Source organism: Bubalus kerabau, chromosome 14 (genome assembly GCF_029407905.1).
Source record: "Bubalus kerabau isolate K-KA32 ecotype Philippines breed swamp buffalo chromosome 14, PCC_UOA_SB_1v2, whole genome shotgun sequence".
NCBI lineage: Eukaryota > Metazoa > Chordata > Mammalia > Artiodactyla > Bovidae > Bubalus > Bubalus kerabau.
Genome location: NC_073637.1, coordinates 64085149 through 64156524, shown reverse-complemented (window position 1 = coordinate 64156524; position 71376 = coordinate 64085149). Strand labels below are relative to the sequence as shown.

The window sequence follows — 71376 nt, the reverse complement described above, 5'->3', positions numbered from 1 at the left end:
TGAAGTAGGAGGTCAAGATTAATGTGTATTCCACTCGGACATCCAATTGGCCCAGCATCATTTACTAGAGACAATGCTTCCTTTCCCCCTTGTTCTGCAGAACTGTCTCTAACACATATTGCATGTTTATGTATGAGTCTGATTATGGCCTATTTGTTCTAAAATTTTGACCCTGCCATTTACCCTGATCTTACAACTTTTCTCTCTTAAAAATTTTCATTCTCTGTTCCAAGAAGCAGATATTAGTAATCAGTCATGCTTCCAATTTTCAATGAATACTGAGATTTATAATAAATGTTACATGCTGGATTGTTCTACTGGGAATTGTGTTTCCTAGAATTCTTTTCTCTGTGTGATTCTGGGTGGAGTTAGCCAAAAGCGAAGTAGTGAGAGATTCAGGGAGCAGAAATGAAGCGGGCACCATGATGGGCTCAAGGTCAATAATGCGGAGAGATGGCAAGAGCCAGCCAAGATGTGCAAGCGGGCTCCAGTGTCCCCACTCTCCCCGACTCTGCATCCAGCTCTCCCTCCTGCCTGGGACTCTGCCAAGAGCAGCACCCCCAGGCCAGCCAGCAGATGCTGTGAACACACAGAGGTGTGTCATGAAGATCTCAGACTCCTCCCTAGACTTCAGCTCCAGCTCCCCAACCCCACCCCATCCCACTCCAGCAGCTGGACGTGCCTGAGCTCCAGACTTCCCTGTGACCAGGGCTGGTTAGTGATTTCCTCTGATTCTTCAGCTCCCCACTCCAGACCTTTATTTCCCCAGCTCTTCCCCAAATTGGGTAAGGTCCATTTCCTATAATAAATTCCTTATCCCATAGCTCACAGAGATTTTGCTTCTTCGGATGGAACCCTGACTGATCCACACATGTTGAAATAATCAACACAACATAACAGAGGCAAGCCTGAAATTTGCACTTGGTAAAATCTGCAACTGATAGAAAACTGACTAAAGAAATGCGTGACAGGATTCTGGGCTGACAACACTGGCAATGTGATCACAATGCTGATTTCGAATTTAAGACCTTGAAGCTGGCTGACTCACCTCTTTGCTTGTTATTCCTCCATCCCACCCCTAACAAGCTTGGATCATTCCCTTTCTATATGCCCACATCCATCTTTCCCTCCAGACTGTAAACTCATCTGCCAGACTCCCCTGTCCGTGGAATTTTCCAGGCAAGAATACTGGAGTGGGTTGCCATTTTCCTGCTCCAGGGGATCTTCCTGACCAGGGATCAAACCTGCATCTCCTGTGTCTCCTGCATGGCAGGCAGATTCTTGACCTACTGAGTCATCAGGGAAGTCCAAATTCATTCAGGGGCTTGTCATATTCCTCTTTGACTGAAGTGAAATGTAAACCCAACACCAGGAGGGAGTAAATTGGAAGGGAGAACTCAGAGTCAAGGCATTGGCACTTGACTTGGGCCTAAATGTATGAACGGAACCTCAGTGGGGAGGAAGAGAGGGAACAAGAACTGGTGACGTTTATCTGTGGATTAGGTGCCAAGCACTGTGCTAATGAGGACTTTATGACTTAACTTACTCATTTTCACATCACCTGGATGAAGCCAGTGTTATCATATCCTCATTTTATAGATGGGGAAACTGGGAATCAGGGTAACCCATTACCACATTCCCCTACTAATATCCAGACAGAAACTAGCCATGGGGTTGATTTGTCTTAGAATTTAAGAAGAGTCCTTCCTTAGGAGTGGTAACTGCAAAACTTCGGTGTGATCCTTGAATATATAAGGGAGGCCTGGAACAGGAGGAGGGAAAGAGAGAGAGGCACGAGGAGGTGGTGGTTTTGTGTTGTACTGCTTTGTTTTTCCTGAGAGAGATGAAAAAGAAGAAGGAGGTGGAGAGGAGGTTACATAACCTGGCACAAACCAGCAGAAATGCCTGATGAGTGTTTTTTAAGAACATGCCCAAGGAGGCCATGAAGGATGGCTAATGTTTATTTAAAATTTGTCCAATTATCTGATACAAATTCCTCCATCTTCCTGAATTTTTGATAAAAACAAAAGTCTGCCATATTCACAAAGATGTGTCAGTGTGAATCTACAGGAAATGGCTGAGTCTCGAGTCTGGGTTATATGAAACTGTGAGATGAGCCCAAAACCGAACTAACTAATGGAAGCAGAAGGTCAAAATAAGAGGTAACTCAGAACTTAGGTCCCCTGGGAACTTGTAGAAATGTTAGACAAGGCACGGGGCTTCCCAAAGTCTGTGGGATGGGGCATTTGAGACAATCTTAAGGGGCAAGAAGGCTGCATTTGACACTTACATCCTTTAAGGATCTGGGTGAATGTACTGAGCCTGGAGACAGGAGCACGAGCTGAATTTGGGGAAGGTCTGGTAGTAAGGTGTGCCTGGAGGGTGGGGTTAGGGTGGACTGCTATAGGAGGTCAAGATGGGAAAGATATAGTCCCCATCCTCATCAACTGATCAAATAGCATCAACATATATCTGGGGGTTCAAAATGTACAGATAAAAGCAGGGGAGAGGAATACGAGCTAGTATCTCATTCAGTGGGTGGTGGGTCCCTTTCAAAGTCTACTCACCATTTAGTTGTGTTGAATGACATTTGGTAGTGAAGCCTTTGAAAGCAGTCAAAAGGATGGGTAAGACCACTAGCTTTGATGTGTGTATACAGTGTGAACAAATGCACCAGCCATCTGCATCAGCCATTTCCCCCCATAATCCCTCCACATCCTACCCTTGGAACTGCCCCCTCTGCCTTCCTGAATATTGATTAAGTTAGTATAAGGAATAAGGAAATCCAGGACCTTCTGATCAGGGACTTCGTTAGTTTAAAATATTTTCATCTTTGGGTATTTTTTAGAATTAGATCAAACTGATCTCTCAGTGTTAATGATCTCCTGTGAAACACCAAGTTAACACATGTTTATTGACCATGGCAGGCACTAGGGCTCCAGGGAGAGCCAAGACCTAGACTCATTCTTGACAGTGACTCACAAGAACCCAGGCATGACTTCTAAATATAGTGACCTGGCGAAACAGAGTCTTGGAGAAATGTTCCACATTCAAGCTTTATACCACTCTTTCCTCCACTTAACCCTATAGATTATAGCACGCCAGTTTCCCTTGTCCTCCACTTTCTGGAGTTTGCTCAAATTCATGTCCATTGAGTTGGTGATGCTATCTAATGACCTCATCCTCTGCCAACCCCTTCTCCTTTTGCCTTCGATCTTTCCCAGCATTGGAGTCTTTTCCAATGTGTCAGCTCTTCGCTTTAGGTGGCCAGAGTAGTGGAGCTTCAGCTTCAGTATCAGTCCTTCCAATGAATATTCAGGGTTGATTTCCTTTAGGATGGACTGGTTTGATCTCCTAGCAGTCCACGGGGCTCTCAAGATTCTTTTCCAGCACTACAATTCAAAAGCATTAGTTCTTCAGGGCTCAACCTTCGTTATGGTCCAACTCTCATATCTGTATGTGACTACTGGAAAAACCATACCTTTGACTATACAGACACCTTTGTCAGTAAAGTGATGTCTCTGCTTTTTAATACATTGTCTAGGTTTGTCATAGTTTTCCTTCCAAGGACCAAGTGTCTTTTAATTCCATGGCTGCAGTCACCATCTGCAGTGATTTGGGAGCCCAAGAAAATAAAACCTGTCACTGCTTCCACGCCTGCCTTGTGCTGGGTACCAAAACCACAGCAAGAACTAAACTGTCTCCCTTTCCAGGCTCACAGAGACGTAATTGCCTTTTCTGAGATTTCTGAGAATTCCCAGGGGCCTCGTGTTTCCAGCCTGTGCTTCTGAAACAGGGTGGATTCACAGACAGGCTTACTACCATCCCACATGGTCCCTGTTTAGACTAGCAAACCAGATCTGAAACTCTGCCCCTCTCCACAGCCACCACTGAAAGCCTCTCTCACAGTATGTGTGTGTGGGTGTGCCTGCATGTGTGTGTGGAGCAGAGTCTGCTGGTGGCATGGTAAAATGGACAGGTCTGACTCTAACACTCGCCCTACACAACAGCAGACAACACCAGGGGGACCTGTTCCACAAGTTTCCAGGCGCCTGGGATGCCAGGCTCATTGCTTCCTCTCCTCTCTCACTTCCCTCTTTCTTTCTTTTGACCTAAAGTTCAAGTTGTCCCATTTGATTATGTGGAAAAATGCAGCTCTCCTCTGCCTCTAAACTTGGCGCCAGGCCTCCCTGTGCACTGCGAGCTGACACAGCCAAATCAAGCGCTTCCTCAGACACCATCTTCCTACCAGGGACTGACTGGTGCATTCGTTTCTAAAGGTGTCCACAGACCCTCTGAGACCTCTCCTCCCAGGAGCTGGCACCTAATTCCCCTCCCCGGCAGTGGGAACTGAATCCGGTAGCTCACTTCCCATGAATGAAATGGTGGCAGAAGGGACACGCGACTTCCCAGGTGAGCACATAAAAAGCTCTGTGGCTTCCTCCTCCCTCTCAGCTCACTCACCCTGGACCAGGCCGCCTGCCATGTCAAAAGGACATGCAAGAGAAACCTCACTCTTCTCTTTCTCCACTGCTAATTCCTCCCACCAGATGCAGCTCCGGTTCACTGTATAGAGCGTGGTAGGGGTCAGTGCAGGGGGAGGTGCTGGGTCACAGCCGAGGAGACACAGACAATCAATACCCAGGGGACCAAGTGCAGGGGAGAAGGGCACAGGCTCTGGAGTCACAGAAACCTGGGTTTGAGTCCTAGCTCTGCCTCTTATCATCAGCCCCCTTTAGCTTCTGAAGCATCAGTTCACTAACCTATAAAATGGGGCATTATCTCCTTCAGAGAGACACTATATGGAGTAAGTGGGCTGAAGCACAGTTAGGTTGGGTATCAGGCCTGGCCCAATGTAAGCACTCCTCGGTGGTAATAGCTATGGTGATGGTGAGGACTGGTTCAAGACCTACTGTGCGTGCAACAGGCTCAGTGGTAGCTGTATCACACACATTTTCATATCATTAATATGATATCTTAATCTTCACCCACCAACTCAATGAGATTGATAAGCTGCAGCAGTTGAATAGTATCCCCCCCGCCAAAAGATGTCCAAATGAGAATTTCAGATACCTGTGACTAGTGACCTTATTTGAAAACAGATGTAGTTGTGTTTTTTTTGCAGATGTAATTAAGTTAGGGATCCTGAGATGACATCATTTTAACTTTAAGCCCTAAATTTCATGGTGGGTGTCTTTATAAGAGAAAGGAGAAGGAGATTTGAGACCCAGAGAAGGGAAGATGGCCATGAGAAGATGGAAATAGAGACGGGACTTATGTTGCCACAAACCAAGGAAATTCAGAGCCGGAAGGATTCTCCCCCTGAGGCCTTTGGAGGCAGTACAGCTTTGCTGACACCTCAAGTCTGCACCTCTGGCCTCTAGAATTATGAAGAGAATGAATTCCTACTGTTTCGGGCTGAGTTTGTGGCCATTTGTTACAGCAGCCCTGGAAAACTAATACATATGTTATCACCTGACTTTTTAGATGAGGAAATGAAAGTGAGCTAACTTGCTTAGGGTATGTTTTTATGCAAAGTGCTAAATTACACTAGATAAACATGAAGCTGCTGCTGCTGCTAAGTCGCTTCAGTTGTGTCCGACGCTGTGCGACCCCATAGACAGCAGCCCACCAGGCTCCCCCATCCCCAGGATTCTCCAAGCAAGAGCACTGGAGTGGGTAAACATGAAGCTACTGAGTGCCTATAAGAGAAACGGTCAGGAGCCAACAGAGAAAAATTAGCACAAATGTGCGGTTCCGGGTCCATCGGCGGAACCACACCATTTCCCTTAAAGTGTTCCTTCTCACAAATAACAGAGCTTGTTTAATTAGGTCAAGAGAAACCCTCTCGGAAGGAAAAAGCTGGCAACACAGAACTCAGGATGACATGTAAAATAGCTCTGCACAGCTCTGTGGAAGAGACCAGGCCAGCCAGAACCAGCCCTGAAGACTGATGATTAGACCCTTGGGAGATTTTGAGCAGATTAAATTAATGCAACAATTAGGGGCCAGGAAGCCACTTAAGTCTCTTAAAATCTAGGAATCCAAGGGGAAAATTTCAAGACAATTAGGTTTGTAGGAAGGACTCAGGTCACAAACTTTAATTTCTCTTTGTTTGGTTTCTTTTTAGATGCTGAAATGGCAGGTCTGAAGAGCAAGAAATAATCACAGATTCCTTCTGAAGTGCAAACAGCAAGGAATCATTAACTTTAAAGATCTACCCATTTCCCAAGGAGCCATGCCTGCTCTTGAGGGTTTAATCCACTGACACACAAGGGGAAGATTTCACCTAAGCTACACCATTACCATCCCAAGAGGCTTCTCTTGACTTTCTTTTCAAAAAGAAATTTGCACTTTTCATAGTTGCAAAAACAACAAATGCTCAATGTACAAAAGTTGGAAAACTTGAAAAGGCACAAAAGAAAATAAAAGGAGAAAATAAGTGCCTTAATCCACCTCCAACATATTAAAATATTTTCTCCTGGTATTTTAGATATAGCTACAGACACATTGCTATCACTATATATATAGCTATATATAAAAGATATACTATAGCTATCAGATCAGATCAGATCAGTCACTCAGTCGTGTCTGACTCTCTGCAACCCCATGAATCGCAGCACGCCAGGCCTCCCTGTCCATCACCAGCTCCCGGAGTTCACTCAGACTCACGTCCATCGAGTCAGTGATGCCATCCAGCCATCTCATCCTCTGTCGTCCCCTTCTCCTCTTGCCCCCAATCCCTCCCAGCAGCAGAGTCTTTTCCAATGAGTCAACTCTTCCCATGAGGTGGCCAAAGTACTGGAGTTTCAGCTTTAGCATCATTCCTTCCAAAGAAATCCCAGGGCTGATCTCCTTCAGAATGGACTGGGTGGATCTCCTTGCAGTCCAAGGGACTCTCAAGAGTCTTCTCCAACACCACAGTTCAAAAGCATCAATTCTTCAGTGCTCAGCCTTCTTCACAGTCCAACTCTCACATCCATACATGACCACAGGAAAAACCATAGCCTTGACTAGACGAACCTTTGTTGGCAAAGTAATGTCTCTGCTTTTGAATATACTATCTAGGTTGGTCATAACTTTCCTTCCAAGGAGTAAGTGTCTTTTAATTTCATGGCTGCAGTCACCATCTGCAGTGATTTTGGAGCCCAGAAAAATAAAGTCTGACACTGTTTCCACTGTTTCCCCACCTATTTCCCATGAAGTGGTGGGACCGGATGCCATGATCTTCATTTTCTGAATGTTGCGCTTTAAGCCAACTTTTTCACTCTCCACTTTCTCTTTCATCAAGAGGCTTTTGAGTTCCTCTTCACTTTCTGCCATAAGGGTGGTGTCATCTGCATATCTGAGGTTATTGATATTTCTCCTGGCAATCTTGATTCCAGCTTGTGTTTCTTCAGTCCAGCGTTTCTCATGATGTACTCTGCATATAAGTTAAATAAACAGGGTGACAATATACAGCCTTGCCGAACTCCTTTTCCTATTTGGAACCAGTCTGTTGTTCCATGTCCAGTTCTAACTGTTGCTTCCTGACCTGCATACAGATTTCTCAGGAGGCAGGTCAGGTGGTCTGGTATTCCCATCTCTTTCAGAATTTTCCACAGTTTATTGTGATCCACACAGTCAAAGGCTTTGGCATAGTCAATAAAGCAGAAATAGATGTTTTTCTGGAACTCTCTTGCTTTTTCCATGATCCAGTGGATGTTGGCAATTTGATCTCTGGTTCCTCTCCCTTTTCTAAAACCAGCTTGAACATCAGGAAGTTCACAGTTCACATATTGCTGAAGCCTGGCTTGGAGAATTTTGAGCATTGCTTTACTAGCGTGTGAGATGAGTGCAATTGTGCGGTAGTTTGAGCATTCTTTGGCATTGCCTTTCTTTGGGATTGGAATGAAAACTGACCTTTTCCAGTCCTGTGGCCACTGCTGAGTTTTCCAAATTTGCTGGCATATTGAGTGCAGCACTTTCACAGCATCATCTTTCAGGATTTGGAACAGCTCAACCAGAATTCCATCACCTCCACTAGCTTTGTTCGTAGTGATGCTTTCTAAGGCCCACTTGACTTCACATTCCAGGATGTCTGGCTCTAGGTCAGTGATCACACCATCGTGATTATCTGGGTCGTGAAGATCTTTTTGTACAGTTCTTCTGTGTATTCTTGCCACCTCTTCTTAATATCTTCTGCTTCTGTTAGGTCCATACCATTTCTGTCCTTTATCGAGCTCATCTTTGCATGAAATGTTCCTTTGGTATCTCTGATTTTCTTGAAGAGATCCCTAGTCCCTCCCATTCTGTTGTTTTCCTCTATTTCTTTGCATTGATCGCTGAAAAAGGCTTTCTTATCTCTTCTTGCTATTCTTTGGAATTCTGCATTCAGATGTTTATATCTTTCCTTTTCTCCTTTGCTTTTCGCTTCTCTTCTTTTCACAGCTATTTGTAAGGCCTCCCCAGACAGCCATTTTGCTTTTTTGCATTTCTTTTCCATGGGAATGGTCTTGATCCCTGTCTCCTGTACAATGTCAGGAACCTCATTCCATAGTTCATCAGGCACTCTATCTATCAGATCTAGGCCCTTAAACCTACTTCTCACTTCCACTGTATAATCATAAGGGATTTGATTTAGGTCATACCTGAATGGTCTAGTGGTTTTCCCTACTTTCTTCAATTTAAGTCTGAATTTGCTATATATTTAAGTCTGAATTTGCTATAGCTATATATAAAAGATATATATAGCTATATATAAAGATATACTTTTATATATATAAATATTTATATTATATATATATATATATATATATATAAAAGCAAGAGAGTTCCAGAAAAACATCTGCTTCATTGACTATGCCAAAGCCTTTGACTGTGTGGATCACAACCAACTATGGAAAATTTTTAAAGAGATGGGAATACCAGACCACCTCACCTGCTTCCTGAGAAATCAGGTCGAGAAGGTCAAGAAGCAACAGTTAGAACTGGACATGGAACAACAGACTGGTTCCAAATTGGGAAAGGAGTACATCAAGGCTGTATATTGTCACCCTGCTTATTTAACTTATATGCAGAGTACATCATGTGAAATGATGGGCTGGATGAAGCACAAGCTGGAATCAAGATTGCTGGGAGAAATATCAATAACCTCAGATATGCAGATGACACCACCCTTATGGCAGAAAGTGAAGAGGAACTCAAAAGCCTCTTGATGAAAGTGAAAGTGGAGAGTGAAAAAGTTGGCTTAAAGCTCAACATTCAGAAAACGAAGATCCTGGCATCCGGTCCCATCACTTCATGGGAAATAGGTGGGGAAACAGTGGAAACAGTGTCAGACTTTATTTTGGGGGGCTCCAAAATCACTGTAGATGGTGACTGCAGCCATGAAATTAAAAGACGCTTACTCCTTGGAAGGAAAGTTATGACCACCAACCTAGATAGCATATTCAAAAGCAGAGACATTACTTTGCCAACAAAGGTCTGTCTAATCAAAGCTATGGTTTTTCTAGTCGTCATGTATGGATGTGAGAGCTGGACTATAAAGAAAGCTGAGCACCGAAGAACTGATGCTTTTGAACTGTGGTGTTGGAGAAGACTCTTGAGAGAGAGTCAGGAAATCAGTCCTGAATATTCATCAGAAGAACTGATGCTGAAGCAGAAACTTCAATACTTTGGCCACCTGATGCAAAGAACTGACTCTTGGAAAAGATCCTGATGCTGGGAAAGATTGAAGGCAGGTGAAGAAGGGGAGGACAGAGGATGAAATGGTTGGAAGGCATCACTGACTCGATGGACATGAGTTTGAGCAAGCTCCAGGAGTTGGTGATGGACAGGTAAGCCTGGCGTGCTGCAGTCCATGGGGTCACAAGAGTCGGACACGACTTAGTGACTAAACCACCACCACCAGCCACTCAACAACAACAGATATAAATATATAATTCAAAACCAAGTGGACCATAGCTGCTCCTGCATGTTCATGGGGTGGGGTGGGGTGAGGAGATGAAGGTGAGGGTGTATGCATATTTAACGGAGAAAAACAGCTAATATTTAACAGTATTTACTTTGTGCCAAATATTCTAAGCACTTTGTACATATTAAATCTAAGAAACTTCTGCCTATGACCAAGTCCAAACATATTATTCTGTATTTAATTCATTTAATTCTCAGCGACCCTCTTAAATGTTAGCACCGCCCCCATTTTATATATAAGGAAACTGAGGTACGTGGAGACCAGTGCCCCAAAGGTCAGAGCTAGGTGAGCAGCGGGGCGGGATTTTTCCTGCCTACCCAGAGAGCCAGCATCATTCACTGCTTCTTTCCTCTTAGAGACCTGCAGTCGGGAGGGACTCACGGTTCAGAGTCACGATTCAGAGTCACGATTCGTTGGTATCTTCCGTCCCAGACTGACGTCTGCCAGAGTCACCAAGGAGTCTCAGTTGGTAATATTGGGATGGGGAGCACACGGTAAGGAGAGGGTGGGGAAATTGAAGCCAAAAGCTCCTAGAGGAGAGGCGGGCCCTGATCCTGTGCTTCCCTGTGATCGGCAGCCCACGGCCGCGGCCACGCCCACAGCCACGCCCACGGCCAAGAGCGGCCCTCCGCGGTCAGAGCTAGGGCTAGAGGTGCCCGAGATGCTTGCAGTAGGACAGTTAGCCATGCAGCACTCTGGATCTTAAGAAAAGTCTGCCACACACTCATTTGCCTAGTGCAGCTGGTTTTGGAGAAATTCAGGGACATGAGTGAATCCCACGTCTGCGCCGGGGCACGCTGAGAGAGAGGCCGCAGGCAGCTGTGAGCTCCTGGGCATCGGGATCAGTCTTTACAGGACACTGTACATTGTAGTTTTCGCAAACACGGACTAGAGGATACAACCTATTCTGTCTCAAGCTCAGAGGGCTGAATGATCTCAGCCAACATCTGAAAAAGAGATATTTCATCCATGCATATACAGACATGCTCTCTGTAACATGTGTATGTTATATACTACATATATGACACAAAGCATGTATGAGTAGATATGTAAATAATTTACAAAAAGTGACATCACAAGGAATGTAGTAAATCTATATAATATACATTTGTGAGATAATTGCATTATATAACAACACATATTATATAAAAGCTACACAAAAAATACATTTTATATATTAGATATACAAGCACATATTGATATAATTTTTACTAAAATTTAATATTACATATGCTTTTAATCTTCTTTACCATTAAAATTTTCTTTTTACAGAAATGGGACATTATTAAATATACAATTTTGTGGGAATATATGGTGACCATTTTCTCATCTTATTAATATTCTTTTATAATATGATTCTTATACACTTTTACATGCTATGTGGAGGCATTATAATTTGCTTAGCCAGTCTCCAGTTTGGTTCTTTGGGCTATTCTGAGTTTCTGTTATAATAAATAATGCTGCTAATAAACTTTCTCCTAAATAGATCTCTGATTTGATACATAGTACCTGCACCAGTTAGGGCCTGACAGGAAACAGGTGGCATGCCAAAACTGGGTAATTGCTGCTGCTGCTGCTGCTAAGTCGCTTCAGTCGTGTCCGACTCTGTGCGACCCCGTAGACGGCAGTCCACCAGACTGCCCCGTCCCTGGGCTTCTCCAGGCAAGAACACTGGAGTGGGTTGCCATTTCCTTCTCCAATGCAGGAAACTGAAAAGTGAAAGTGAAGTCACTCAGTCATATCCGACTCTAGTGACCCCATGGACTGCAGCCTACCAGGCTCCTCCGTCCATGGGATTTTCTAGGCAAAAGTACTGGAGTGGGGTGCCATTGCCTTCTCCGTGGGTAATTGAGGGAGGTCTAATAAAATGACGACGTACAAATGTGTGAAACCTGCCAGGGATGGTGCAGTGCTGGGGGATACTACCACCCCCAGGCCAGAGGGGGCGGGGAGGGAGCAGTTACCAGAACCTGCAGAGGTGGGTGTTTGGGGAGGGTCGCCTTTGACTGTGTGGATCACAATAAACTGTGGAAAATTCTGAAAGAGATGGGAATACCAGACCACCTGATCTGCCTCTTGAGAAATTTGTATGCAGCTCAGGAAGCAACAGTTAGAACTGGACATGGAACAACAGACTGGTTCCAAATAGGAAAAGGAGTTCGTCAAGGCTGTATATTGTCACCCTGTTTATTTAACTTATATGCAGAGTACATCATGAGAAACGCTGGGCTGGAAGAAGCACAAGCTGGAATCAAGATTACTGGGAGAAATATCAATAACCTCAGATATGCAGATGACATCACCCTTATGGCAGAAAGTGAAGAGGAACTCAAAAGCCTCTTGATGAAAGTGAAAGTGGAGAGTGAAAAAGTTGGCTTAAAGCGCAACATTCAGAAAACGAAGATCATGGCATCCGGTCCCACCACGTCATGGGAAATAGGTGGGGAAACAGTGGAAACAGTGTCAGACTTTATTTTTGGGGGCTCCAAAATCACTGCAGATGGTGACTGCAGCCACGAAATTAAAAGATGCTTACTGCTTGGAAGGAAAGTTATGACCACCAACCTAGATAGCATATTCAAAAGCAGAGACATTACTTTGCCAACAAAGGTTTGTCTAGTGAAGGCTATGGTTTTTCCTGTGGTCATGTATGGAGAGTTGGACTGTAAAGAAGGCTCAGCACCGAAGAATTGATGCTTTTGAACTGTGGTATTGGAGAAGACTCTTGAGAGTCCCTTGAACTGCAAGGAGATCCAACCAGTCCATTCTGAAGGAGATCAGCCCTGGGATTTCTTTGGAAGGAATGATGCTAAAGCTGAAACTCCAGTGGTTTGGCCACCTCATGTGAAGAGTTGACTCATTGGAAAAGACTCTGATGCTGGGAGGGATTGGGGGCAAGAGGAGAAGGGGACGACAGAGGATGAGATGGCTGGATGGCATCACTGACTCGATGGACGTGAGTCTGAGTGAACTCCGGGAGTTGGTGATGGACAGGGAGGACTGGCGTGCTGCGATTCAAGGGATCGCAGAGTCGGACATGACTGAGTGACCTGATCTGATCTGATGTGATAGGGGGTACAGCCTTGGTGCAGAGATGCAGCAAGCCCAAGCAGCTGCAGAAGCCAAAGAAACAGTACCCTCACTTTCTTCCCATCCTCCCAACTCCTTCCCATGACTCTAACTAACACCACCTAGCCAGAGGCCAGTCCACACAAGTCAGCCCCCAGGGACACAGAAGGATGGAGAAGAGTAGACAGTGGATCTGGAGAAATAAACCAAGGTTAATATGCCATAAAGAAATATGTTAACAATTTCGTACCCAATAGCAGTGAGCACCTATTTCTCCATAATACCCTTGTAGCTACTGGGCATTACCACTTGTAGGGGGCTGTCAACAATAATTACCATTTATAAGGGGAAGTCCAAGGACTTCCCTGGTGGATAGGAATCCACCTGCCAATGCAGGGGACACAGGTTCAGTCCCTGGTCTGGGAAGATTCTACATGCTGCAAAGCAACTAAACACATGCGCCTCAACTACTGGGCTAGAGCCCTGGAACTACTGGAGACATCTAGACCCACGTGTCTAGAGCCCCGTACTTGGTAACAGGAGAAGCCACTGTAGTGAAAAGCCGGTGCACTGTGGCGTAGCCTCGCTTGAAAGCCCTCATGCAGCAAAAAAGACCCAGTGCGACTAAAATAAATGAATAAACAACTAAATAATTTTAAAACAAACAACAAAACAATATCAGGTCCAAATCCCTGAAACTTCTTAGTGTTACCTTATATCTGTGAGCTCAGTAGCTCAGTTGTGTCCAACTCTTTGCAATCCCATGGACTGTATGTAGCGCACCAGGCTCCTCTGTCCATGGAATTCTCCAGGCAAGAATACTGGAGTGGGTTACCATTCCCTCCTCCAGGGGATCTTCTTAACTCAGGGATCAAACCTGAATTTTTTACATCTCCTGCATTGGCAGGCAGATTCTTTACCATTCAGTTCAGTTCAGTTCAGTCGCTCAGTTGTGTCCAACTCTTTGTGACCCCATGAACTGCAGCACGCCATGCCTCCCTGTCCATCACCAACTACCAGAGTTTACCCAAACTCATGTCCATCAAGTTGATGACACCATCCAACCTCCTCATCCTCCGTCGTCCCCTTCTCCTCCTGCCATCAATCTTTCCCAACATCAGGGTCTTTTCAAATGAGGCAGCTCTTCACATCAGGTGGCCAAAGTATTGGAGTTTCAGTTTCAACATCAGTCCTTCCAATGAACACCCAGGACTGATCTCCTTTAGGATGGACTGGTTGGATCTCCTTGCAGTCCAAGGGACTCTCAAGAGTCTTCTCCAACACCACAGTTCAAAAGCATCAATTCTTTGCCGCTCAGCTTTCTTTATAGTCCAACTCTCCCATCCATACATGCCTACTGGAAAAACCTTAGCCTTGACTAGATGGACCTTTGTTGACAAAGTAATGTCTCTGCTTTTGAATATGCTATCTAGGTTGGTCATAACTTTCCTTCCAAGGAGTAAGCGTCTTTTAATTTCATGGCTGCAATCACCATCTGCAGTGATTTTGGAGTCCAGAGTCTGCCACTGTTTCCACTGTTTCCCCATCTATTTTCCATGAAGTGATGGGACCAGATGCCATGATCTTAGTTTTCTGAATGTTGAGCTTCAAGCCAACTTATTCACTCTCTTCTTTCACTTTCATTAAGAGTCTCTTTAGTTCTTCTTCACTTTCTGCCATAAGGATGGTGTCATCTGCATAAATGAGGTTATTGATATTTTTCCTGGCAATCTTGATTCCAGCTTGTGCTTCATCCAGCCCAGCGTTTCTCATGATGTACTCTGCATATAAGTTAAATAAGCAGGGTGACAACATACAGTCTTGACGTACTCCTTTTCCTATTTGGAACCAATCTGTTGTTCCATGTCCAGTTCTAACTGTTGCTTCCTGACCTGCATACAGGTTTCTAAAGAGGCAGGTCAGGTGGTCTGGTATTCCCATCTCTTTCAGAATTTTCCAGTTCATTGTGATCCACACAGTCAAAGGCTTTGGCAGTCAATAAAGCAGAAATAGATGTTTTTCTGGAACTCTCTTGCTTTTTTGATGATCCAGCAGATGTTGGCAATTTGATCTCTGGTTCCTCTGCCTTTTCTAAAACCAGCTTGAACATCAGGAAGTTCACGGTTCACATATTGCTGAAGCCTGGCTTGGAGAATTTTGAGCATTACTTTACTAGCATGTGAGATGAGTGCAATTGTGCGGTAGTTTGAGCATTCTTTGGCATTGCCTTTCTTTGGGATTGGAATGAAAACTGACCTTTTCCAGTCCTGTGGCCACTGCTGAGTTTTCCAAATTTGCTGGCATATTGAGTGCAGCACCTTCACAGCATCATCTTTTAGGATTTGAAATAGTTCAACTGGAATTCCATCACCTCCACTAGCTTTGTTCATAGTGATGCTTCCTATGGCCCACTTGACTTCACATTCCAGGATGTCTGGCTCTAGGTCAGTGATCACACCATCATGATTATCTGGGTCATGAAGATCTTTTTTGTACAGTTCTTCTGTGTATTCTTGCCACCTCTTCTTAATATCTTCTGCTTCTGTTAGGTCCATACCATTTCTGTCCTCTATTGAGCCCATCTTTGCATGAAATGTTCCCTTGGAATCTCTAATTTTCTTGAAGAGATCTCTAGTCTTTCCCATTCTATTGTTTTCCTCTACTTCTTTGCACTGATCGCTGAGGAAGGCTTTCTTATCTCTTCTTGCTATTCTTTGGAACTCTGGATTCAAATGGGTATATCTTTCCTTTTCTCCTTTGATTTTTGCTTCTCTTCTTTTCATATCTATTTGTAAGGCCTCCTCAGCCGTTTTGCTTTTTTGCATTTCTTTTTCTTGGGGATGGTTTTGATCCCTGTCTCCTGTTTAATGTCACGAACCTCTGTCCATAGTTCATCAGGCACTCTATCAGATCTAGTCCCTTAAATCTATTTCTCACTTCCACTGTATAATCATAAGGGATTTGACTTAGGTCATACCTGAATGGCCTAGTGGTTTTCCCCACTTTCTTCAATTTCAGTCTGAATTTGGCAATAAGGAGTTCATGATCTGAGCCACAGTCAGCTCCCAGTGTTATTTTTGCTGACTATATAGAGCTTCTCCATCTTTGGCTGCAAAGAATATAATCAATCTGATTTCGGTGTTGGCCATCTGGTGATGTACATGTGTAGAGTCTTCTCTTGTGTTGTTGGAAGAGGGTGTTTGCTATGACCAGTGTGTTCTCTTGGCAAAACTCTATTAGCCTTTGCCCTGCTTCATTCTGTACTCCAAGGCCAAACTTGCCTATTACTCCAGGTGTTTCCTGACTTCCTACTTTTGCATTCCAGTCCCCTATAATGAAAAGGACATCTTTTTTGGATGTTAGTTCTAAAAGTTCTTGTAGGTCTTCACAGAACCATTCAACTTCAGCCTCTTCAGTGTTACTGGGTGGGGCATAGACTTGGATTACCATGATATTGAATGGTTTGCCTTGGAAACCAACAGAGATCATTCTGTTGCTTTTGAGATTGCATCCAAGTAGTGCATTTCGGACTCTTTTGTGGACTATGATGGCTACTCCATTTCTGCTAAGGGATTTTTGCCCACAGTAGTAGATATAATGGTCATTTGAGTTAAATTCACCCATTCCAGTCCATTTTAGTTCGCTGATTCCTAGAATGTTGACATTCACTCTTGCCATCTCTTGTTTGACCACTTCCAGTTTGCTTGATTCATGGACCTGACATTCCAAGTTCCTATGCAATATTGCTCTTTAAAGCATCAGACCTTGCTTCTATCACCAGTCATATCCACAACTGGGTGTTGTTTTTGCTTTGGCTCCATCCCTTCATTCTTTCTGGAGTTATTTCTCCACTGATCTCCAGTAGCATATTGGGTACCTAGTGACCTAGGGAGTTCATCTTTCAGTGTCCTGTCTTTTTGCCTTTTCATACTGTTCATGGGGATCTCAAGGCAAGAATACCAAAGTGGTTTGCCATTCCCTTCTCCAGTGGACCACATTCTGTCAGAATTCTCCACCATGACCCGCCTGTCTTGGGTGGCCCCACATGGCATGGCTTAGTTTCATTGAGTTAGACAAGGCCGTGGTCCATAAAAGCCCATAAACAAATAAATTTGTAAATAAATAAATAGAAAAAAACAAATATTCTAAAAACAAACAAAACAATATCAGGTCTGAATCCCTGAAACATCTTAGCCTTTACCTTATATAGAAGAAAGGTATGTGCAGATATGATTACCTTAAGGATTTGCAGATGGAGAGATTATTCTGAATTATCCAAGTGGGCACCATGAGTGTTTGTATAAGACAAAAGCAGAGGGATATTTGACAGAGAACAGAGATGGGAGTCATGTGGCCACAGGAATGCCAGTGGCCATCAGAAGCTCAAAGAGGCAAGGAGTGGATTGTCCCTTGAGTCTCCAGAGTGAGTATGGCCCTGCCAGCACTTTGATTTCAGTCCACTGAATAACTGAGTTTGTGACAACTTTTTATAGCAGTCATAGGAAAATAATACACTGCTTTTTTCCATCTGTGTTAGTCATGGGGTTAGGGAGTAGGAGAATATTTTATTGTTGCTTCACTTCCTATATTTCTCCTGTTGATGGTGAGGTCAAATACCTTTTACATGTTTAGTTTTCTTTTGTAGAATTGCCTTTGCCAAAGGGGAGATTCATCTTTTTCTCTTTGGTTTGTGGAGTGCTTTGCATCATAAGCATACCAACTGTTGGTTTGTTTCCCAAACATTTTAGTAGGTGTGTTACTTTTTATAGGTGACTTTGGTCTTTTGATATAATGGAACTTAAATTTTTTATGTAGTCAGATATTTTCATCTTTGCCTGTATGTTTCAGAATGATGCCAATTTCAATAAGACTACATGAATAGACCTTAAAGTGTATTTTACAGTTTCTTTTTAGCCTCCAATTCTTAACTTCTAACTAACTAGTACTGACTACCAAACAACTGATGGTGGTAAAAAAAAAATATGTGTGGAGCAGAAAAAGAAAGTATCAGTCAGAAAACTACCAAGCTTGTGAAAATGGAGGGTATTAAAAACCTATGGTTCTTTACCACATTATGTATCAAGAGTACTTGGCAGAAAATACTTGAATCTATCATGTATTATTGAATCTATACTGCTATTTATTGCTGTGGACTTAACCATTGTCGGTTATGTGAATTTTTGTCATGAACTGAAGTTAAATATCCTGTATCTCACAGCCGTTACCACAGTTCTGTGGCTTAGCAGTTGTAAAGTTTTATTGCAACTTTTGAACTTGAACCTAAGATTGAAATGTTTCTGAGTGAGAACTACTTCCCTTGATTATTTTCATTTGTTTGTTTATTTATTTATTAAGCAGTCATGATTATTGAACACTGAATGGCTTTGAAAATTAACTTCTATTGCAGACTTGATAACGCTTAATGAATTCAATCTAAAATTATGACAAAATAGTGTTTATATACAAAACTTATGTACTGTAATGAGATCATCTTGATGGTAACTAACTAACATTTGGATCACAAGTAATGTCATACTGCTTTACACAGTTTCTGTGCTTTTAAAAATTAAAGTGATAATTGAGATCTCCATTCCCACACAAATTTTCAGTGGGTATATTTATATACTCAGCTCATACTGTAGTTTCAGCAGCATTTTTTGAAGTTCCATGCAAGTATAAAGGGAATTTCCATATTTCAGAATCCACTTTTCTGTAGTTGAGGAGCTTCCACCTTATCTTCAATTGGAAGTGATTAATCTGCATTATAAAGACATGAGTGTGCATGTGTTAGTTGCTCAGTTGTGTGCAACTCTTTGCGACCCCATTGATTGGGGCCCACCAGGCTCCTCTGTCCTTGGGATTTTCCAGGCAAGAATACTGGAGTGGGTTGCCATTCCTTTCTCCAGGGGATCTCCCCAACCCAGGGATCGAAACTGGGTCTCCCGTATTGCAGGCAGATTCTTTACTGTTTGAGCCACCAGGGAAGAAAGACAATGACGTGCTCAAAGGCAAATATTGGGTTGACCAAAAAACCCTTTCAGGTTTTTCTATACCATTTCATGGAAAACCTGAAAGAAATTTTTAGCCATCCAAATACAAACAGAAGGAATAGAATTCTAAAAATGCCTTCCAAACAATGAATATGCACAATTAAAATTGCATGGTTGAAAACTGGTATCGGTATTTGGTAGTACTTTGCTGTGTAAAAAGACATTTTCCAAGATAAAATACATGAAATTCCATTACATATCAGTAATAACAATAAATGTTTCAAGAGATTTCAGTGTCCACTAGTGGGAACAATAACTTTGAACCCCAATTCAGCAAAATGTGATCCTCACCCCAAAAAATTCCATTCTTACTGTAAGTAGACCTTTATTACAAAAAATTGAACTCATTTATCATTAGTGTTTGTATTATTATATTTTGAATTTTATCAGTAAGAATTCTATGGCAGTTGGTATTCTCTGTTGTACTAATGTAAGTGCCTACATAATATTCTCAGTTTTACCTCTTGGCCTGTGCTGTGCTCAGTTGTGTCTGACTCTTGGAGATCCTTTGGATTGTAGCCTTACCAGGCTCCTCCGTCCACAGGATTTCTCTATCAAGAATACCAGAGTGATTTACCACTTCCTCATCCAGGGAATCGTCCCAACCCAGGGATTGAACCCGCATCTCCTGAGTCCCCTGGATGGCAGGCGAATTCTTTACTGCTGAGCCATCTGGGAAGCCCACTTCTTGGCCCGCAAAGCCTATAATATTTACTATCTCATCCCTAACAGAGAAAGTTTGCTGACCTTGGATTTAGAGTATGTATACCAAAATGTCAACTGTGGTTTCCCCCAAGTATTTAGATTATGAATATTTTCATTTACTTCTTATTCTTGCTGCTTGAATTTTCTCATTTATCAGCAATGAACATGTATTAATCATGTAATAAAGAAAATCAGCTTTTTTTAAACCCAGTTCTATAAAGAAAAATTAATCCTCCAATCAAGTTGATACATGCATCACTAATAAAAGTTCTCTATTCCATAAAGCAGACTCACTTCTATGCAATTCATTGTCTTTCTCACCAGGAGAAGAAAGTTGCAATCAAACTGAGGATTTCTATAAGAAAAGTCCTTGTGTTTTCCTCAGAACCACATCAGAGCAGAGAATTTTCAGGAGGACGCTTTCATCTGCCACAGGCTGAATCAGACTTTTCAGAAGCCCTGCGCAGGTTTACGGGGAGCAGGCAGAATGGGTGGCCGGTGGAGTCTCCTTCCAACACAGCATCTGATGTCCCACCTCTTGAGATGCTCTGTAGCAGGTTGCACATTTGATTGGAAGTAACCATCCCAAAATTGATCCATGCTCACAGGTTAGAGAGGATCAGGGCAGCTCAAGGGGTGGGAAATGAGCTCTGTCCAACTCATCCAGCAACAATCTGTGCTGGTGGTACTAGTCGGGTATGGTGGTGTCCAGATCTTTTATTTGTTTTCAGAAGCAACTTTACACTGAATTCCAATAGGTATAAATCCATTTTTATCCATATAAATTTATTTCATAATTTCAAGTGGCAATATTTACCACTTATGGTAATCACACAAGGGAAATGAGGCTGTTCAGATACAAATTAAAGTTAGATTTAGGGAACTTCCCTGGTGGTCCAGTGGTTAAAAATCCACCCGCCAATGCAGGGGATACACAGGTTCCATCCTTAGTCTGGGCAGATTCTTCATGTCTCAGGGAAACTAAGCCTGTGTGCCACAACTCCTGAGCCCCTGTGCCCTGGAACCCATCCCCTGCAACAGGAGAAGCCACCACAGTGAGAAGACCGCACATCACAACTAAAGAACAGCTCATGGTCGCTGCAACTGGAGAAAGCCCAGGCACAGCAATGAACACCTCAGTTCAGTTCAGTCGCTCAGTCTTGTCCTACTCTTTGTGACCCCATGAATCGAAGCACGCCTGGCCTCCCTGTCCATCACCAACTCCCGGAGTTCACTCAGACTCACGTCCATCGAGTCAGTGATGCCATCCAGCCATCTCATCCTCTGTCGTCCCCTTCTCCTCTTGCCCCCAGTCTCTCCCAGCATCAGTGTCTTTTCCAATGAGTCAACTCTTCACATGAGGTGGCCAAAGTACTCGAGTTTCAGCTTTAGCATCATTCCTTCCAAAGAAATCCCAGGGCTGATCTCCTTCAGAATGGACTGGTTGGATCTCCTTGCAGTCCAAGGGACTCTCAAGAGTCTTCTCCAACACCACAGTTCAAAAACATCAATTCTTCGGTGCTCAGCCTTCTTTACAGTCCAACTCTCACATCCATACATGACCACAGGAAAAACCATAGCCTTGACTAGACGGACCTTTGTTGGCAAAGTAATGTCTCTGCTTTTGAATATGTTATCTAGGTTGGTCATAACTTTCCTTCCAAGGAGTAAGCGCCTTTTAATTTCATGGCTGCAGTCACCATCTGCAGTGATTTTGGAGCCCCCAAAAATAAAGTCTGACACTGTTTCCACTGTTTCCCCACCTATTTCCCATGAAGTGATGGGACCGGATGCCATGATCTTCGTTTTCTGAATGTTGCGCTTTAAGCCAACTTTTTCACTCTCAACTTTCACTTTCATCAAGACGGTAGGTGTTGCAAGAGGGCATCAGAGCGCAGACACACTGAAACCATACTCACAGAAAACTAGTCAATCTAATCACACTAGGACCACAACCTTGTCTAACTCAATGAACACCTAGGACAGCCAAAAATAAAAATAAATTAAAAAACCCATTTTTTAAAATTAGCTTTAGACTGGCCTCAGCATCAAGTTTATCCTGAGTTATATTTCTGTTACATGAACTCAATAAAATCCTGAATCCCATATACGTGTGATGGCAAGCATTAACAGCTTTTAGCCGCTTGCTTTGCAACCCCAGGATAACCTTCAAGTAAACTGATCTAAAAGCTTGAAAGAAAAGTAATAGAAAATGTTTGTCTTAAAAATGGAATCACTAACATTTTCTTCCAACTGCCAGTATTTCTTATCGTCAGTATAAAAGCCAATCCAGTAGCATCCAAAACTATAATGAATGTTAAAATGAATAGATTTTAATGTATTTAATTTTAATATTAAATAAATATTAAAATGAATATAAATACAGTATGTCTTGGGCTTCCCCTGTGGCTCAGTGGTAAGAATCTGCCTGTAATGCAGGAGCCACAAGAGCTGCAGGTTCAATATCCTGGAAGAAGGCATAGCTACCCACTCCAGTATTCTTGCCCAAAGAATCCCATGGACAGAGGATCCTGGCAGGCTACAGTCCATAGGGTCCCAAAGAGTCGGACACAACTGAGCACAACACGGTATATTTACCATCTGAAAGTGCCAATTATCATGCAACTCACCACTGTGTTGAGTGAGTGAGTGAAAGTCGCTCCGTCATTCCAACTCTTTGCGACCCCACGGACTGTAGCCCACCAGGCTTCTCTGTCCACTGGATTCTCCAGGCAAGAGTACTAGAGTGGGTTGCCATTTCCTCCTCCAGAGGATCTTCCCAACACAGGGATCGAACCTGGGTCTCCTGCATTGTAGGCAGACGCTTTACCGTCTGAGCCACCAGGGAAGTCCCGCCAGATGGCTTAAAACAACTGAAATTTATTCTGTCACAGTTCTGGAAGCCAGAAGTCTGAAATCAAGATTTGCCCGGGCTACACTCCCTCTGAAACCTGTGGGGAATCCTTCCTCCTCTCACCCTAGCTTCTGATGGTTTGCCAGCACTCTCTGTCATCCTTGGTTTATAGATGCATCGCTCCGGTCCTCCATCTTCACATGTGTTTTCATATCCTTCCTGCGTCCAAATTTCCATGTGCATAATGACACCACTCCGACTGGATTAGGCCCCACCCTAATGAGCTCATTTTAACTTGATTATCTCTGTAAAGACCCTGTCACCAGTTAAGAATACATTCTGAAATACTGGGGGTAGAACTTCAATCTGTTTTGGGGGAAGATATAACGCATAACTGATGGCAACTAAGAGTGTCCATGGTGCTAGGGTTTGGATGAGTGCTGAACCTAGGTGTCCCCAAGGGACTGGACAGGCCTAAGGGCTATGGAAGGGTCTGAGTCCCTGCGCCTAGCTGGAGAAGGAGTGAGCGTGTGGTGCATGCTGTTTGCTCATGGTGCTGTCTCAAGCACATGGCAAACACCACCTGTTTGCAGACACCACCTGTTAAATTTACATTATCCTCTTGTGAGCCGGGTGATATTGTGACCATGTCACAGATGAGGAAACGGAGGCCTGATGAAGGCAGTAGACTACTACTCGATTCCTTTCGGTTTCTGGCTGTGATCTACTGGAGAAAATGGGGTTTGCTGTTCGTGCTGGTGACTACGTCTCTTCCATTCCCATTTTATTCCCAGTGGGCTTAGACTCTAGTCAGCGATCATGGTGACAGTCCCCTCTCCTGGTTTTAGAAATGACTCACTGGGTCGCATCTTTTATCTTGATTTAACCATGAGCATTGTGTGAAAGCAGAAGTGAAATATTTTGCCCTTTTTCCCGAAGGTGTCACAGCTGTCTGAGATTTTTGACTAGGCATTGAGTTGAAACACTGATTTCAAAATGCCTGGCAATGGCAACCCACTCCCGTACTCTTGCCTGGAAAATCCCATGGGCAAAGGAGCCTGGTAGGCTGCAGTCCATGGGGTCGCAAAGAGTCGGACACGGCTGAACGACTTCCCTTTCACTTTTCACTTTCATGCATTGGAGAAGGAAATGGCAACCCACTCCAGTGTTCTTGCCTAGAGAATCCCAGGGACGGAGGAGCCTGGAGGGCTGCCGTCTATGGGGTCGCACAGAGTCGGACACGACTGAAGCGACTTAGCAGCAGCAGCAGCAGCAGCAGCAGCAGCATGTGGTGGCTCAGATGGTACAGCATCTGCCTACCACGTGGGAGACCCGGGTTCAATCCCTGGGTCAGGAAGATCTCCTGGAGAAGGAAATGGCAACCCACTCCAGTATTCTTACCTGGAAAATCCCATGGATGGTGGAACCTGGTAGGTTACAGTCCATGGGGTCTCAAAGAGTCGGACACAACTGAGCAACTTCACTTTAACATGTGTTGAAAGATGTGTGTGTGTGGGGGGTGTTGTTGCTTTTTTAAAAAATCCTCATAATCACCATATACAGTAGCTTATTATTATTTTTTAACCGTGTTCCATAGCATATGAGATCTTTGTTCCCTGACCAAGGATTGAACCCAGGCCCCTGCATTGGAAGCTTGACTCTTAATCACTGGACTGCCAGGGGATTTCCCTGAAAGATTTAAAAAAATATATATTTATTTGGTTGTGCTGGGTCTCAGTTGCCACATGCAGAATCTTTAATTGTGGCATATGAACTAAATTTTAGTTATAGCATGTGAGATCTAGTTCCTGGACCAGGGATAGAACCCAGGCGCCCCCTGCATTGTGAACGTGGAGTGGAGTCTTAGCCACTGTTAGGGAAATTAAATGAATAGTCTGGTTTAGGCTTCAGATACAGTGCACAGCAGGCCTCTGACCTTGCTTCTAACCTGCCTGGACACTGTCCTGACTGGGAGTGACTGCCTGCTGTGAGTGCAAGGCTTGTAGCGCCATAGATAGGATGGGGGAGAAATCTTGAGGTTGTTGAGCCCCTGGAGGGGGCCTGGCCAACCAAGCCCCAGGCTTCACTACATTCCAAGTTTTATACAACAAGACAGACAGCATTAATAGGAAAACAGGCTTGCAATTTGGTCACAGATTGATGATGATATCCGTTTGTGTCCATCCTGGGATTACAAGTGGGAACCCCTGAACTGCAATCTGTGAAGTCTCACCAGCAGAGCGGATGTGCTGCCTGGGACCCTTTCCCAACTGGGACTCCAGATGAGCTGTGACACGGGATTCCCAGCGCTGATTAAGTCTGGATGTTGGTCATAAACCCAATTTGGTGATGTATCCTCTGCTCTTTCTACTTTTCATTTAATCCTAGCATATTGAAAGTAAACTAGATAATTCTCTAATAAATATCTGTGTTATTTATTTGTATATAACGAGTAGCTTATTTTGTTAACAAATCCTTTGAACCTGAGACGAAAGTGAAAACAGCCACCGCATCACCAGGGGAGTAACTGAGAGCTGTTTTTAAATGAAGAATAACCTGGAAACTCCATGCAACTGAGATGTGTGTCAGAGATGGTGGCAAGAATCATCCAGGGCTTACCCTCTGCCAAATCGAGTCTAAGCGTGTATTTTCTCATTTAATTATCCGAAAACGCCCGATGGGATTGGTATTAATATTTTAGTCCCATTTCCAGATTTTAAAAAAATGAAGACTGATGGTCCAGTTGAATCTTTTGTAAGTGAGAGAGGCAGGATTTGTCTGATTCGAAAGGCTATGCTTTGAATCTTGACTGTTCCCCTGTCATGCACACACACAACCACCACCATCAAAAACTCAGCAGAGTTCAAGTTCAAGGGAATGCAAAGACCTACCCAGGAGAGTGCTCACACCCTCTCTCCAGACCTGAAAAAGGGGCTTTCCCCCTCCCATGTGGTACTACAGGAATGGTTCAGCAGCCCAGGGGCCCTCTTCTCACGGAACCAGGTAGCTATTTTGCAGTTGAACTTCAAAATCCACCAACCGAGGTTTCTCTGGTGCATTTCCTTTGCCCTCCCCCACCTACACCCTCCCTCTCCCCTTGTGCTTATTAACTCGGCAGGCTTACCCAGCACCTTTTATTTTTAGGATCTCGAAATGTTCGAGCAAGACATTTGTATTATGTTGCTGTGCTCTTGACTGGGAAACCAGGATCACAAAGACTCTGTGATCCTGATGACTTAGATGGTTATGCAACAAACAATTCAAGATAAAAAGCCTCGGGTGAGGGTTGGGAGGGGGCTGCCGTAGACCCTGTCCCCAGGCCCCAGGGTTTGCTGATCTGGGCTGAAAACAGCTCCTTCCTTCCAAGAGCCACGTCTGCCTCTGCAGCAAGGGCGTTATTGACAGGCACGGTGGGGCAGCCAGCTGGGCTGCCTCAGAGTCAGGCTCACCCGCGTTAGCCATTTTAACCGTCATTTAAAATTCATTTCCAATACTAGGAATAGCAGTTTGTCACTTTCTCTGTTGTTGTTTTTTTCCACAGACATATTAATATGGATGTGGCTAGCAGCTTCCAAGCTCTGAATTGAGCTCATTAAGTCACAGCTGGCTGGGAATACATGTCAATCTATGCCTTTATTTCTCAAGCCGGTTCTATAATGAAATTAAAATGGACTCCTCCACACACTCCCCTCCCCTCTAAGCAAAGCCCCTTGACCCTCTGGGAAGTGGATGTCGTGTCCAGAGGATGCTCTTTTCTCAGAAGAAATGCATATATAATTCCGGTAATTAAAACATTTAATTTGGTGATTATCTTCACAAAAAGAAACCACTCGGATTAACCCTGGTGGGGGGACATTCCATCCAGCTGTTAGAACCAGGGCGGCCTGTCCCCTCCGCCCTCCTCCCTTCGAAGGAGGAGCCCACCCGCTTGGGGGTGCTCCCTTCTCACTCACCAGAGACCAGTTCTCCGAGTGGAAGTGTGGCTGGCCAGATGGCCCCCAGCAGTACTCAACTCGCCTCGGCTGAAATGCATGGTTGGATTTCTGAAACACAGTATTTATTTTTAAAAAGGGCTTTAAAAAAAATAATAAATAAAATAAATAAATAAATAAAAAGGGCTTTAAAGAAAAAGCTGATTCATTGTTACTCCAGAGGAATTCCTTAAGGGAAGATAATACCCTTGCTGCTAAGTCATTCAGTTGTATCCGACTCTTAGCGACCCCATGGACAGCAGCCCACCAGGTTCCTCCGTCCATGGGATTTTCCAGGCAAGAGTACCGGAGTGGCGTGCCATTGCCTTCTCCCATAATACTCTTAAGAGCCAACATTTCCTGAAAACCTTTATGGTTTAAATAAAACGAGCTGCATGTCAAATAAATTCACCTGGGGAGCTTGTTAAACAAGGGGATTCCCAGGTCCACTCTGGCTGTCCTAAAACAGGAACCTGGGCAGGGGCCCATGATCCGGCTTTTAACAAGCTCCCGGGTGATTCATTTGCATCCTGAAGTTTGGGAGTCCCTAGGGGTGCGGGGGGTGGGGTGGGGGGTGGAGGAGGAACATGGGGAGGGAGGGGACACCCACTTATCATCAGTGCTGGGTTGGGGTGTAACAGTGAGTCACTTGGAGAGCAATGTGCTCACCTGACACCCTCTGTGCTTCATTTGGATGACAAATTAGAAAATGATGTGCAATTAAGCTTTTCACGAGGCACAGTTCATTGGTTCACCCCCTCTGTACCTCAGAGCCAGCCTTTGTGTCCCTGGGTAATCAGGAAAGTCACTAAGACTCCCTCTGTTGTGTGGATGGGAGGATAGCAGGCCAGACCTGCCTGTCGACCGGGGAAACAGAACAGGCTGAGTGAGTCCTGCTCTGCTCTCAGGAGCTGCTGAGGAGCCCAGCGTACCCGCAGACGTTATTGTGTGTGCTGTGCTCAGTTGCTAAGTCGTGCTGGACTCTGCAATCTCATGGACTGGAGCCCGCCAGGCTCCTCTGTCCATGGGATTCTCCAGGCAAGAATACTGGGGTGGGTTGCCATTTCCTCCTCCAGGGGATCTTCCCAACCCATGGATTTGAACTCGTGTCTCCTGCATTGGCAGGTGGATTCTTTACCACTGAGCCTCCAGGGAAGCCCAGTAGGGGTTCCCAAATGTCAACTCAACCCAGGGTCATCCAGAGAACTTCTTAAAAATACAGATTTCTGGAGCCCGGCCCTGAGCCATTGAGGGAGAGTGTCTTGGAGGCTGGGCCCTGAAATCTCTATTAGTGGCAATCCTTCCTGGGGAATCAGGAACCACTGAGAACAGAGAGCACTGCTTGTTGGATCATGAAATTATTAGAAATAAACCTACAGAGAAGTCAATGCAAAGAAAAGAAGCTGGACATCAGATGGCAGGGGAACCAGGATCTTGCACCCCTAGATTCTACCAGATTCTCCTGACAAGGGGAAGGTGAGTGATGAGGACTGTAAAGAAAGACAGCCCATTAAAAGAGGTTGCTTAATTTGAATTTGTTTTGCTCCCGTTTAGTAGCGGGAGCTTGCAAAATGATAGGGAGGGTGGGATGAAGATTTTAATTGCACGGGCTGCTGGCTCCTGTGAGGGGATTTCTTTCTTTCTTTTAAAGGAGTATTTCCAGTGGTGTGTTGTAAGTGGGTGCTTACAGGGAAAAAAGAAAGAAAAAGCCATGATACGTACCGTTGACTGATTTCCCTGGAGTAAATCCTCCTTCCGTGGCCTTTTGCAAGCTACTAACATGATGTCACCGAGCATGAAACTGAGAGGAGATACATGCAGTCGGCTCTTCTCTGCTGGAAGGAACCCATTCCAGCACACCTCGGGATGGTCCCCAAATTCAAAGGAGACCTTCCTGAAACAAATTCAGCAGTATCTGCCGCAAATGTCACCGCGCTGGAATCCCTGTGGGACGGAGACAGGCAGAGTAACACTGACTGTGTGTTTGAGGGTGAGCTTCTCCCCACCAGGCATGTGGACATCACCGGGTACCATGCTGGGAGCCGCAAGCAACGCTCAAGCAAGCGCAAGGTCCCTTGTCAAGGAGCCGGCAGCCCGCCTAAGGCAGAGCCCCATTCCCTAAGAAAGTGGGGACAGGCAGTGGAAACAGGAACGAAGACCTTCAGGTGGGGGAAGGGGTTCTTTCTCTTCAAATTCTGTTCATAATCACCCACTACAGACAGAGTTCATGAAAAAGGAAATGGAACTGTAGTTGGGAGCCCTACTGGATAAGCAGATTCTGCAATATTAGGGGGAAGAGCTTAGGATGACAGAGCCTGCACAACACGAACTGGAGTGGAAACGATCCAATTAATCATTCAAATTTGTGTCTAAGGAACCATGATACTCAGTTATGCATTTCAAGTACCTCTTAAAACCTGCTCTGGAGAGAGGTGTGAAACCCATGATGGATGTAAAATTAGCACATATTTTCCCAGGTAGGTGAAAATGTGCTAGGTAAATAATAGGAAAGAAAGCAGAGATTTCTGGGAATTACCTCGTTTGCATGCGTGAAGAAAGAATGAGGTGGGGTGGGAGGAGAGAACAAGGCAGATCCCAGGTCTGATGGGAAATATCTTTTGTGTTTGTGGTCCTCAGGGAGAGTTGGTTGGTCCTGAAACAAAAGCAGCTGACAGTGTACAGCTCTGCTCTGTTCCCACATTCCTCTAATGTGTTGGGCAGATCCAGCATGAAAGACAAGGGGTAAAGGACAGCTGAATGCAGTTCATTCCAGTCACTCAGTCGTGTCCGACTCTTTGCAACCCCATGGACTGCAGCGCACCAGGCTTCCCTGTCCATCACCAACTCCCAGAGTCCACCCAAACCCATGTCCATTGAGTCAGTGATGCCATCCAACATCTCATCCTCTGTCGTCCCCTTCTCCTCCTGCCCTCAATCTTTCCCAGCATCAGGGTCTTTTCAAATGAGTGAGCTCTTTGCATCAGGTGACCAAAGTATTGGAGTTTTAGCTTCAGCATCAGTCCTTCCAATGAATATTCAGGACTGATTTCCTTTAGGATGGACTAATTGGATCTCCTTGCAGTCCAAGGGACTCTCAAGAGTCTTCTCCAACACCACAATTCAAAAGCATCAAATCTTCGGCATTCAGCTTTCTTTATAGTCCAACTCTCACATCCATACATGACTACTGGAAAAACCAAAGCTTTGACTAGATGGACTTTTGTTGGCTGAATGCAAGGATTGCTTTATTTTCAAGCCACTCCTGTTGTAAGAAGGCAAGCATAGAGCATGTTAGTGCCCTTGTGTGTTATGTTTGGGATGAGAGTAAAGGAAAGCTAGTAATATCCTAGTTTACTAAAGAAAAAAAAAAAAGCAAGATCCTGCCGTACAGTGAGCTGCTATAAATATTTGCTGGAGGGACTGGCTGACAAACAGCGATGCGCTGGAGCCAGCCCCAGGGCGCTGATGGGCTCGAGCCATGCATGCACATCTCTTCCCAACTTGACATCAGTGACGTGACACCGACAGCTTGAAATCGGCAGGGGCAGTATTGACACTGCAGTAATTGGCAGATTCTACAAATCAGGTCATTTGTCCCTGGAGGGCCAGTTGGTAAGACCTACCACCATATCACTGCAGGCAAGTTACTCTAATGGAAGGTTGGATCATAACTGTGTCACTAAGTCTGCCCAGGCCACCATCACAAAATACCACAGGCTGGGTGGCTGAAACAACAGACATTTCTTTTCTTAGAGTCCTGGAGACTAGAAGTCCAAAGGCAAGGTGTCAGCAGGGTTGGTTTCTGCCGAAGCTCCTGTCCCTGGCTTGCAGGTGGCTGCCTTATCACTGTGTCCTCACGTGGCCTTTCCTCTGTGCCTGCCTATCCCTGGCATCCCTTCCTCTTCTTATAAGGACACCAGTCAGGCTGAATTAGAGCTTACTCGTATGACCTCATTTGACCTTAATGACTTCCTTAAAGGTCCTATGTCCAAGTACAATCACAGTGGGTGCTCTGGCTTGAGGAGCCTCTGGTCAGCGCTCCCCGAGCATGAGTCTTCCATCCTGGCACTGACACACAGCTCACCTCGGCCCTCCCACACCACCTTTGGTGTCTGCACCGTTGGCTGCCTCCTGCCTGTTCTCCCATCAGCCCACTCATCCATCAATGTGACAGGCACTGTGTTAGTGCCATGAGTGTGGCAGTGCACGTGGCAGCCTGGTCCCTGCACACATACGCAAGCCGCGACAACTGGCATGCCTCCTTGAGACAAGAGCCGGCCATGAGAGGACAGAGTGGGCTGACCCTAGGGAAGAGCTATTTGAACTGAGATCTGAACCACTGAGTAGGGTTAGCTGAGTGGAGAGGAGTTAAGTGTGGGCAACACAGAGCAAACAGCCGTGCAAAGGCACTGAGGTAGAAAGGGCGGGGCGTGTTCTGCTGTCTTCAGGCAGTGCTCCCTTCTTGGAAACTTCTCCTGCCACCACCCCCCACCCCCCACTCTGATGAGTCCTGCTTGGTGGAGAGGCAGCAAGAGGCAAGAGAAAACTCATAGACCGGGAGAAGGTGGTGTGAGGGCTGGGGAGCTTGTTAAGAGGCTAGAGTCCTTGGTTAGTTTTTTTAACTCTTCAGTGATTATTAAGAGAATGAGAACCTTGCAGGGTGAGAGACCATGACCAGAGAGAGTAGAACTTCCAGCATCAAGAGTCGAGAGTGAAGCACTTCTGGGAGATGATGGAGGCTGAAGGGGCCTATGGCCTACAGGGAGGGTGCTGAGGTGAAGGTTGCTGAAGGCGAGCAATTCAAGAAAGGAAGAGCCTGGAGAGAGGCCAGCCTGGGAGTCAGTCAGAATATACGAGGAGAGGGCAGAAGAGCTGCAGGAAAGACCCCAGTGGAGACCACAGGCCCCCCTGCGGGTACCAGCTGAGCATGTAGGAAAGTTCAAAGGGGGCTTTGCAGCCTCTGACCCCGCCCCTTCCTGTTTTGCTGCTTCCTGTTTCCTTCCTGTTTCCTTCCTGTTTTGCTGCCTCCAGTGGGTAGCTGTGCTGCTGTTGGCAGGGGAACATAGCTAGGACCGCAGTAAAGGCCAGGGTTTGGGGACTGAACTTTGACAAACATCGGGAAAACAACACTCCAGACTGATTTATGTAAGAGATAAACATTTGTTTGCAAAACTAGGAGTACATGGGATTAAAAAAAGAGAAACATAAACTCAGGCATTGCTAGTATTGACTGTACCCTGGTTTCCCGGCCACCCAGAGGCAGAACTTAAACAGTAACAAACCACATGTTCTTGGCTGGTGCCCACCATGGCTGAGCACCCAGCCTTCTGCCTGGTGTTTCTCAACTTTTTTTCTGGAAGCTTTGCACAAGTGTCTCTAGAAGCTCACAACAGCCCTCTCTGGCCCTGCTGGGAGTCCCACCACTCTGCCCACATCCTGCTCCAGCTCATCCTATGGAGGGTCCTGGTCGTGTGGCCCAGAAGTCACCTTCCCCAGGGCTGTTCTATCTTGAGGACTCTGGCATCATTGCCAAGGGTGCCGTGTTCTGGGGCTTCCGCACTGGTGCCGCCTCTTGCAGTTTCCTGGAAGGACACTGCTCCTGGGTCCCTCTGCTTAGTCCTGCGGGGACCTCGTCCTGATTGGCTCTGGGCACTGAATGTACTGAAACCTGGAAAGGGACAGAGCTTTGCTCTGTGTTCTGGAAACTTTACACACAAAAGTCATCCCCTACTTCAGGTCACAGAGGGGAGACTGTGTGATCTTGTCTTTTTCATGATCTGAAAGTCAGGTAGGGTCCCTCTGGCCCTGGCGACTCACAGCCTGGACCCCTCTGTGCAAGCCTGAGGCACTCTCCAAGGTCCCCAGAGGAAGCTGGCACTCGCACTGTCACATCGGGGCCAAAGCTCCTGGCATCACAGTCAGCTCAGCGTGTGGGTCCCTCACCATCTCACACGTGCCATTTTCTGTTTCACACCATCTTGGCCCTGCCATGAACCTCAACTCATTCTTTGATTTTTATTAAAAACAAAAACACCTGTCATTCATATTAGTGATCAGTGAGATGTGCTAGGCATTACTAAACACTTAGGGGGCAGATAGAGGTTTATATCATGGCAGCATGTGTGTGTGCTAAGTCGCTTCAGTCGTGTCTGACTCTTTGTGACCCCATGGACTGTAGCCCACCAGGCTCCACTGTCCATGGGATTCTCAAGGCAAGAATACTGGAGTGGGTTGCCACGCCCTCCTCCAGGGGATCTTCCCAACCCAGGGTTTGAACTCGCATCCCTTATGTCTCCTGCATTTGCAGGTGGATTCTTCACCACTGGCACCGCCTGGGAAGCCCTTATCACAGCAGCATAAACTCATAAAGAGATTGGACTTCCCTGCATCTTAAAAATAACCCACTAGTGACTGTACCCGGGTACACAGGCTTTGCAAAACGGTTCAGCAATGTCTAGCCCAGCTGAAACTTGCATATATACCCTGACCCAGCAATTCCATCCCACAGGCATGCTATGAATATTCACCAAGACGTGTAGGAGAATAACCCTATGGCCATAGTGCCAACAACAGCCTCAAATGAAAAAATGCCCAGATGTCTGTCTGCAAATGTCCAAGCACATAGAAAGCATATGTAGGTTGTGGTGTATTTATACAAGAGAACGCCCTACAGCAGAAAGGAGTGAAATACAAATATCAGGCAACAATGACACTCACAACTCTTATGTTGACTGGGAGAAGTGAGACACCAAAGAGTAGATGGATTTTTGTATATTTCCATTTATACAAAACCAGGCAAAATGAGTTCTGGCTGCTTGAGAGCAAGAAGGGTTGCTAAAGCCAGAAGGAGGCATGAACAGGGGGTACTCAGAAGGTTCTGTTTCTCGATGGAGGTGCTGGTGACACGTGGAGTCACCCAATGACAATTCACCAGTCCTGTTCATCGGTCTCCAAGGCACAGGACATGAGCGGTCTTGCCGCCCTGGCTCCTGCCCCCTTAGGGTTCACTCTTCTGGGTTTCTCCCTCTCCCCTTCACCTACTCTTTTGGCACAAAGAGATATTTGTCTCTAAGGCAAGTTCCTGCACCAGCCTTTAAGAATATAATTTCCCCCACCTGGAAGGATTAGGCGGGCTTGGGGAGGGGCCCACAGCCTGGCAGTGCTGCATGGTGGCTATGCCTGGAGCTCCGGATCATCACCAGTACACCTTTGGCCTCCAGGGCTTGCCAACTGGGCAGCCATCAATAAGTGACTTGGCTGCTCTTTGCCGTAGTCTCCTCTCCTGTGAAAAAGTGACAATGTGTTAGCACCGACGTTAAAGGACTGAGCGACAGGATCTAGTGGACAAACACGTGACCAGCACCCAGACAACCACCTGGATGTGTAGCCGTTGCTGCTGTTCTGAACCCCTCGTTTTATAGAGTAGCCAATGAAAAGAGCTCCATTTTGGGTTCTTCTCTTGATGTCATACATCCTGACCAACTTCAGACTCCAGTACGGGTCCATGCAGCGGAGGGGCTGGATGTAATAGAGGCTGAGAACACAATCAGGCCACAGGCACCAGGCTGCACTTGAAGTCTAGGCCTGCCTCCAATCTGAGCTTTATACCCCCTCCTCCTCTAGTTCTTTCTCCAGAAGCAAATGGAGCCCAGCTGGACTCACCATTCCAGTCCACAAGCTCATCCAGACCCAACTAAATTCCTTGAAGGGGTTCCAAATTAGCTGAAGCCAGGACATTGCTACATAGGTTTTTAAAAAATATCACTTATAACCAATCAATTTCTCTCTTCTTTCTTTATTTTACACACCCACAAGCATGCACACGTACTTTATTCACAACTGGGTTTTTAACTTTTGGCTGTCCTGGGTCTTTGTTGCTGTTTGTACGGACTTTTCTCCAGTTGCAGCAAGCGGGGACTATACTTCCATTTGGTGCCTGGGCTTCTCATTACCATAACTTCTCTTGTTGCGGAGTGCAGGTTCTAGAGCACATGGGCTCAGTAGCTGTGGTGCATGGGCTCGGTTGCCCCGAAGCAGGTGAGATATTCCTAGACCAGGGATTGAATCCCTGTCCCCTGCATTGACAGGCAGATTTGTAAACACTGGACCACCAGGGAAGTCCTACTATTGTTATTTTTAAATGCTTACATATTCTGTAAATGTCTGTTTTAATTTCTAATAAGGCTCAGTCTTCATAGATAAAACCCACATGACCAAAAGCTCTTTGGAATCCCCACTTTCAGAGTGTAAAGTGGTCCTGAGGCCAAGAAGTTTGAGAGCCACTGAACGAAAGCAGGAAGATGGTACTACATTCCCTCTCTCCCTCCCCTCTTCCGTCCCCTCCTCCTGGGCCTCCTGTCCCACAGCTTGAAGGGACCCTGGGTGTGGCCTGTCTCTAGCTTTTGCTTCGAGAGCCCTGCACTGATCTCTTTCTGCTGGGCTTCTGCAGGGACTTGAGAAAGACTTGGGGAATCTGAATCTCAGTATCTCAGTTCCCTGGAAAGCTGAGTCAGACAGAACATGAAGTAAGAAGAGGGCTTCACACTTCACGTTCTGGGGTTAAGAGCAACACCTGCTGGAGGCTTCCCTCGTGGCTCAGCAGTAAAGAATCCACCTGCTGTGCAGGAGACACAGGAGATGCCGGTTCGATCCCTGAGTTGGGAAGATCCCCTGGAGGAGGAAATAGCAACCCACTCCAATATTCTTGCCTGGAGAATCCCATGGACAGAGGGGGCCTGGCAGGCTGCAGTCCACAGAGTTGCAAAGAATTGGACACAACTGAAGCGACTTAGCACGCACGCACTGCTGGAGGCAGAGAGTCTACCCCCTGGACCAAGAATCCAGGCAGGAAGACTTGGGAGTCTTCAGTGGGAATGTTTTGTTCTGATTACATCTTCTTTGGTAATAATTGAAAACGAAAGTTCTTACTTCACAAAACAAGCCAACCATGCTACGGGACGGAAAGAATTCTCTGTAAGAAACATTACTTTAGGAGACAAGAGAACCCCTGTGGTTGAGGGGAGAGTCAGAATATGGTCACTCCGGAGGCCGGTGTGAAGCAGCCCCAGCTCTGCAGGGGGACAAGGGGTGGGGTGGGGCCCAGAGCAGAAAAGCATGTTACTCCATTTGAACAGCAACATGTGCAGCGAATCAAGCTGTAGGCATGTGGATAATGATAGAAGCAGGCAACCCAGAAGGCCCAGTGTTCAAATCTAATTCCTCCTTCATCTTTCAGGTGAGCATAAAGAGAAATTTTCTTCTCAAGAGTTGTTATACTTGAAGACAGAGAGAGGAGGCTGGCCACCTGGTTGGAACCCTAGTTCTGTCACTTGCTGTGTGAACTCCCCATTCCTCAGTCTCCCTATCTGTAAAATGGGGATAAACAGCCCCACAACTTGAGCACTCTTTACATGTGAAATATTATTCAAGTAAGTCTCTATTAAGAGGTAGACAGCTATGGCGGTGGTTCAGGTCAGTTCAGTCGCTCAGTCGTGTCCGACTCTCTGCAACCCCATGAATCGCAGCACGCCAGGCCTCCCTGTCCATCACCAGCTCCTGGAGTTCACCCAGACTCACTTCCATTGAGTCAGTGATGCCATCCAGCCATCTCATCCTCTGGCGTCCCCTTCTCCTCCTGCCCCCAATCCCTCCCAGCATCACAGTCTTTTCCAATGAGTCAACTCTTCGCATGAGGTGGCCAAAGTACTGGACTTTCAGCTTTAGCATCATTCCTTCCAAAGAAATCCCAGGGCTGATCTCCTTCAGAATGGACTGGTTGGATCTCCTTGCAGTCCAAGGGACTCTCAAGAGTCTTCTCCAACACCACAGTTCAAAAGCATCAATTCTTCGGCGCTCAGCCTTCTTCACAGTCCAACTCTCACATCCATACATGAACACTGGAAAAACCATAGCCTTGACTAGACGAACCTTTGTTGGCAAAGTAATGTCTCTGCTTTTGAATATGCTGTCTAGGTTGGTCATAACTTTCCTTCCAAGGAGTAAGCGTCTTTTAATTTCATGGCTGCAGTCACCATCGGCAGTGATATTGGAGCCCCCAAAAATAAAGTCTGACACTGTTTCCACTGTTTCCCCATCTATTTCCCATGAAATGATGGGACCGGATAGGGACATGAAAATTCTTACCCCTCACCCCTGAAGTAATCAGGCCACCATCTGTAGCAGAAGCAAGTCCTTCTGTTTCTAGGAGGACATAGACGTACCCTTTCTTGTTTGAATGATTCCCATGTGGAGTTCAAGGAAGCTTTTTGGTCTCTGTCTTCAAGAACAAGCCAAATTGCAGTTAACAATTTTTGTTTGGTGAATCCATGAGGCTCGAGGCGAGCAGGGGGAGAAGGAGCAATTGGAGATCTGAGAGGCTGGGAGAAAGGAGTTATAAAGTATAGTTGTCATGGAGATCCAGAGCTCATAATATGACTCTACCTTCAAAGCTGGGCTTCCCTGGTGGTTCAGTGGTAAAGAATCTGCCTGGCAATGCAGGAGACCCAGGTTTGATCCCTAGGTCATGAAGATCCCCTGGAGAAGGAAATGGCAACCCACTCCAGTATTTTTGCCTGGAAAATCCCATGGACAGAGGAGCCTGGTGGGCTGCAGTCCATGGGGTGGCAAGAGTCAGACATGACTTAGCGACTAAACAATACCACCTTCAAGACCAGGGGTTGGCATACAGGTTTGCACCCCACTGAGTTTAGCTGCATCACTTAAACTAGACAAATTGGATGGACTACCATGGCCACTTGGTACTTCCACCTCATTTTCAACCTGCATCTCCTGCCCCAGTTTTGGCACCACCAAAGTCCCACATCCCAGAGAAACCAGGATGATGATCACAAAGATCACTATCCGCTCCTTAGATATTAATGAGGAACTTCATTCATGTATGTGCGTGCTAAAGCACTTCAGTCGTGTCTGACTCTTTGCAACCCCATGGATTGTACCCCGCCAGGCTCCTCTGTCCATGGAGTTCTTCAGATAAGAATACTGGAGTAGGTTGCCATGCCCTCCTTCAGGGGATCTTCCCAACCCAGGGATCAAACCCACATCTCTTATGTCTCCTGCATGGCAGGCAGGTTCTTTACCACTAGCATCACCTAGGAAGCCCCCAAATTCTCATGACTCCTTCTCAGTAATGCCTGAATGATGATATTTGCTGGAAAAAAAAAAAGGAAAACACCTCATGAGATGCTCTTTCAAGATCCTGGTAACCAAGAACATCCAGTGTGCTGCAACCGCTTGGACCTGAGTTCACCCTTGTTGGGTGCAGTTTTAAGAGTAACTTACCAACATCCTCCTCCTCTGTATCCCTTCTCTGCTTTAGCAGGAAGATATTTGTCAAAGCTCCTTGTGGAGGTGGGGAGGAAGAAAGAGGGAGATAAATGATGTGGACCAATATGGTTGGCCATAGGAGCCCTGATGAGGGAGCACTAGCCCAGTGAGGGAGCACTCCATCACTTATACAAGCCCCTCAGCTCTTCCATCCTTATCTGCCTGGGGTGCTTCAGCAGAGATTCCCTGCTGGGTAGGAAGTGGTCTGGATGACTTATATTTTCTAAAGCTAAAGTTCTGAGGCTCCAAATGCCAGGAAAGTCTCTCTTGCTCCAGGGATAGTGTCCACGGATGAGCCTTTGTGGGTGTTTCCAGACACTTCCCCTAGTTTGAGTCATCCCCATTGCCTGGTACCTTCAGGGCCTTCAGGATTGGTGGCTGCCCTGATGCAGCTAGCTCTGAATATGGAGGGAGGAGCTAGACTAGCGCCAGACAGCACGCATGGAGCAAAGGCAGACCCACACGTCTGGCCTGGAGTGGTCCTCTCAGACAAGTCCAGGGAACAGCCTTGTCATGTCAGTTGTGTTCTTCAGTTACAGGTAACTGAATCTGACTGGATAACTGAAGAGAAGCAGGAATGTGTTGGAAGGACATGGAAGAGTTCAGAGACTCAAAGGAAAGCCAGAGAACCAACTTGAAAACAACAGAACAAGGCCGTAACGAAGCTGTCACGCTATCCGCGTGAATCAGCTCCCAACATCCGCAGTCTCTCTGTGAAAGATCAAACCCCCAGAGGAAAGTCGGATAGGCCAGCTTTTGTTACATGTCTGCCCCTTTACTGGGCAACATTATTGATGGTACCTAATGGCAGACTTATATGCAGAGTACATCATGAGAAACGCTGGGCTGGAAGAAGCACAAGCTGGTATCAAGATTGCTGGGAGAAATATCAATAACCTCAGATATGCAGATGACACCACCCTTATGGCAGAAAGTGAAGAGGAACTAAAGAGCCTCTTTATGAAAGTGAAAGAAGGGAGTGAAAAAGTTGGCTTAAAGCTCAACATTCAGAAAATGAAGATCATGGCATTTGGTCCCATCACTTCATGGGAAATAGATGGGGAAACAGTGTCAGACTTTATTTTTTTGGGCTCCAAAATCACTGCAGATGGTGACTGCAGCCACGAAATTAAAAGGCGCGTACTCCTTGGAAGGAAAGTTATGACCAACCTAGATAGCATATTCAAAAGCAGAGACATTACTTTGCCAACAAAGGTCCATCTAGTCAAGGCTATGGTTTTTCCAGCGGTCATGTATGGATGTGAGAGGTGGACTGTGAAGAAAGCTGAGCACCAAAGAACTGATGCTTTTGAACTGTGGTGCTGGAGAAGACTCTTAAGAGTCCCTTGGACTGCAAGGAGATCCAACCAGTCCATTCTAAAGGAGATCAGTCTTGGGTGTTCTTTGGAAGGACTGATGCTGAAGCTGAAACTCCAATACTTTGGCCACCTCATGTGAAGAGTTGACTCATTGGAAAAGACTGTGATGCTGGGAGGGATTGGGGGCAGGAGGAGAAGGGGACGCCAGAGGATGAGATGGCTGGATGGCATTACCGATTCAATGGAGATGAGTTTGGGTGAACTCCGAGAGTTGGTGATGGACAGGGAGGCCTGGCGTGCTGCAATTCATAGGGTCGCAAAGAGTCAGACATGACTGAGCAACTGAACTGAACTGAACTGAACTGAACTTAAATGAATGGCAGAGGGCAGGGGAAGAGAAGAGAGTTATTTTATCAGGAGAAGGATGCCATGGATGATGGCTAGGAAAAGTATTCGATGTCCCTTACAGGAAGTTCAGTTCAGTTCAGTCACTCAGTCGTGTCCGACTCTTTGCGACCCCATGAATTGCAGCACGCCAGGCCTCCCTGTCCATCACCAACTCCCGGAGTTCACTCAAACTCATGTCCATCGAGTCGGTGATGCCATCCAGCCAACTCATCCTCTATCGTCCCCTTTTCCTCCTGCCCCTAATCCCTCCCAGCATCAGAGTCTTTTCCAATGAGTCAACTCAGGAAGACCCAGTGGCAAATCTGCTCAGAGAGATGGCCCTGGAGCCCACCTGGATTATAAAAGAAGAGGCTGGAAGTGGGCTTAGCAATTCAGGTCAAAACTGATAGTGTGGCAGACAGCATACTATCAGAAATTGTTTCATTAAAAAATTGGTGATATTCTTATCAAAGAAACTAAGAAATGACAAAAGTCTAGGAACAGAATTTTTAAAACCATCTTTAATTCCACTACTGAGATATGACCACACTTAATCCTTGAGGGTGACTTTGAACTTGATGTTTGAGCACTAGTAACTGCTGCTGCTAAGTCCCTTCAGTCGTGTCCGACTCTGTGCAACCCCACAGACAGCCTCCTACCAGGCTCCCCCGTCCCTGGGATTCTCCAGGCAAGAACACTGGAGTGGGTTGCCATTTCCTTCTCCAATGCATGAAAGTGAAAAGTGAAAGTGAAGTCACTCAGCCATGTCCGACTCCTAGCAACCCCATGGACTGCAGCCTAGCAGGCTCCTCCGTCCATGGGATTTCCCAGGCAAGAGTACTGGAGTCGGGTGCCATTGCCTTCTCCGAGTAACTGCTAGAGGAATAGTTTTGTGCCATTGGCCTAATAAATGACTTAGCTGTAGCACCTAGTGAAAGAGACAGAGGAGACCTCTTTGGACACATAGTTCTACCAATACTAGGGACCAAGCATCCACTTGCCCTCCATCCCATAGAAGGTTCAATCTGGACACCAGCCAAAGTGGCGGAAGCTTCCCCAGACATAGTCCTATATAAGGAAAGCCTCTCATTTCCATTGTACAAACGTCCAAGGCATCTTCTTGTGTTTATGCTGCAGGGAACTGTGACTCTAGATTGTTCCTGTGGGTTTCTGCAGGTTCTAATGAATTCTACATTGTCCTTCTGACATGAATAGATCACATTTCCCTCTGATCTTTAAAGGGGTCACTACCTTTGTTAAGTCACTTGAAATGATGTGAAGAATATGCATCACGATAAAGAGTGCAGTTACTAGGAGGATGGACTCATGGGGGAATCCTAGTTAAAATAAAGCTATAACTATCTTCATAATGTGTCATGTATAATACAGATGTGTGCGTGCTTAAATTCCTGAACCTATATATTTATGAATTTAAAACTGAGAGCTTGCTTGTTTTGACCTTTGCTGACATTTGCTAAGGGATGGAATTTGTGGTGATATAAAAGTTCAAAGTCCATCCCTTGGAACTAGAGAAATCTGAACAGCTCCACAATGAACCCTCAGGAAGAGAACAGGCCACATTCCTATTAACAGAGTCTACCTTCAGAATTGGATGGAATCACTCTTGAAAGACTTCACCATTTGTCCACAGAGGAGTACTACCCCTCTCTGTTTTTCTAACTCATCCTGTGTGTCTCAGACTCCAGCCTCCCTCATTCTAATATCGTCAGGGAAATTTGCTTTCTTTGCTAAAATGCTTCATCTCTACAGAAAGGGAGTTCCTAGGTCAAGACTGGGGTCTACTGAACGTGGTCTAGTGATACACAAGGGACTTCGGCAGTGGGAATTCTTTTTTCTTGTATTTCTTCTATGAGACTTTCATGAGCTCCTTTAATTCTCTCATTTCTTATCATTGTTCTTCAGGAGTCTGCTTTAGTCTTCTTCATTTTTTCAATCTATTTCTCCTCTTGAGTGATCTAGCCCAGTCAAGATCCTGAATTTTATATCTCTGACCCAGCTTTCTCTCACGTTCCAGACCCACTTACCCACATGGTATTCCACATTTCTACCTTCAAGTTGTCACCAGCACCTCAAATTTAGCATGTCCTCCAAGCTTACTCTTTTTCCCGTGTTTCATATCTCAGTCAATGGCACCACGACTCAATCAAGCTAGAAACTTACGAGTCATTACACCTCCCTCACTCTATCCTCATTCTGTTCACTAAATGCTATTTAATTTTACTCATTTGGTGAATCCATTTTAACTTCCTATTCTGTGCCAGACATCATGCTGAGGATCTAATGGTGAGCAAAAATAATTGGTCCCTGCCCTCATAGAGCTTACAGTCCAGTTGGAGAAACAGACAAACAATGTTACAAAAGACATATGTGGACTGTTCAGCATGTACTCTGGGGAACAGGGAAGCCCTTGAAGGAAGGACATTTAAGAGAAGAACTAAAGAATGCCTTAGGAGTTAACTAGATCAAGGGCTGGAGTGGGGTGTTGAACTTCTAAGCAGACAGAACACAGTCCAGAAGGAGGTGGAATGAGAGAGACTTCAAGGAAGCCTTTGTGGCTCATGCAGAACAAGTTGCAGGAGTAATGATAACAGAAGAGACTGGAGAGGTGGGCAGAGGCCCTACTGTTCACCACCTCGTGAGGATGCTGAGCCTTCTCCTACGAGGACAGAGAAGAATCTGAAGACTTTGAGGGGAGGGTAGAGTTGAAGGGTAATAGATTTATTTATGAACATCACTCTGGCTACAACGTGGAGAGTGGATTAGGTAGGGCCTGAGCGGATGTGGGAGGGTAGAGGAAGACGGCCCATTGGCTTCCTTCCTGCCACTCCTATGGCCATGGTCCCCAGCTCTGAATCTGTCTGTCTCCTGCCTTCCAGCAGAAGACATTGCTACTGTTCTCCCCTCATGCTACACCTTCAGTGTGGCTTACCTTCCAACTTCTCTCAACAGAAAGGAAACCCAGTGAGTCTACACTGCACTCAAAATAAAGTTCAAATGCCTAACTGGCCAGAAGTCCCTTTAAACCCAGCCCTTGGTCTCCCTCTCCAATGCCACCTCCAACCACCTGTCCTCAAGTACCCTATGCCTTGGTCCGCTAAAAGGGAATTTGAGAGGCAGAGAGCAGTTTGAAGGGAATGGCCCAGAGGAGCAGAAGTAGCCAAGCTGAGGCTGAGGGCTGAGCCCCAGGTCCAGCATGTTGACCCAGCTGAGAACACAGGAAACTGGCCCAAGTCAGGGTCTCAGGCAACTTCAGGAAGTTGGCTCTGAGTATCAAGGACCAACACTTGGGAAGCACTTGGGAATAGGGCATCTGGCAGCTTGGATGTAAGACCAGAGGCATAGTTGCTGGGAAGTGGTGACGAGGACAAGACTCTGAGCTTTGAGAGATGAGAGCTTAAGAGCAAGACCGCAGTCACAGGAGAACTGAGGTCCTAGGATAGCCAGGATGCCAGCTGACAAAGAACAGGCAGGACCCAGAGATGGGAGGCTCAGAAGGTCAAGGACAAAGGCTGACTCAAGGTTAGCTTGGTAAGGAGAACCCCTGGGGAGCTCTTAATATTCTACCTATAAAGGAATAGAAGCCAGAATGAATCCTAGAGTATAAGGGGCAAGGCTAGATGTCGAGGCTGGAGCGAGAAGGACCTGAAGGAAGGAGCCAGGCAGCTCCTTCTACCCTGCACACTAAGATCTTCATTGCTGTGGCTAATCCACAGGCCACACACAAGTCAAGAGCAGGACGACTTAGCCCAATAAACCCCAAGGAACTGTGACGACTTGGAGGGCCCATCCCACTTCAAGGTGAATGAGATCAAGGTGAGTGAAACCCTTATGTTAATTAGGGTGGTTCTGAGAGTAGCTCTGTAACGCTAAGGAGGGCCTCTGGAGACCTTGACTGTGTACAGTTCTCATGGTAACCGAAAGACTATGACATACTTAAGAGGGTGGTGAGGTCATAGAACCCAAGCTTTAAAGTAAGTGAACCATGTGTGTGTCATGTATTTTTAAAAGAAACCTCTGAGAAGAGCTTAGAGCAATTTTTTCCCCCCTGAGTGCCATTTCCCGAAGGTACTCACAGAACAATAAGGTGTAACTGTAATGGCTGCACTGAGTTGTCTTTTGGACAGTGTTAGAAGGGACATCAAGAAGGTGGACAGAGAACTAAGGCAGTTGAGATGCATCGACGAGCTCAGCGCACGATGCCTGTGCGACCTATACATGCACCCATATTGCTGCTGCGACCTGCACCCCTACCCCTACTGCCTGTGCTACTCAAAGCGATCACGGTCCTGCGGCCTGTGCGATCTCTACCCATGTTGCCTGTGTGATGTTAAGCTTTACTGTCTTCGCCCGTCTCTCAGAAGTTTGGAGAGGAAAGCCATTAGAGCCATAGAGGATGAGAAGAGAGAGCTTGCCAAGTAAGACAACATCTTCAGGTTTTTATAGTTGGTGCATTAGCCTCCTAGGTTGGAATAAGGGAGGAGAGGGTGACAATCGATACTTGAACAACGATGAACCGGGTTCAAGATAATGACTCTGGTGACAGAGAAAAGATTTAAGAAGAGACGAGTAAAAGGGTCCATAATGGGAACTGTAAGATTCTCAAAAGACAGTGTAATGATGTCGATTGGCAAGGTTGTTTTCAGCTTATGGCAGGAGCACCAACGTGATAAATAATGTGGCTTCAATGAGGGAAAGAAACAGGGGGTGTCATTAAAAAGCTATTGGGAGCAGCAAACTAAACATTTTTTCTGGTTATGAGTAAAGTAATTTGAGTGTATTTCGGCTTACAGAAATGACTATGGGAGAAGTAATAATAATTGATCAAGTCAAACGTTTGCCAGAGGCTTTAAGAGCAGGGGAGCAAATTGAACAATAGAGGCATTTATTTGGTTTTGTAGGAAATCCTTTCTCCTATTCTCCAACTCTTGATGACTTCAAATTCATCTGGTATTGGGTTTATTGTCTGCCTCCCCCTTCAACTATAGTAAAGATTGTGTAAAGAAATTATAGAACTGAAGCCACAGTGTTCAGAATACAGTTGAAAAGGTTTTAATTGAACTGGATAATTTTAAATTCACTTTATAAGTTTTTTTGGTTTTCATCACATTTTACTTTTTGCCTGAGAACACTTTCTTTTTCTGTCTACTTATGCCGTTTAGTCTGTAACTATGATAGAAAAAAATAGTTGAAAGCACTGTCACCTGGTTAAACAAATTATGGTATGTTCATACATTGGGATAATATGTAGCTGTAAAAAGAACTGATGAAGCATTTTAAGTATTGTCATACTAAGTGAAAAAAGGTGCAGAAAAACTACTTAATATGCTACTATTTTTTAAAAGATGGCACAAATGATCTTTTTATTTAATTATATTTGACATAACATTGTATAAATTTAAGGTGTACAATGTTGCAAATTTCATACATTTATGTATTATAATATGATTGCCATTGTACCAATAATTAGCTATCTCTATTGTGCTACACAGGGGCTTCCCAAGTGGCTCAGTGGTAAAGAATCCTTCTGCCAATGCAGGAAATGAGGATTCGATCCCTGGGTTGGGAAGATTCCCTGGAGAAGGCAATGGCACCCCACTCCAGTACTCTTGCCTGGAAAATCCCATGGGCAGAGGAGCCTGGAAAGCTGCGGTCCATGGGGTTGCTGAGGGTCGGACATGACTGAGTGACTTCACTTTCACTTTTCACTTTTCACTTTCACGCATTGGAGAAGGAAATGGCAACCCACTCCAGTGTTCTTGCCTGGAGAATCCCAGGGACGGGGGAGCCTGGTGGGCTGCCGTCTCTGGGGTCACACAGAGTCAGACACGACTAAGTCTAAACAATAACAACAACAAACTGTGTTACATAATTATTTCTTTTTAGTGATTGGATTAAGTCCTAGCCTCTTATCCAGTTTGATGATTATAATACAATGTTTCTTTTGTCTACATTTACTGTACTGTGCATTAGATCTCTAGGACTTACTACTCATTGCCAGTTTGTATCCTTAAACAATGTCCTTCTTATCCCAGTGATAAGATTAATAGATTAGATGATAGATTAGACAGAGAGACAGATATATTAATAGATGAATAGATAGGAAGAAAGAAAAATAAGGGAAGGAAAGAAGGAAGGAAGGGGAGAGAGGAGAGGGAGAGAGAGGAAGAAAGAAAGAGAAAAGAAAAAGATGACGATGGATGGATGGGTGAAGACAGAGAGAGAGAGAATGAAGCCCTTAACAACAGGGACAGTGATGATTCCCTGGAAAGGGCAATAGAACAATTATTGTCTAGGTCATCGGTCACCAAAGGTCAGTAACGAACTTCCTTCAATAGTCTGAGATGGGACCATTGCCAAATAAACTCATCCACACTCAATCTGAACCAATTTTAATTTTTACCCCATCGAGTATCAAGTTACATAAATTTCATGCAAGTGTTCTTTTTAAAAAATATTTGGTCTAAATGAAGGGCTACTTGTGAGTAGCCTGTGTCTACTTCCTGTTCCTCTGACTATTCAAATACCCTTGCTCCAAGTCTGCTCAGTCTCTGTCTCCAGGCTGTCTTACTCTCCAGGTGAGTTCTTCACCAGCTGGGCACTCTCCACCTACTCTGGGAGTCTCTACTTAATGATCTGCAGGAGACACGATTTCAAGCTTAAATCTCAGCAGTGTGGTTTATTTATACAAGAGGTAACGCTTGCTATGGTTTGTGATACTTTCCCTGACAATGTCTGGATTTTTCACTAATTTTCTTCCCTGTTGCCTGCAGCAGTACATGAACCTGCTGATGTCTTCTGGGATCTCTGAACTGATAATCCTGCGTTCATTTCAGAAATGACCTCAGGTCTGCCCTCTTCCCAGCTACTTTTCTTCCTATTCAGACCACCTTGGGAAACTCCTATGCTCTAACAGCTTGACATTTCACTGTCCTGAAAAGCTTCGAGTTACCTGCAAGCCTAAATATTCAAATTTCTGAATATGAATGAAAATGTTAAGGCCTAGTCCAGCTCTAGTCCCAGAGGATTCCCATTATCATTTTTTTCAGTGAAATGCCTCTCTTCTTATCTCTCAGCTCCCAACCCATGACTGAATGCATTCAGAAATACCATGTTGATTCGATTTAAAACAATCTTTGGTGTGAAACCTTCCCAAGGCTTTTAGAATTTAGAAAGCATATGCACGTGACCTTTTACCCCTTAAAGCAAAAGCCAGCAGTTTGGTTAGGTATGACATGTCCTCTTAGATGCCAGGACATGTTATCCAGAAGCTTCTTTGCCCAATGGAGAAGATTCCTTGGTCTATAGTTGCCATGGCCCCACTGGAATTGTTTTTCTGTGTGAGAGTCTATGTGCTCTGTCTCTGGGTGTTCCGTTAATAATGGGCAAGAAGTTTTGGCAGACCATGTAATTTCCCCTAAAAGTCATTTGAGCCTTCCTGAGTGTGTATTTGATTGGTGTGTATTTGATTGTGTGTGTGTATTTTTAGTCTGGGTACAGAAGGTCCAAATTCTTTCCATTGTTTACTGAGCAGCTACTTCTAAAGACACCTTGACAGTATCTTCAATAGTGGAGACCCAAGTAAGTACTTCCATTTCATTAGCTTCTTTGAAATTCTTTTCTTCTCCCCAGATTACTTTTGTACTCGAAGCACTAGCCTTTTCCCTGACTCTTCCTTCCTTCCTCTCTTGAATTGAGAGAGACTGAAGTTACTGAGTTTGATTTCTCTTGTAGGAAACCATGCGACCAGCCTGATGTAAGTTTGCACTCGATTCACCCCCGCATTTCGTGGGCTTCCTGTCCTCTGTACGCAAATGGTAGAAACAAAGCCAGCCCCTCCTCAATCCTACCCTTAGAAGTGAAGTTGCTCAGTCGTGTGCAACTCTTTGCAATCCCATGGACTGTAGTTTACCAGGCTCCTCCTTCCATGGAATTTTCCAGGCAAGAGTACGGAAATGGAGTGCCATTTCCTTCTCCAGGGGGGTCTTCCCAACCTGGGAATCGAACCCAGGTCTCCCACATTCCAGGCAGACGCTTTAGCCTCTGGGTAAGAGCCATCCTGCCCTTAGGGTTCATTATCTAACTATAGCTCATACTGGAGTGGCTCCAACATGTGGGTCTAGTGTTCGTGGGCAAATGAACCTTGATTTGCAGCTGCGCTTTAGGAATGCCCTAGGCTCAATGCTGGGCCCTTTGCAGGTACCTGGAAATTCATCCTGAGACTGCTTCCGTCCACTCATCCAAGTATCCTTGGTTGACCTGCAGCTCAAGAAGTTCCCTTTAAAAAACCCCCACCTCAGAGACATCATCTTCTGAGAACTTTGAAACCAGCCTTCTCATTTCCTTTTACCCCTCACACTCTGAGTATGAAGTTCTCCCTGCATCACCCTCATTGGGGGAAGCTGATGACTGTCAGCCCCCAGAGTGCATTCTTTGTGGTTTAGCAGTGCCTCCCTGGGTTTTAAGCCCTCAGGCAAATCATTCCACTCCCCTCAACCCACCTCATTCTTTGACCCAAAGATCAGGGCATAGTCACACTGTGGGAAGCCAGCAGAGAGGAACCCAGGAACTCTGCGGCTTTACCTTACGGCTGGTAGCAGATTGACTCTCCCCGAGAGAGGAGAGCTCGCTGTTTCCCTCTGTGACCTTGCAGAGCTGGAAGCAAGTTGGGCCCCTCGTCCCCTCTCACCGCAATCTCTTTGTACCCATAGGTCTCAGGGCCCAGGCACCCAGCGTAGCAGGAGTAGGAGTTGCTGCCCCTGCAGGCCAAGTGCATGTCCATTATTTAGCCTTAGTGTTTAATGACACAGGACTTGGCACTTGGCCACTTAAAGCCTCATATTTCGGGGAAGTCTGTGTAAGGCGGAGCCTGATAAAGAGACTTACCTTTATGGAGTGAAAACCAAGTGCCTAGCACATCATCTTCATTTAATCCTTGCAACATCTTGGCCAATTTAGAGATTATGAAACAGAGTCAGGGCAACGTCCTTGATCCTCAGGATACGGGAGAGCCGGGACTTGAGGCCAGGTTTGCCTGAGTTCTGGAATCGATGTGCTTAAATTGCCTGGTCAGCAGTGGTCAGAGTGATCTGCTGTCTGAACCCAGCAGCCAGCATCACCTGGAACTTGTTAGAAATGCAAATTATTGGTTCCCTCCTCAGACCAGCTGAATCAGAAACTCCGGGGTTGGGGCCCAGGCACCTGTGTTTGAACAAGTGCCACAGGTGTTCGGATGCACCTGTGTGGTGCCACCCTGCCCCTGCTGAGAGTCATACTTCTCCAGTATCATCCAAAATCAGGAGAGACAAGGCAAGGAGACAGGAAGAGGGAAAAGAAGGAAGAGGGAAAGATGTGTTGGAAAGGAACAAGCAAGCTTAACGGGTTACTCGCAGGGGTCTAAGGAGAAAAAGTAACTAGAGGAAGGGCAGCCATCCTCTGGTTCGGTGTAGAGACTGGCGTTCTCGTCATCCTCTTCACCTTATTCATCATTCGGCAGAAAACTGATTCATCTCTTTGTGAAGATGGCTGGCAGTATCACTCCCCTTTGCTCTGGGCAGAATCACATTCAGGAGCGTGGTCATACCTTCAGGTGAAATCCAGTTTCAGTCGGGAGGGGAGGTGACACCCCAGAGTGGCAGGCAAACAGCGCTGCCCATTCGCTCTTCCCCAATTTTCCTAAGAGGCTTCTGCCATCCACCGAAGAGGCTGACTTGCCTCTGTTGACCATGACTAACCTCTGCCCTCATGATCACAGTAAAGCAGGCCATCTCTCAGAACCTCACAGAGCCAGGGAAAATCTTATGTAGGGTGATGGTACATTGTCAGGCAGGAGTCAGGTTGCAAGTTCGGAGCTCAAGCTAATGAGTAAAATGAGGCTTCTGCAATTTCTCCTAAACCCACACATCCCCATAGGTCACACCTGACCTAGGAGCAAAAGGAAGAAGAAACCTGATCCAGCAAAGATTTCTGGGGCAATTTCCTGAAGACCCATATTTGTGAGACCCCCGTGCATCTGCTGCAGTGGAGAGGGGGCCAGAGTGACCCCCTCTGGAATAGGAAGCAATAGTGGAAGAGGGGGAAATCTAAGGAAAACCAAAAACAAACATGAATTCATACCCCAAGATTCAGATTGTTGAGAGGAGGAGATGGATCTGGAAGCTGGCCTTGGCTTGTAGATCGGGCTCCCAGATCCATCTCCTGCAGAAGACAAAGAGGGCTTTTGTGGTCTGTTAAAAAAGAAAATCAGCCCTGGCATTTCTTTGGAAGGAATGATGCTAAAGCTAAAACTCCAGTACTTTGGCCACCTCATGCAAAGTGTTGACTCATTGGAAAAGACTCTGATGCTGGGAGGGATAGGGGGCAGGAGGAGAAGGGAACGACAGAGGATGAGATGGCTGGATGGCATCACTGACTCGATGGATGTGAGTCTGAGTGAACTCCGGGAGTTGGTGATGGATAGGGAGGCCTGGCGTGCTGCGATTCATGGGGTCGCAAAGCGTCTGATATGACTGAGCGACTGAACTGAACTGAAAAAAGAAAAAATAGTCCATCTCTTTGTTAATCTGTACTTTGAGTTTTCTGGGCTTACCAGGTGGCACTAGTGATAAAGAACCCATCTGCCAATTTAGGAGACATGAGATTCAGGTTTGATCCCTGGGTTAGGAAGATCCCCTGGAGAAGGGAACAGCTACCCACTCCAGTGTTATTGCCTGGAGAATCCCATGGACAGAGGAGCCAGGCTGGCTACAGTCCACGGGGTCACAGAGTTGGCCATGACTAAGGCGACTGAGCACAGCACATTTTGAGTTTTCTACAGTGAACTTGTAATAACTTATGTAACAAAAAGCAGTAAGTGTATAAACTATTCAGTGTAAAAAGTCAGAATAAAAAATATATCTGAGATTAATCACCCAATCAGAGTCCAGACTCCTCAAACCAGAAGAGGTTCTAGAAAGCACACATGCCAAGACCTCCCTTTGGAGGCCAAAGATGCAAGATTTGCCAGGAGTGGCTCTTAGAATACAGATTTTTTTTTTAATGGTAAAGGAGTAAAAAGAAGAGCATTTCAGAGCATTAGGCTGTCTTTGGAAGGCTCAGGCAATTAGAAAGAAATTGGTCCCTGAGGAGGCCCAGAGCAGGCAGGGCTGATGCCAGGCCTCCAAGACTGAGTGTCTGGGTCCTCATGCTGAGAGCTCAGTCTAAGTGATGGTTAAAATCATGACCTTGGCATTAAACAGGTCTGGATTTGAATCTAGGCTCTGCACTCACCACCTTCAGCATCTCCCCATCTACAAAACAGTGACAATTTCACCTGCGTGACAGGGTTCTCATGCAGGTCAAATGAAACAATGCCTCCAATGGCTTAGAACTTTCCATGGCACATTGTGGGACACACACACAACAGACAAAAGCCTAACGTGCTAACCATGCTCGGAGCGCTAGTATAGATCCTTTGCATTCATTAACTAATTTGTCTCATGAAATCCCTAGAAATGGGTTACTGGTATTGTCCCAGTTTTACGGATGAGGAAACTGAGGCAGAGAGGTTAAGCCTGCCCAGGGTTCCATAACTAATAAGACAAGGAGTTGAGATTTAAATGCAAAAGAAAGTGCTGATCATTTTGTAATGGGAAAAAGTATCAAATCACTATGTTGTGCACCAGGAATGTTGTGGGTCAGTTATACTTTAGAAAAACCCAACCAACAAACCAACCACACAGATAGAAAAAGAGATCAGATTTGTGGTTACTAGAGGAGTGAGGAAGCGGGAGGATTGGATAAAGGTGGTTGAAAGGTACAAACTTCCAGTTATAAGGTAAATAAGTACTGCTGCTGCTGCCGCTAAGTCGCTTCAGTCGTGTCCGACTCTGCGCGACCCCAGAGACGGCAGCCCACCAGGCTCCCCTGTCCCTGGGATTCTCCAAGCAAGAACACTGGAGAATTGCCATTTCCTTCTCCAATGCATGAAAGTGAAACGTGAAAGTGAAGTCGCTCAGTCACGTCCAACTCTTAGCGGCCCCATGGACTGCAGCCTACCAGGCTCCTCCGTCCATGGGATTTTCCAGGCAAGAGTACTGGAGTGGGGTGCCGTTGCCTTCTCCAAAATAAGTGCTGCTGCTGCTGCTGCTGCTGCTGCTAAGTCGCTTCAGTCATGTCCGACTCTGTGCGACCCCATAGATGGCAGCCCACCAGGCTCCCCCGTCCCTGGGATTCTCCAGGCAAGAACACTGGAGTGGGTTGCCGTTTCCTTCTCCAATGTATGAAAGTGAAGTCGCTCAGTCGTGTCTGACTCTTACTAGGTATGTAATATACAATATGATTAACAGTGCTGTAGGTTGTATATGAAAGTTAAGAGACTAAATCCTAGGTGTTCTCATCACAAGGAAAAAGATCTTTCTGTTTGGTATCCATATGAAGTGATAGATAATCACTAAACTTACTGAGATAATAATTTCACGATGTATGTTAAGTCAAATCATTATGCTGTACACCTTAAATTTACAATGCTGTATGTCAATCATCTCTCAATAAAACTGGAAAGAAAAAGAAAAAAAATTTAAAAATAAACAGTAAAAATAAAAAACTTCCAGAGAGAGATCTGGAAGACCAAACACTCATCAATAGTTAACAGGGGTTTACCTGGGAGTGGGAGGGTGTGGTTCCCATGGGCCGACTCTCAGTTTTCACTTCACATCCTTCTGTAAAGTTTGACTCCCCACGGTGACTAGTGTTTACTTCTGCTGGTTTGGTTTTTTTTTCAATAGAGGTTAAAATGTTGCTTGTCAAGTTGTGTCTGAGTCCGTCTGAGCTTGTCCCTCCCACCCTTTCCTTTTCCTAAACTCCAGACTGAGAAGAACAACAAATAGAATTCTGGCCTCCTCTTGCTGTAGCAGTAACATTTTAGGATCGGTGAACGTGTGCGGCTTTGAACCGGATCAAGTCAAGGTTAGAGTGAAGGACGGAAAGGTGTGTGTGTCGGCTGAGCGCGAGAACAGATACGACTGCCTGGGGTCGAAAAAATACAGCTACATGAACATCTGCAAAGAGTTCAGCTTGCCCCCGTGCGTGGACGAGAAGGACGTGACGTACTCCTACGGGCTCGGCAGTTGCGTCAAGATCGAGTCTCCCTGCTACCCTTGCACGTCTCCCTGTAACCCCTGTAACCCCTGCAGCCCCTGTAGCCCCTGTAACCCCTGTAACCCTTGCAGCCCCTGTAGCCCCTGCAGCCCCTGTAACCCCTGTGACCCCTGTAACCCCTGCTATCCTTGTGGGAGCCGGTTTTCCTGTAGGAAGATGATCTTGTAAAGTGTAGGAACCTAGGACTTAGTAGAAGTCATGTATCCAGCCAGGCAGCTCTTCCAGTGTTTCTCTCCCCCTTCCCATGGCCCGTGTTATTCAAGGACATAGGAAACTGAATACATAACTGCAACCCACTGGCATGTGCAAGTCTTTTGGTTCAACCCCCACTCCTGAGCCCCACCTGGTTAGTGGGCACTGGAAGGATGAAGGGATGGGCAGGGAAGGTGAATGGTGAAGGCTGCCCTCCCGTGTGCTACTTCACACCCCACTAATGCCAAAGCCCGGGAAAAGATATTTTGTGGGTGGGCATCCTCACATGTTGCTTTTCCAAATGAGTCAGTGACATGATCTAGTCCAGAAATTAAACAGTCAAAGCAGAAAACGAGACTAGTTAGGGTTGAAGACAAGCACTTTTTCAAAGCTGCTACGGTAGGGAGCATTGGAGAGAAAGTGACTCTCCAAGGGACATGTGGTTGGGTTTTGACTGGGGGTAATGAACAGAGTACAAATGTATGGGGGAGTAAGCCCACTGACAGAGGGGAGGGTGACCATACAGCTGCTGTTTCTCAACACTCCTGTGATTTGGGGGATGGGCCAGCTGTGGCTCAGGGTGGTTTGCAAATTTCTCAGGATTTATTTCAACTCTGCTTTCCTCAGTCCCTAAAACTACTTCAAGGCACAAAAGTTCAGTCCAGCGTTCATGAGTGGAAAGTACAGCTTTCACAAAATGATAGCATAGTTCACCTGAACTTGGATCCTCACAGACACGGCCCATGAGTCACTAGAGCACCAAGACAGAAATAAGTGTAAAGAAGACGGAGATGATGGGGCGGGATCAGAATGAGGACGTGGGCTGATTTCACGTCTGACTTTTACAAGGAACATAAAGCCTACACGTCTGCAGAGTAAGTCTCTTTACTAGTCTCAGCTGCACGTGGGTTAAAGCCTTGGCTGCACATGGGAATCACTTGGGAAACTTTAAAAACATGGATGCCAAACCATAAAGAGAAAAAAGACAAACCACACACACACAATGCACACAAGAAAAAAAAATTTTAATGTTTTTAAAAAGGAAAAAAAAATACATTGAGATTTTTAAAAGTCTTCCCAGGTAAGAATTTGAATCACACAGGTAACGCTGAGAAACCCTGGATGGGATCTTAAAGCTCTCCCATCCCTGTTTCTTTAAAAGTTTCCTTTAAGTTTAAAGAATATTGATGGTGATAGAAAACATAATTTGCTTTTAGTTGAGGGAAATAATGGCCCACTAATACAGGTGGTAGATATAAAATATTGAACATTTCAAAAATTTATTACCTAGCAACTAGGTATAAATGAATGTTTGTATGTACCAAATGGTAGAGTTACCTTTATAAGTGTCTTGCCACACTTTGATTACATGTTCATAAATATTCTAGTTTCTAAGTAACTCATTTTTAAAATAGATTTTGAAAAAATTTCATGCTGTTGGGTCAATGGAATCCAGCTGGGGTCTTGAATAAGTGGGAATCCCTGTCCTCTGGAAGGTGCCATTCCAGGGCATGCCTGGTGACAGTTCATGCTTTTATTCACCTACCCACCTGCTCACACTCTTGCTAGTCCAGATTCATTCATTTACTAATGTGCCAAGCCAAACTTATCCGTTTAAATACCAGATGCTGTGTTCTATACCCTCTTCACCAATGCCTCAAATTCAAGAAGGTGCTTGGAGAGATTGGGAGAGGAGGGAGTTCTGAAGAAACTGAATTTACAAGGACTAGGAGAGGCCGGAGGGGCATTCTGGATGCACCTTGGGCATTTCTGAAAAATGCATTGATGAAAGCATTGCCTTGCAGGATCCCTCAGGGAAGCCAGAGGCCACCCCTCAGCTGGAAGCCTGGCCTGTGGTGGTGGGTTAGTTGCCTGAATCTGCTCATCATCCTCACAGGGAAAACTGATATAAAGGCAAGGGTTTCTCTATTGAGTACCTGTAATGATACTGCCAGGAGCAGTTGTCAATGAGAAGTACCTTTCTAGGAGCTTTGTTCAGTGAAGGCAAGACTAACACCATGATATAATTGTCAAGGGCTTTAGGTGTGCTTCAGACAAGTCAGTAACAGCAAGGGTCCTGGAGCCAGGATGCCAGACAGGGCATTTGAAATCCAGCATTCACTGTTCTATAGACAACTGGTCCCACCACTTAGAATTCCTTCCAGCAGGTCATCTTTCTCTCTGCAGTATAGAGAGTGCCCCAGGGATGTGGGCATAACCCTGTGTGGCTGGAATAACTTCTACTCTTGGTGGAATAGGGACCACCAAGCATCAGAATATCTGAAAGTTCAATCTGGAAGGCTCAGGGTGGGGGGGGGGTGCAGAAATACTCTTTTTCTTCTTCTAAAACTTCAGTTTTCACTGAATTTTCATATACTAAGAAAAAAGTTCAAAAACAAACAAACAAACAACCAGAGAAGAGTTTTACTTTACTTTGTGGTTTTTTAAAAATAAAACAATCATTTTTCTAACATTCATGAATTTGTAGGTCAGAAATTTAGGAAGGGCGTGGTGGGATGCCTTGTCTTTGCTCCATTTGGGAAAACTCAGGTGACTGAAGTCTTCTAGAGGCTTCTTCATTCACCATCTGGCACCAGGCTGGGATGATTCCAGGGCTGGGCTGGGATTTCAGATGAAAAATCTTACAATGGTATACAAAGTGTCACAGTTTATTATACACATAAATAACAGCTTTTATTGAAAACAATACAACAACATGAATGATGATATTCGGCATCAAAAATGTTTCTACTAATGGAAAGGTAAATTGATACAGCCACTATGGAAGATGGTATGGAGATTCCTTAAAAAACTAGGAATAAAACCACCATATGACCCAGCAATCCCACTCCTAGATATACCCTGAGGAAACCAAAATCTAAAAAGACACATGTATCCCATTGTTCACTGCAGCACTATTTACAACAGCTGGAACATGGAAGCAACCTAGATGTCCATTGACAGATGAATGGATAAAGTTGTGGTACATATATGCAATGGAACATTACTCAGCCATAAAAAGGAACACCTTTGAGTCAGTTCTAATGAGGTGGATGAACCTAGAACCTATTATACAGAGTGAAATAAGTCAGAAAGAGAAAGATAAATACTGTATTCTAACACATATATTGGAGAAGGCAATGGCACCCCACTCCAGTACTCTTGCCTGGAAAGTCCCACGGACGGAGGAGCCTGGTAGGCTGCAGTCCATGGGGTCGCTAAGAGTTGGACACGACTGAGCGACTTCACTTTCACTTTTCACTTTCCTGCATTGGAGAAGGAAATGGCAACCCACTCCAGTGTACTTGCCTGGAGAATCCCAGGGACGGGGGAGCCTGGTGGGCTGCCATCTATGGGGTCGCACAGAGTTGGACACGACTGAAGCGACTTAGCAGCAGCAGCAATGCATATATACAAAATCTAGAAAAATGGTACTTAAGTCTTTATTTACAGGGCAGCAATGGAGAAACAGACATAGAGAACAGACTTATGGACATGGGGAGAGGGGAGGAGAGGGTGAGATGTATGGAAAGAGTAACATGGAAACATATTACCATACATAAAGTAGATAGCCAATGGGAATTTGCTGTATGGCTCAGGAAACTCAAACAGGGGCTCTGTGTCAACCTAGAGGGGTGAGATGTGGTGGGAGATGGGAAGGAGGTTCAAAAGGGAGGGGATATATGTATACCTATGGCTGATTCATGTTGAGGTTTGACAGAAAACAACAAAATTCTGTAAAGCAATTATCTTTCAATAAAATAAAATAAAAATGTTTCCACTAATGGAACGTTTTAAATTAACACTGCATTAGAGGGGATGAAAAAGGAAATGGCAACCCACTCCAGTATTCTTGCCTGGGAAATCCCACAGAGGAACCTAGTGGGCTGCAGTCCATGGAGTCACAAAAGTGTTGGACACAGTTTAGTGACTAAACAAAGAGGGTAGGGATAAATCAGAAGCTTGGGATGAACATACACTATTATACATAAAATAGACAACCAACAAGAATCTACTGTGTAGCATTGGGAACTCTACTCCATATTCTGTGATAGCCTATAATAGAAAAGAATCTAAAGAAGAATGATTATACGTATAACCAAATCACTTTGCTGTATACTTGAACCTAACACAGCATTGTAAATCAACTATATGCCAATACAATTAAAATTTTAGAAAGCCACTGCCTTAGAAAGTTACAGGCATTTGGACACCACTGCCTATGAAAACTACAGTCAGACACAATTAAGCTTTGTTCACTGTTTTTCCTCCTCATACATTTGTGGTTATCAAAATCATTTAAGTTAAAAATGAATCAAGGTTTAGTGTTGCTTCTATAAATCCAAGGGATATCTCAGGTTTTCTGGGACAGCCCCGGTTTCAAATGACGGTATCCTGATTTGGGGATGGGAGAACGTGGTCCACACTGTGGACTTGGTGTGGTGAGGGTTTCCTGATCCAGGGGTGAAGGGGTTAGTATGGATCATTCGGACAACATCTGAGACAGCAACAGAACAGAAAGGTACAAGGAGAAAGCTGTTGGAGCCAAGCTGGCAGCCGATGAAGAAGGAGGCAAAGGTGGCAGGGAGGCACGAGGCCAGGATGTGTGTGGGCGAGACAGCATGATAATCGAACCGGCAGCCATCTTGGAAGAGGAAGTTGGTTTTCTTGCGTCAGCAGCTTAGTCAACTTCCGCTATCATCAGTGTCGAGCACTTTTTAGCTTTCAGGACCTGGCCACCGGCTTCTGAGGTGGTTTCACCACTGAGGAAGGGGGTGGGTTCTAGAAGGGTGGGCCTACAGGTTCATTTGTGGGAGAAACCCTCCTCCCTTCTAAACGCGAATCCACTCAAGGACTTCCTCTGTGCCCAGCAGCCTGGAAGAAACTGGACAGGGAACTTCCCTTGGCGGGGGTGGGTGAGGGGCGTGGTCCAGTGGCTAAGACTCTGCACTCCCAATGCGGGAGGCTGGGGTTCGATCCCTGGTCAGGGAACTAGATCCCACAGACCACAACGAAGATTTCATGCGCCACAACTGAGACCCCGCACGGCAAAATACATAATAAATAAAAATAAACATTAAAAAAAAAAAGAAAACAAGAAAATGGGCAGGATCCAGAAATGGCCAAAACCCAAATCTTTGCCTCTGAGGAGTTCCAGTCTGGTTAGGGAGATAGGCCTATAAAAGGGTAAGTTATAATTTCACTTTATCAAGGTTTCTTGTCTAGATAGAACCAAGCACTGAGGGAACAGAGGACAGAGCCAGTAGCCCGGGGGGAGCTGGGCTGACTCAGGCCGGCCATCGCTTTGCCTCGCACGGTCCTAGGTCCTCTCTTCCCGCAGTGGGGTAAGCACAGGGAATGACAAGGACTGCTTCTCCCGGGCCTGTGTGAGTGCTTCTGAGGGAACCTCTTATCCTTCCAGGCTCCTCTTGCTTCTTTCCCTAATTTTCTCCCCCTTTAAGGCCCCATCAGAGTCCAGGCAGCAAAGAAAGCACACTCGGTCGGGGGTTATGAGAAGGTTTCTTAGTGAAGTGACTATTTACAGAGGTGTGGGAAGCTTCCTCTAAGTAGTAAGAGACGCTGATACCCACAGCCACTGCCCACCGAGGGAAGGGGCTCGCCCACCTGAGCCGCAGAGGCTGAGGAGGACGTGTGGTGTGGGTGCCCGGGTGAAAGCGGGCATCCTGGGAGGAGGGCCGCAGGACGGGAGCTGTGAGTACCTAAGAACGTGCTGCTGCCAGGCCTGCCCAGCCCGTGAGGCGTGACAGCGATCAGGACTCCCACCTCCCCTTCCTCCAAGCCTCCAAACCCCTGACTGGGTATCCATTGGCCACACCCAGTGGGGGAGCCGGAGGTGAGGGAGCCTGTGAGGTGGTCCGGTGAGGTTAGCCACCCGGGGCCTACAGCAGAACTTCACGTGGAACTTCAGAGTTAAGGGAGGGAAATCACCCATGCTCTTTCCTTCCTTCTCACCTGGCATTGAGGAATGAAGGATCAGTAAGCCAGACCTGGCCCTCGACTTTATGGCACTTACAATCTAGGAAGGAAACAAAATAAGGAGACATAGGGGTGAATGAGCTCAGGAAACAAGCCTGGGGCCTGGTTTTGCTTTGCCAAATTCAGACCACATGGGTCCCTGCTTCCAGAACTACATGTGTCTGAAGGGACCCCATGAAAACCTTTTCTCGGGGATCACCCTAGGAAGCCCAGGTGATGGACCACTCGGAATTCAGAGACAGAACGCTTCTCAGCCCCAAGTCGCTGTACCCCAGGCACTCTGTAATTCTTCAGCATTTCTATCTCCTGTTTAAACCTAGGCACTCTTCCTTAATACGTAATGGAAGACAGATTCAGAAAACATCTTTCAACCTTGGGATGGAGAGAAACAATCTGGGCAAGTCAGGGTACCCAGAAGCCATAACAAAAATTACAGATATATTCAATGACATTTTTTAATATTGTGAGGCAAAAATCATGAAGTCAGTGGAGACATAATAGACTAGGAAAAAAATAGTTGAAACCTGATGAAGTTCAAAGTCCTTAGCAAACAATTTGAAAAGCAAAGGACAATTTAAAAATAGGCAAGAATATTTATAGCAGCTTTATTCATAATCTCTAAAAACTGAAAGCAGCCAAGATGTCCTTCAATAGAACATGGAATGGATAAACTGTAGTACATCCACATAATGGGATATTATTCTGTGATTAAAAAAAATAATAAGCTATCAAGTCAGGAAAAGACACGTGTGAACCTCAAATACATATTGTTAAATGAAAGACACTAATCTGAAAAAGTTACCTACTGTAAAATTCCAACTATATGAGATTCTGGAGACGGTAAAACTATAGAGACAGTAAAAACGTCAGTGATTGGCAGGAATTTGATAGGAGTGGGGTAGAGGGTTGAATAGAAGTATGCAATTTTTGTTTTTGGATGGTGAAATTATTCTATATGATACACTACTTGTAAATATAGGACACTGTGTATTTGTCAAAATCCATAGAATTTCACAGCACAAATAGTGAACCAATGCATACACATTAAAGTAAATCATCTAGGAGATTAAGGGACTCCAGGATTGAATGCAGACTGGGATGAAATAATCTGTACTGGAAATGTAACAAAACGCCTCCCTTAAGGAGGTGAGGGGATAGGTGCTGACTGAGGGAACCTTGGAAATGAATGGAGCCATAAGACTAAAGGCAAAACGAACTACACGTAAAACTGTACTCTGATGAAGTTTTTCCCATCAGGGTAGGGTTAATAATTCTGATGCTGATATACATGTGTACTAGAAATCAACAATGAAGCGAATATTGTAGGGAGCCAGGATTCTCACTGTTGGAGTGGGCATTTACAAATAAGCATGGGAAGGAGGTGAGACTATTCCATGTAGTGATAGAGCTGTGGATATAGGAATGAATTCATATTCATATAGAAATATTTATAAATGTGTATAGATACACTGGTTAATAAGTTCACATACATTCCCTTGCTCTGTGTGCTGAAAGAAACTGGAAGCAATAACACCCCAATAGCAATGAGCAATCTTGTACCCAGACCTTGTTTTCCAATACCATTCTCTCATAAAAGAAACTAGAACTATTAGGAGAAAAGGCTGATTCTAGGGTAGAGCAAGCTGATTCTAGGACACAAGAAGAACCTGGAGCACCTCGAAATGCCAGAAGGCAAGGATGTGATCAAAAAAACAAAGCCCAGACTTCTGTGGCGGTCCAGTGGTTGAGACGCCGCCTTCCGAGCAGAGGGTGTGGATTCAGTTCCTGGTCGGGAAACTTAAGATCTCACATGCTACAGGGGGTGGCCAAAAATTCAATAAATAATAGATAAATTTTAAAAACACACACACACACATTGATGGTAGTACGTCAAAGGGTCATGGGCATCATCTGAAATGGTCCAAGCTGGAACAGTTTGAGCAAGAAAATAAGATAGTATTGGATTATAACCTAAAGTATAAGGTAAATATCCAGGCATCCAAATGGATATGTGTAAATGAATAATTAAGTAAACAAAGGGAAACAGCCAACTCTCTCATATAGAAGGGTTCAAAATCATTCATGTACTTTACCCTAAAGGAGATGAGGCATAACCCCTACTCCATAGGTGTGGGTTATACATAGGACCTGGGCTTCCCTGGTGGCTCAGCTGGTAAAGAATCCGCCTCCAATGTGGGAGACCTGGGTTCGATCCCTGGGTTGGGAAGATCCCCTGGAGAAGGGAACGGCTACCCACTCTAGTATTCTGGCCTGGAGAATCCCATGGACACAGTCCATGGGGTCGCAAAGAGTCTGACACGACTGAGCGACTTTCACTTTCATACATAGTAACTACCTTCCAAAGAGTAGAGGGTGGAAAAAGCAGGGAGAGAGTGACTTTGCAGGGGAGAATCTGACAAACACTGCCTTGCCAGGTGTGCAAGGCCGATGCCAAGGCCAGGCTGATAATTTGGGCTTTAATACCAGTTTAGTCAGGAGAAAAAGACAAGACCCAGATAGGGACGTACTATACACAATGTCTGACCAGCACTATTCAAAACTGTCAAGGTCATGGAAAACAAGCAGTGTCTGACAAGTCATCAAAGCCAGAAGGAGCCCAAGGAGCTGAAATAACTAAGTGTAATGTAGCATATTCAAAAGCAGAGACATTACTTTGCCAACAAAGGTTCGTCTAGTCAAGGCTATGGTTTTTCCAGTGGTCATGTATGGATGTGAAAGTTGGACTGTGAAGAAGGCTGAGCACCGAAGAATTGATGCTTTTGAACTGTGGTGTTGGAGAAGACTCTTGAGAGTCCCTTGAACTGCAAGGAGATCCAACCAGTCCATTCTGAAGGAGATCAGCCCTGGGATTTCTTTGGAAGGAATGATGCTAAAGCTGAAGCTCCAGTACTTTGGCCACCTTATGCAAAGAGTTGACTCACTGGAAAAGACTGATGCTGGGAGGGATTGGGGCAGGAGGAGAAGGGGACGACAGAGGATGAGATGGCCGGATGGCATCACTGACTCGATGGACGTGAGTCTGGGTGAACTCTGGGAGTTGGTGATGGACAGGGAGGCCTGGCATGCTGCAATTCATGGGGTCGCAAAGCATCTGATACGACTGACCTACTGAACTGAATGTGGTGAAATAGAGTATGCCGTTCATGTTTTAGTTCACTTTCTGGCACAGAAAGGAGACAGTAGGCGAAAAACTAAGGACATTTGAAGGTCTTCAATTAATAATAATGTATCAGTAATGGTCCATGGACTATGACAAATGTAGCAAAGTAATGTAAGGTGTTACTAACAGGGGAAAGGGGGCGCAGCTCTGTGGGAACCTCTGCACGGTCTTCAGAATTCTTCTGTAAATCTAAAGCTGTTCTTTTAAATAAAGTTCATTTTGGGAATTCCCTGGTGGTCCAGAGGTTAGGACTCCACACTTTCACTGCCCAGCGCCTGGATTCAGTCCCTGGTCAGGGAACTAGGATCCCACAAGCCACATACTGCAGTCAAAGAGAAAGTTTATTTTAAAATAATAAAGAAGGCAATTTGTAGAAGAGGAAATGTAAGTGGTCAGTGGACATGAAAAAAAACAAAAACACCCTGACCCCTGTGGTCATTGTAGAGAAGCAAACTAAAACATTAACGGCATACTCTTTTTCACACATCAAATTAGCTTAACCCATAAACAGCTACACTATTTTACTCTGTCTTGCGGTTAAGAGGGCACAGTCATTTCTTGCTGGTAAAAGTGTAAGTTGCTAAACTTTTGGACAACAATCTGACATTCTCTACAATAAAGGCATGTATTTTTGGAGGCCATGTTCTACTGCAGGTGACCCTTAGAAACGAGAGCTCTGGAGCACACAAACCAGAGGACACATTTTGAAGCTTGGCTTGAAGAGGTGAAAGTCGGAAAACCACCTGAGTATCTCTCAATGAGGGAAGAGCTGAATGGACTACAGTCTGCTCATCCTGTGGAACATTTAATAAGCATGATGGGTGAGATCCCCAGGGACTGGTCAGGAGGGGCTATGTCCTCTCCCCTCTCTATCAAGAAGGATCGAAGTTAATCACTGGACATAATCTAGACCCTTAGCAGTATGGCAGGAATCTCCATAACAAACTTTGCTAAAGCCAGACCTCATCTACCATTGATTCCTTCATGTATTTGCAGTCCCACAACTTGCCACCCCCAGAAGCCCGAAATGCTTTTCTTATGTCTTGACGCTTCTCTAAAAATGTATCGTTCTTTTGTTAAGATGCTGCATAAGCTCAAAGTCTTACCACCCCTTTGAGTTACTTATAGCTGAGTGCTCCCATGCATATGCATGTCAATAAACTTGATTTCTCTTGTTAATTTGTAAGTTGAATTTCCAGAGCTGCAGCCAGAGAACCTACTATGGGGAGAGGAGAGACTCCCCTCATACTTGTACATGGGTGGAAGGGGGCTGGACTTGGAGGCTCTAAAAAGTACAGGGTGAAGCCTGTCTGGTGAACCCTTGAAGAGAGATGCTGCTGGGAGTCAGGGGCTGGGGGTGGCTGGAAGCCAGAGCTCCTCAAACCTGCCTGCACATCACATCACCTGGGCTCTCGTTAACATGTAGATCCTGACTCAACGTGGCCGTCCCAGGTGGCAGACCGGTAAAGCATCTGCTCGCCAGAGCAGGAGCTGCAAGAGATGTGGGTTCCATCCAGGGGTTGGGAAGATCCCCTGGAATAGGAAATGGCAACCCACTCCAGTGTTCTTGCCAGGGAAATCCCATGGACAGAGAAGCCTGGCGGCTACAGTCCATACGGTCACAAAGAGTTGGACACAACTGAGCACGCACACACACACACACTCACACATTCTGATTCAACAGGTATAGGTGAGCCGAAGCTCTCCATTTCTGACAGGTGAGACCTGCTGGACCATGGCCCACCTGGACTTGCAAGATGGTAAGCAGAAAGCTGGGGAGTCGCTATCAAGTGGGTAAAACGCCCCCAGAGATGGCAGTCCATTAAGTCCTCACCAAGCGCCTCTCTTGAGGAAAAATCAGTGGTGGAACACTCGCCCAGGTCATGGTCACAGTCATGGTCACCTGAGGCCTGCAGCACTCACGGACGACCTTTTCGGCTAATTACCTACTTCCCTCCACCCTCACGGCCCCCCAAAGCAGCAGCTGGGGGGTGACAAGACAGGCACGAAGGGACAGAGAAGAGTAACGAGCACAGTTCTTTTTTCACCCAGTATGTGAAAAGCAGGCCCAAGCTGAGTGGGGAACAGCTTTTCAACTGGACCCGAAGTCAGTTTCCACATCAGCCCAGCCTGGATTTTTTTTTTTCCCCACCCAAGATAAGCTGAAAAGCTGTGGGATCTGCCTGAGACCTCACTCAGGGCCTGGAAGGAACTGCCTACAGTGTGGGTGAAAAAGGCAACTGGGAGAAAAAAAAGCAAGTGGCTTCCTGCCTGCACCCTGTGGAGCCCAGCTGGTTCCCAGGCACCAGAGTCTGTCCCCTCTCCTGCTCGCAGGCCCACAACCCCCAGCCGGCCTCGGGCTGGTCCTTCCTCTCTTGTTGTAGCGGTTCACTAACCAGAGGCTCTGATTTAACAGAACCACAACAGCTCCTTCCTCCACCCTTTGCCTCTCAGCAACAGAACATCCACAGTTTCTCCACTTACTTCCCTCTCATTTGCTTTTTTTTTTTTTTAAGTAGCATATTTAAATAAAACATGTGTGTTAAAAAAGTTTTCCTACTTCTTGGACAAGCAACTAGCTTCTCTGAGGGTTCCTTTTCTTACTGTAACAAGGATACAACCTTGCTGGGTTTTGAAAGCACTAAACAAACTAACTCTGCTAAGCACCTTAGACACCAAGCTGGTCCTCAGTAAATGCTGGTTCTGGCTGAAGGTGAGAAAGCCCTGTACCTCCAGGTACAATGGGGCTACCATCAGCTGGGATATGACCAGGCAAGTCCCTGGACTTCCTCTGCCTTCTTCCCTGCCCACACTGGGGCATCGTCTCATATCCTTCATTCTCTGAGGACTAGGCTGGAGCTGAGAATTGCAAAATGAAATCAGCATCAGAAAGGGCCCACAGACTGCAGACCACGCATTCCACCCCCCATCCCCCTTCCACCCCACCCCCACCCCTCCTTCCACCCCACCCCCACCCCCCCTTCCACCCCACCCCCTCCGCACCCCTCCCCCACCCTCCAGCAGTGCACTAACCAAAGCAGACCATCCTGCAGGGCCCTAGGGTTCTGGTGATTTCTGATCTCTCTCCATACTGGCCACACCCTCCTCTTAATCCACGTGCTCCGAGGACCTAGGAGGCACCAGCTGGGCAGCCAGGTGCCATGGGTTTCAGAGATTCTGACCCAACACACTCTCTTCCTACAAAGAGTTCATCAGAGTGGAGAGCAAAGCAATCAGGTTTCAAACCTGGATGTCACCAGGGAATAGCTGGGTGGCCTTGGCCAACACACATCCAGGGCACCCATTTCTCCATCTACAAAAGAAGGAGAATAATATGTGCCTTCAGGGCCCTTTGGAAAATTACACAGTGCAATCCAGCTCTTAGGATTCTTAACAACAATTCAGCTAAGCAAATTCAAAGATCCGACCAGCTTTATTCAGTGATGGTGGTAAAGGGCAGTCCAAGGGGCAGCACAAAATGGGAGGTTTTAATAGGAAGAAGGAGGGTGCAGCAAGGAAGGCACTGGCGAGAGAAAAGAAAGGACTGTTTCAGGTCTGGCACCTTGTTTTGGAAGAAGGACAGGGTCTACCATGCAGGTTACCTCTTCTTCCCTTGGAGTGGGGCTTGGTGCTGATGGTGGAGAAGTCCCGTGGGGCCCTCAGTGGTGAGGGCCAGAAGGTTCCAGACTGCCCAGTTTTAACTGATTCTCTTTGCTGTACACCTGAAACTAATACAACACTGTAAATTAACCATACTCCCCATAAAAATTATAAAAAAAAGACTACGTACCTGGGAAAGGTTGAAGCTGCAGCTGGGTCTAGGTTTGGTATCATGGGCACAAGCGATACAGTTTGGGGCCTGTGGTTTTTCTCTTTAACAGGATTTACACAATAAGATTTTTTTTTATTTTGTTTTGATTGTCAAGAAGACATGGAACTACATCATAAAGGGTAGAATTTACTTCTCTCCCTGGAGGCTCAGTGGTAAAGAATCTGCCTGCAGTTCAGGAGATACAGGTTCAGTCCCTGGGTCGGAAGATCCCTTGAAGGAGGAAATGGCAAACCACTCCAGTATTCTTGCCTGGAGAATCCCATGGACAGAGGCGCCTGGCAGGCCACAGTCCATAGGGTGCAAGAGAGTCAGATGTGACTTAGTGGGTAAACAACAACAAAGATCTGCAAAGAAACAGGAGATGAAGAAGTAATAAATAGGGATACATGCTGCTGCTGCTGCTGCTGCTAAGTCGCTTCAGTTGTGTCCGACTCTGTGCGACCCCATAGATGGCAGCCCACCAGACTCCCCTGTCCCTGGGATTCTCCAGGCAAGAACACTGGAGTGGGTTGCCATTTCCTTCTCCAATGTATGAAAGTGAAAAGTGAAAGTGAAGTTGCTCAGTTGTGTCCAACCCTCAGCGACCCCATGGACTGCAGCCCACCAGGCTCCTCCACTCATGGGATTTTCCAGGCAAAAGTACTGGAGTGGGGCGCCATTGCCTTCTCCAAAATAGGGATACACAGTATAGCCCAAAAGATAGACAGTAAAGTAGATGGATGAATTTTTCAATTCTATTGATTAAAAAAACAAAACCCAACTTTGCCAGGTGAAAGGTTAAAGGTCATGTCAACATCTGGGCTTTGGTGTTGCCACTGGGAGGCATCAGTTTGCAGAAATAAAACACAGGACTGCAAAGTGATTCTGCTCTCCCTGCAGAAGTTCCAAGAGACAGCACAGAGCTAATTGTCAAGAACTAGGCTGAGGCAGGTGTTGAATTTTCATTTCTAAATTTAGTTCTTAAACCAAGTGACAAATACAATAAAAGAGACTGCTGAACCCCAAGGGAGAAAAAGAAACCTGCATGTTGGTCTTGTGTAAAATACCTTCTAAGAACACACGGTATTATATCGCAATGTTATTAAGTTTCCAGGGCTTTGGAGAACACTTTATTAGAGGAATTTATTACTGTAGATCCCACAATAATAATTGGACATGGAACATCTTGCTTTGGGAGATTTCTTATTTGGTTCCTGAGGGATTTCTTTTGATTCATGTCTACCTGGAAATTTCTGTAAAACATGAAAATAGGGTGTGCATTCTTTTTTTTTTTCCTTAAATGCTTGCTGTTTTATTTTCACTTCCGCAGGGCTGGGGAGCCATGAACTCCCTGGAGCTGACCTTCTCAACCACCGAGTTCAGAATTAAAAAGAGGGGTTTTGCTACCCTCTAGTGGCTGGCTCTGGTCCCGGTAGCTGGCAAAAGCCATGGAGTAGAGAGAGGGGAGGAGAAGGCAATGGCACCCCACTCCAGTACTCTTGCCTGGAAAATCCCATGGCTGGAGGAGCCTGGAAGGCTGCAGTCCATGGGGTCGCTGAGGGTCGGACACGACTGAGCGACTTCACTTTCACTTTTCACTTTCATACATTGGAGAAGGAAATGGCAACCCACTCCAGTGTTTTTGCCTGGAGAATCCCAGGGACGGGGGAGCCTGGTGGGGGGCTGTCTGTGGGGTCGCACAGAGTTGGACACGACTGAAGTGACGCAGCAGCAGCAGAGAGAGGAGAGAGGGAGAAATAAGATCCCCAGCGCTGAAGGAGAGGAAGAAAGGAAAATGCCTCCCACCGGACTGCCAGCCCCTCTGGTGCCCTCCCCATTCCCAGGCAGAAAAACCAGGGGGCCCTGAGCCCTGGGGAGTTTGGGAGGGAAGGCTGGCACACACCAGGGGAGGCAGTGTGGAAACTCCCTTGCCTCGAGGTCTGTGCTGCAGGTGGAACACGAACACAGGGGCCCTGAGACCTCAGGGCACCCCTCACCCATCTGCACCCCTCTGGGCATGCCATAAGAATGGAAAATCCTCTGTGGTCCCATGTCCCACATTCACGGGGTCACCCAGCTGGGCTGCTGGCAGGCCCTCCATTCATGAGTCTCTGTTTCCCTCCTCCTGGTGGGAGGAGGAAAGATTGGGGCGACCCCAAGCAGAGACAATGTTTTCCTGTTAGGTGAGCTTCCCCGGGGGACCCCAGAGCCTGCCGCCCTGCCCCCTTCTCTAGGCCGTGGCTACAGCTCTCTGTGATTGTGGGTGTGCTGGAAAACAGACAAGGGCAATGCTGCTGCCCAGCTCTAACTTCTCCAGCTCTTTGAAGTTGTCATTAAGTTTAAACAGCCCTATGTGGATACTGGCTATGGTATTGGACCATATAGTTCTAGAGAGACAATGTGAACACTTTGTAACCCCAGGGCTGTGCATGAAAAGGGTGGTTTCAGGACTGGATGCAAGATGAATTAGGCAAGTTTTGAAGTGAAAGGAGGGATAAGACGGGGCGCATTCAAAAGCACACATCCATTCATCCAACAAACCTCTTCCACCACCTTATTAACAGTAAATGTGATTTACTGGGTCATACATTTGGCTTCCCTCCTAGACAGACAGTTGAGACTCTGCTCTGTTCATCCTATTCATCTTTGTATTCCCAGCACTACACACAGTACCTGATACGCAGTAGCATTTCAAAAACTGTCTGCATGCTGTTTACAACAGCCAAGACATGGAAGCACCCTAAATGTCCATCAACAGAGGAATGGATAAAGAAGATGTGGTACATCTACACCATGGAATATCACTCAGCCATTAAAAAGAATATGAAATAATGCCATTTGCAGCAATTTGGATGAATCTAGAGATTGTCATACTGAGGGAAGTAAGTCAGACAGAAGGAGAAATATCATATGACATCCCTTGTATGTGAATCTAAAAAGAAATGATACAAATGAACTTACAAAACAGAAAGAAACTCGCAGACTTAGAGAACAAACTTATGGCTGCTGGAGGGAATGTTGTGGGGAAGTGACAGTTAGGGGGGTTGGTATGGACATGTATACACTGCTATATTTTAAATGGATAACCCACAAGGACCTACTGTATACCACAGGGAACTTGGCTTAATGTTGCATGGTAGCCTGGATGGGAGAGGACCCTGGAGGAGAAGGGATATTTGTGTGTGTATGGCTGAGTCTCTTTGTTGTCCACCTGAAACTATCACCATGCTGTTAATCAGCTATACCCCAATACAAAATAAGAAGTTTTACCATCTGAGCCAACAGGGAAGTCCCCAAAGTAAAAAGTTAAAAAAAAATTGTTTGCATGAGGAATGGAACTGTGCTAGGTCTTCAGTGAGATATCCACGTCCATCAGACGTGGATCCTGCCACCAACAACACATGACCCAATGATAAATACTTAAACACCAGATGAGAAGACTCGTGTGAAAGCAGTGGCATTATGCTTAACACAAAGTAGGCCCACGATTGGGTTCCCTGGTGGTGCTAGCAGTAAACTGGCATCATCCTGCCAACGTAGGAGACGCAAGAGACGCAGGTTCGATCCCTAGGTTGGGAAGGTCCCCTAGAGAAGGGCACAGCAACCCACTCCAGTATTCATGCCTGGGAAATCCTATGGACAGAGGGGCCTGGTGGGCTACAGTCCAAAGGGCACAGGCCCATGATAAATACTTAAGTTTCTTTCCTCCTTTCCTTTCTTTTATTCTCTGTAGACTCTACCCTCCAAAGATTTCCTTGAAAGAGATGAAGTGCTCAAGCATTTGGAGGAGGCAAAATTAATTTGCCTGGGAGAACCAAAGGAAGGCTTCCTGAAAGAGGTAACATTTGATCTGGCTCAAGCAGCATGAACCAAGATGTAGAGGTTTGGGGAAAAGGGATGTGCGGAGGAATGTGGAAAAATTCAGTTTAGCTTATGGAAAGGTATGTGAAGGGGAGAAGCAGAAAATGGTGTAGGAGAGTTTCTTGTATACTACGATAGGGGAGGCCCTAGTGCTTGTGGTTAAAAACCTGGATTTCAGGACTTCCCTGGCAGTTCAGTGGTTAGGATTCCGCACTTCCACCACAGAGGGCATGGGTTCCATCTCTAGTTGAGGAACTAAGATCCTGCAAGCCGAGCAGCACAGCCCAAAAAAAGCAAAGCAAAACAAAACAAAAACCCCAAAGACTTGGATTTTATTGCCAAAGAGACCAGACATTCTTGGCCTGGCCCAGACTCTGTCTATTATCTAACTACTAACTGTGTGATGACTGTGGGCAAGCTGCCTAACTCTTCCAAACCTCACTTTCTTCAATTGTAGAATGGGGGTGATGCCGCTGCTGCTGCCGTTTAGTCACTAAGTTGTGTCTGACTCTTCGTGACCTCATGAACTGTGGCCCACCAGGCTCCTCTGTCCATGGGATTTCTCAGGCAAGAGCCCTGGAGTGGGTTGCCATTTCCTCCTCCAAGGAATCTTTCCAACCCAGGGATCGAACCCGAGTCTCCTGTTTGGCAGGCAGATTCTTTACCACTGAGCTACCTGGAAAGTCCATGGAAATGATACAACTTACTCTTTAAAAAACAAAGAGAAGAGCACACTGTAAATGCATACAGTTCTTTTTTTTTTTTTCCTACTTTGGGAAATGTTACATGTTAGCATATATAGGGTTGACCCTGTATTCACTTATATGCCATTATCATAATTTAACTAACCATCCTTTTATTTGTGCCTCTTAAATTCATAAAGGGGCACTACTATATCAAAGGGTACATGAAATTTAAATTCTGACAGAATTACCAGATTACTCTCCATAAAGGGTAATTTGGTTTCACTCCCATCAGCAACATATATATATACAGGTCTGTTTCCCCACGCCCTCACTAATGCTGCCGTCACACTTTCTGGTCTTTGCCAATTTGAAAGCATTTAAATTGGTATCTAATTATAGTTTTAATTTATATTTAACTGAGTTGGCCATCTTTTCAATGTTTAAAGGAAACATTTGTATTTTCTTCTCTGGGAACTATTTGTAGCCTTTGGCCATTTCAGTTTGTTAGGGTTTTTTTCTTATTGATTTATAGGTGTTCTTTATTTATTAAGGAAATTAGTCCTTTGGGTATGGTTTCAGCTTGTCATTTCTCTTCCACTATGCTTATTTTTTTTTCCCATGCAGATGTATTTTACCTTTATGTCGTCAGACTGATTATTCTGGGTTTTGAATCATTTCTAGAAAGGCCCTCCCTACTCCAAGGCAATAAGAAAAATCTTTGACATATCTGAATTTATTTGGGGGTGAATAAACAGGCAGGCTTTCTAGGTGGCTCAGTGGTAAAGATTCTACTTGCCAATGCAGGAAATGCAGGAGACACAGGAGACTCAGGTTCAATCC

General features: G+C 45.5%; 1 protein-coding gene, 2 long non-coding RNA genes and 1 other non-coding gene across 8 annotated transcripts; 1 reads left to right on the top strand and 3 right to left on the bottom strand.

Moving 5' to 3' along the window:
* Positions 1-16809: 16809 nt before the first annotated feature.
* Positions 16810-48847, bottom strand: LOC129627000 (uncharacterized). 2 transcript variants are annotated; one of them, XR_008702376.1, is made up of 6 exons: positions 48558-48847; positions 33720-33886; positions 29141-29257; positions 28327-28548; positions 26587-26676; positions 16810-18781 (listed from the first exon to the last, which is right to left on the bottom strand). It is a non-coding gene; the product is annotated as an uncharacterized LOC129627000 (long non-coding RNA). The 2 variants fall into 2 exon arrangements; XR_008702375.1 differs by lacking the exon at positions 29141-29257 and having other exon boundaries at positions 16812-18781; positions 48558-48843.
* TRNAC-ACA (transfer RNA cysteine (anticodon ACA)) lies at positions 22555-22627 on the bottom strand. The gene has a single exon. It is a non-coding gene; the product is annotated as a tRNA-Cys (tRNA).
* Positions 43335-53814, top strand: ODF1 (outer dense fiber of sperm tails 1). 3 transcript variants are annotated; one of them, XM_055546503.1, is made up of 3 exons: positions 43335-43487; positions 43799-44089; positions 52517-53814. In XM_055546503.1, exons 1-3 carry the CDS (start codon positions 43477-43479, stop codon positions 52974-52976), a joined length of 762 nt encoding a protein of 253 aa, XP_055402478.1. In that variant the 5' UTR covers positions 43335-43476; the 3' UTR covers positions 52977-53814. The 3 variants fall into 3 exon arrangements, 2 of the variants coding, with proteins under 2 accessions (XP_055402478.1, XP_055402477.1); XR_008702374.1 differs by lacking the exons at positions 43335-43487; positions 43799-44089 and adding exons at positions 45978-46519; positions 47161-47252 and having other exon boundaries at positions 52517-52651; XM_055546502.1 differs by lacking the exon at positions 43335-43487 and having other exon boundaries at positions 43633-44089.
* Positions 53815-55410: 1596 nt separating this feature from the next.
* On the bottom strand, positions 55411-65844 carry LOC129627305 (uncharacterized). Of its 2 annotated transcripts, XR_008702538.1 has the most exons (5): positions 65781-65844; positions 65212-65491; positions 64846-65037; positions 58974-59037; positions 55411-55641 (listed from the first exon to the last, which is right to left on the bottom strand). It is a non-coding gene; the product is annotated as an uncharacterized LOC129627305 (long non-coding RNA). The 2 variants fall into 2 exon arrangements; XR_008702537.1 differs by lacking the exon at positions 64846-65037.
* Between the last annotated feature and the right edge of the window lie 5532 nt (positions 65845-71376).

Coding starts and splice junctions, on each gene's coding strand:
- ODF1 (XM_055546502.1), top strand. CDS start 43,770: ATGGCTGCACTGAGTTGTCTTTTGGACAGTGTTAGAAGGGACATCAAG. Junction 44,090..52,516: donor GAGAAGAGAGAGCTTGCCAA/GTAAGACAACAT, acceptor CCTAAACTCCAG/ACTGAGAAGAACAACAAATA.